This window comes from Nothobranchius furzeri, chromosome 15 (assembly GCF_043380555.1).
Source record: "Nothobranchius furzeri strain GRZ-AD chromosome 15, NfurGRZ-RIMD1, whole genome shotgun sequence".
Classification (NCBI taxonomy): Eukaryota; Metazoa; Chordata; class Actinopteri; order Cyprinodontiformes; family Nothobranchiidae; genus Nothobranchius; species Nothobranchius furzeri.
The window spans coordinates 18,100,545-18,172,633 of NC_091755.1; positions in this window are offsets into that span (position 1 = coordinate 18,100,545).

A 72,089-nucleotide genomic window follows, 5' to 3' on the forward strand; every position below is an offset into this window, starting at 1 on the left:
AGGAGAGAAGCCCAAGCAAGACGCGCCCCGAGGAGCGTCTTGCCACATGTCAGCACTCGGTCTGACTGAGTGCCTCCAGGAGAGAGGCCCAAGCAAGACGCTCCCCGAGGAGCGTCTTGCCACATGTCAAAACTGGGTCTGACTGAGCGCCTCCAGGAGAGAGGCCCAAGCAAGACGCGCCCCGAGGAGCGTCTTGTCACATGTCAACACTCGGTCTGACAGAGGGCATTCAGGAGAGAGGCCCAAGCAATACGCGCCCCGAGGAGCGTCTTGCCACATGTCACCACTGGGTCTGAATGAGCGCCTCCAGGAAAGCGGCCCAACCAAGACGCGCCCCGAGGAGCGTCTTGCCACGTGTCAACACTGGGTCTGACTGAGCGCCTCCAGGAGAAAGGCCCAAGCAAGACGCACCCCGAGGAGCGTCTTTCCACGTGTCACCACTGGGTCTGACTGAGCGCCTCCAGGAGAGAGGCCCAAGCAAGACGCGCCCCGAGGAGCGTCTTGCCACATGTCAACAATGGGTCTGACTGAGGGCCTCCAGGAGAGAGGCCCAAGCAAGATGCGCCCGGAGGAGCGTCTTGCCACATGTCAACACTGGGTCTGAAAGAGGATCTCCAGGAGAGAGGCCCAAGCAAGACGCGCCCCGAGGAGCGTCTTGCCACATGTCACCTCTGGTTCTGACTGAGCGCCTCCAGGAGAGAGGCCCAAGCGAGACGTGCCCCGAGGAGCGTCTTGTCACATGTCAACACTGGGTCTTTCTGAGCGCCTCCAGGAGAGAAGCCCAAGCAAGACGCGCCCCGAGGAGCCTCTTGCCACATGTCAACAATGGGTCTGACTGAGGGCCTCCAGGAGAGAAGCCCAAGCAACACGCGGCTCGAGGAGCGTCTTGCCACATGTCAGCACTCGGTCTGACTGAGCGCCTCCAGGAGAGAGGCCCAAGCAAGACGCGCCCCGAGGAGCGTCTTGACACATGTCAACACTGGGTCTGACAGAGGGCCTCCATGAGAGAGGCCCAAGCAAGACGCGCCCCGAGGAGTGTCTTGCCAAATGTCAACACTGGGTCTGACTGAGCGCCACAGGGAGAGAGGTCCAAGCAAGACGCGCCCCGAGGAGCGTCTTGCCACATGTCACTACTCGGTCTGACTGAGCGCCTCAGGGAGAGAGGTCCAAGCAAGACGCGCCCCGAGGAGCGTCTTGCCACATGTCAACACTGGGTCTGACTGAGTGCCTCCATGAGAGAAGCCCCAGCAAGACGCGCCCCGAGGAGCGTCTTGCCACATGTCACTACTCGGTCTGTTTGAGCGCCTCCAGGAGAGAGGCCCAAGCAAGACGTTCCCCGAGGAGAGTCTTGCCACATGTCAACACTCGGTCTGACAGAGGGCATCCAGGAGAGAGGCCCAAGCAATAGACGCCCCGAGGAGCGTCTTGCCACATGTCACCACTGGGTCTGACTGAGCGCCTCCAGGAGAGAGACCCAACCAAGACGCGCCCTGAGGAGCGTCTTGCCACATGCCAACACTGGGTCTGACAGAGGGCCTCCAGGAGAGAGGCCCAAGCAAGACGCGCCCCGAGGAGTGTCTTGCCACATGTCACCACTGGGTCTGACTGAGCGCCTCCAGGAGAGAGGCCCAAGCAAGACGCGCCCCGAGGAGCGTCTTGTCACATGTCAACACTGGGTCTTTCTGAGCGCCTCCAGGAGAGAAGCCCAAGCAAGACGCGCCCCGAGGAGCGTCTTTCCACATGTCAGCACTCGGTCTGACTGAGCGCCTCCAGGAGAGAGGCCCAAGCAAGACGCGCCCAAAGGAGCGTCTTGCAACATGTCAACAATGGGTCTGACTGAGGGCCTCCAGGAGAGAAGCCCAAGCAACACGCGGCCCGAGGATCGTCTTGCCACATGTCAGCACTCGGTCTGACTGAGCGCCTCCAGGAGAGGGGCCAAAGCAAGACGCGCCCCGAGGAGCGTCTTGCCACATGTCAACAATGGGTATGACTGAGGGCCTCCCGGAGAGAAGCCCAAGCAAGACGCGCCCCGAGGAGCGTCTTGACACATGTCAACACTGGGTCTGACAGAGGGCCTCCAGGAGAGAGGCCCAAGAAAGATGCGCCCCGAGGAGTGTCTTGCCACATGTCACCACTTGGTCTGACTGAGCGCCTCCAGGAGAGAGGCCCAAGTAACACGCGCCCCGAGGAGCGTCAGGCCACATGTCACTACTCAGTCTGACTGAGCGCCTCCAGGAGAGAGGCCAAAGTAAGACGTGCCCCGAGGAGCGTCTTGCCACGTGTCAACACTGGGTCTTACTGAGCGCCTCCAGGAGAGAGGCCCAAGCAAGATGCGCCCCGAGGAGCGTCTTGCCACGTGTCACCACTGGGTCTGACTGAGCGCCTCCAGGAGAGAGGCCCAAGCAAGACGCGCCCCGAGGAGCATCTTGCCACTTGTCACCACTGGGTCTGATTGAGCGCCTCCAGGAGAGAGGCCCCAGCAAGACGCGCCCCGAGGAGCGTCTTGCCTTATGTCACTACTCGGTCTGACAGAGGGCCTCCATGAGAGAGGCCCAAGCAAGACGCGCCCTGAGGAGTCTCTTGCCACATGTCAACACTGGGTCTGACTGAGCGCCTCCAGGAGAGAGGCCCAAGCAAGACGCGCCCCGAGGAGCGTCTTGCCACGTGTCAACACTGGGTCTGACTGAGCGCCTCCAGGAGAGAGGCCCAAGCAAGATGCGCCCCGAGGAGCATCTTGCCACATGTCAACACTGGGTCTGACAGAGGGCCTCCAGGAGAGAGGCCCAAGCAAGACGCGCCCCGAGGAGCGTCTTGCCACATGTCACCTCTGGTTCTGACTGAGCGCCTCCAGGAGAGAGGCCCAAGCAAGATGCGCCCCGAGGAGCGTCTTGCCACATGTCAACAATGGGTCTGACTGAGGGCCTCCAGGAAAGAAGCCCAAGCAACACGCGGCCCGAGGAGCGTCTTGCCACATGTCAGCACTCGGTCTGACTGAGCGCCTCTAGGAGAGAGGCCCAAGCAAGACGCGCCCCGAGGAGCGTCTTTCCACATGTCAACAATGGGTCTGACTGAGGGCCTCCAGGAGAGAAGCCCAAGCAAGACGCGCCCCGTGGAGCGTCTTGACACATGTCAACACTGGGTCTGACAGAGGGCCTCCAGGAGAGAGGCCCAAGCAAGACGCGCCCCGAGGAGTGTCTTGCCACATGTCACCACTGGGTCTGACTGAGCGCCTCCAGGCGAGAGGCCCAAGCAAGACGCGCCCCGAGGAGCTTCAGGCCACATGTCACTACTCAGTCTGACTGAGCGACTCCAGGAGAGAGGCCCAAGCAAGACGCGCCCCGAGGAGCGTCTTGCCACGTGTCAACACTGGGTCTGATTGAGGGCCTTCTGGAGAGAGGCCCAAGCAAGACGCGCCACGAGGAGCGTCTTGCCACATGTCAACAATGGGTCTTACTGAGGGCCTCCAGGAGAGAAGCCCAAGCAAGACGCGCCCCGAGGAGCTTCTTGCCACATGTCACCACTCGGTCTGACTGAGCGCCTCCAGGAGAGAGGCCAAAGCAAGATGCGCCCCGAGGAGCGTCTTGACACATGTCAACACTGGGTCTGACAGAGGGCCTCCATGAGAGAGGCCCAAGCAAGACGCGCCCCGAGGAGTGTCTTGCCACATGTCAACACTGGGTCTGACTGAGCGCCTCCAGGAGAGAGGCCCAAGCAAGACGCGCCCCGACGAGCGTCTTGCCACGTGTCAACACTGGGTCTGACTGAGCGCCTCCAGGAGAGAGGCCCAAGCAAGATGCGCCCCGAGGAGCTTCTTGCCACATGTCACCACTGGGTCTGACTGAGCGCCTCCAGGAGAGAGGCCCAAGCAAGACGCGCCCCGAGGAGCGTCTTGCCACGTGTCACCACTGGGTCTGATTGAGCGCCTCCAGGAGAGAGGCCCCAGCAAGACCGGTCAGGCCTGCAGTGTACACATCAGAGACATGATGTTCTTTCACAGAACTGAGGTTGTTCATTACTAAATGAATTTTACAGGAATATTGTTATTATACTATTCAACAGGTTAATCATAATAATGTGTATTAAACCCACAACCTAGCAGTGAGGACAGAGGGACTTTATTTAAATTAGTACTTAATGGAAACGATACATAATGATACATAAGAGCCATGTCATACATTCAGCCAAGGAATAGTAGCATTGTGCACTATTAAAAATATACACATGAATTGCTCGAATCCCATTGTTGCAAAGTAAAACTCTAATAAAACTCTAGTCTGACATCAACAGAGAAGACTTAGTGTATGTACTACAAATACAGCATTAGGATTTCGAGTGGACCGTGCACCTTGTGAACTATCAGAGGCTTATGACGCAACATATCTTCCAGTTGCTATTAGACAAGTTATAATTCTCGACCATTTTTCGGAACTGGTTTCTTGGGTCCGTGAGTAAATGCCAAATGAGATGATAGTCCTTAAGTAAGTTCCTGGCGATCCCACGTCACGCTCTTGCCCATCAGCCGGTGAACGCTGAGACGGAACTCGATGAGAGCGATGTATTTTTTAGTGCTCCGAATGCACTTCTAACAAGCGTGCGATTCACTTCGTGAGTAAACCGCAGCTACAGCTGATTCAAACAGTCAAGCCAACTTTCTACATCACAATATGCGTTTTGTAGTTAGTCGAGTTACCTTTTGTGTGGGGCATGCACGGGTTGTTAGCGTCCAGCTCCCAGCTTAGAGAGTCCTGTATTGACACAGACGTCAATACATCTCGATGTCATGCAACACACAAAGTCTGTCGCATACAGGTGGGTTAACACATGTACGATACCTTTTGTGTGGCGCATGCACGGGTCGTTAGCGTCCAGCTCCCGGCTTATAGAGAGTCCTGTATTGACACAGACGTCAATACATCTCGATGTCATGCAACACACAAAGTCTGTCGCATACAGGTGGGTTAACACACATGTACGATGTGTGCGATGGCACGCCCGTTTACAATGGGACACGACGATGATCATTGTTAACCAAATTCTTGTTTCTCACGACAGGTGGTAGCGTTGTCTCCTGCCCCTTGTCTTCGTGCACAGAGGGTGTTGTAATGTGCTCGTCATAGTCGCGATCGTTGTCACTCGAATCCGTTGTTCTCACGACAGGTGGTAGCGTTGTCTCCTGCATGTTGTCTTCGCGTGCGGCAAGCGTTGTGCTGTGCTCGTTATAATGGTTGTCTTCGTACAAAGGGGGTGTTATGTGAGCGTACCACCATGGCCTGAGCAACTGCAACTACTGAGAGTACACCCAGTACAGACAGCGAGATCTTTTTTTTTCTTGGATGTTGTATGTGTGGGTACAGCCGCTTTAATGGCAGTGAGAGCAAGTGGGCAAATGTATTTATAGGTCACTAGCAGAAACTAAGGCACGTGGTCAGAGTGTAATCGTAACCACCGTAGCTCTTGTCATAATTTAATATACATAGAAATCAGAAACGGGCATGTCAGGATAGACATCGCGAGTGATAATGCGGCTAGTATCTGTGTGCGCTTGAGAGCACCTTGTTGTTCTACTGTGGTGCCAACGCCGCCGGGTCTGTAAATGTCATCGACCTTCTTTATATACGCATACGCTAAAGACCGTATATTCTCTATGGATTTGAACACGTCCTTTGTTTCGCGTAACGCTTGAGCTGTCTCGAGCGTGATGTTGTGAGTGTACGCCAGTGTTTCACGTGCACCGAGGTCCGAAAGGGCGTGCGCTACAACTATTAACCTTGGTTTGGGAGTGTGGCGAAATGCTCGCTCCGCTGTAATGGGCGGTTGCAATGTTATCACCTGGTACGTTTCGTTAGTCGGGTCGTAACACACCGGTCCGTCACATGGACCGTCACATTGTATGGGGCACAGTAAGGACAACACGCCGCCGACCGTGACTTCGCACTCGACCGCGGTGGTGTTATCGATTTGCAAAGGATCACATACGCCTCTCCAGTCGCAATGAGGCACATTGTAGTCGACGCGACCGTCGGTCACCATAGCTTTCGTCAGCCAACACACTCGATTGCCCTTCGAAACATCGGCGATCAACGTGAGCGTAGAGGTCGCCGTCGCTTTACTGTACGCCAGGATATCCGTGTGTGAGAGCACGCTCGACGTCGATTGACAACCGGTCATGTCAGACCTGATCAGACCTTCCGAACACATGACCATTAGTTGTTGTGCGGCCGAGAGTATCGTGATCATACCGTTGAGATGTGTAGAAAGCGCGTACACGCCAGCCTTCCACGTTTCCAAAGTTTCCAGCAGTCTAGAGGGACTTGTCTTAGTGCGCACGGCTGTGCTGAATTTGCGTTGGGTAGACACAACGGCTTCGACCTCGCTTAGGATCTGTGGGCTCATGTACTCGTGGTAGGCCAAGACGTGTATAGTCGAGCGTGGTGACGCCCCGAACACTTGACCCGGTTTTTTTGTGGCGATATGCGTGTCCAGTAACGCGGCAAAGTCCGCGTGTCTAGCTTGTATTGATTTTACAGCTCGCTCATACCCCAACAGTACGGTCCGTAGAAGTTCGTTCACTTGTTTCCATGCGCTCGTGGAACACAGGACATCGCAACCTCTGTGATACTCAAGTAAAGCGTCACACACCAGCTGCTTGCACGTTGGAAATACAATCGGTAGTAACTTCTTACTCCACTCTATGTTGAACTCGTATAGTATGTATATGGGCGGTTGCGGCGGTTTGCGCATTTTCTATCTACCCTCCGCTAATATGCCTCTGTGGTCTGTCTCCTGAGATGGTGCGGTTGGAACTTGCGAGAGTGCACTATCGACGGTAGGCGTTTCCATTTCGTCAACTGTGCCATTTTCAGCCGCTGGCAAACGGCTGTCGACGGTCGATGCGAGACACCAACATAGCGTTAGACCGCGACCCTCATGCCAGTTTTCTGTAGTACTGGTTGTAGTTTCTGGTGCACACTCGATACGCCATTACGATCACAATTGCGTTGATTAATAAATCCAGTGTTGTAGCGACTGCAGCCAGCGCCGTCGCGCAACTCGTGTCAGTGTTATCTCTCGATACTTTCATTCGTATCCAAGCGTATGCAGAATCTACGGATCTGGTGAAGTTGCCTGTCACTAGCTTGCGCACGTTTGATATGGCACTTTGCGCGAGACTCACACAACCTGCAGTGGCGACCGTCGAGTCAGTGCAAAGTTTTTCCGATATATCGCTCGCAACATCGTTTGTCATTTGCTGTACACTGCGCACACTGGCCGCGAGGTCGCGGAGAGGGTCTTCGTTACGAGTTGTGTAATCTGCTGACTTGCCGATTCAATTCTGGTGGCGCTGACCCAAACGAGAACGCTTTTAAGGCGCATGTCGTGGTATTTCTGGTAGCGCCGTGGTTGACGAGGACGATCATCTTGAGCAATAGTTCATCTCGAAGCGCAACGATGGTGAGGGCGACGGGTTGGCCGATTCCGCATTCAGGCCACTCGGTTGCCGCTAGATTGCCCAATGCCACACACGCAGACGAACCCTGTACACACTCAATGACCCGTGTGCGATCGTTGATTTCTGCTAGCACGTTTGCTAGTTCTACGTGCTTCCACGGATCGGGCGTGGGCACGCGCTTGTTTTAGAGGCGTTTTCGCGCAGCCTCTACCCTGCACGACCGCTCGTGGCCGCACTAGCTATATTTATCTTTATTTGTTTCACACACACACACACACACACACACACACACACACACACACACACACACACACAGGCCCTTGCGTGCAAACCCCGGTCAGGCCTGCAGTGTACACATCAGAGACATGATGTTCTTTCAAAGAACTGAGGTTGTTCATTACTAAATGACTTTTACAGGAATATTGTTATTATACTATTCAACAGGTTTATCATAATAATGTGTATTAAACCCACAACCTAGCACTGAGGACAGAGGGACTTTATTTAAATTAGTACTTAATGGAAACGATACATAATGATACATAATAGCCATGTCATACATTCAGCCTAGGAACAGTAGCATTGTGCAGTATTAAAAATATACACATCAATTGCTCGAATCCCATTGTTGCAAAGTAAAACTCTAATAAAACTCTAGTCTGACATCAACAGAGAAGACTTAGTGTATGTACTACAAATACAGCATTAGGATTTCGAGTGGACCGTGCACCTTGTGAACCATCAGAGGCTTATGACGCAACATATCTTCCAGTTGCTATTAGACAAGTTATAATTCTCGACCATTTTTCGGAACTGGTTTCTTGGGTCCGTGAGTAAATGCCAAATGAGATGATAGTCCTTAAGTAAGTTCCTGGCGATCCCATGTCACGCTCTTGCCCATCAGCCGGTGAACGCTGAGACGGAACTCGATGAGAGCGATGTCTTTTTTAAGTGCTCCGAATGTACTTCTAACAAGCGTGCGATTCACTTCGTGAGTAAACCGCAGCTGCAGCTGATTCAAACAGTCGAGCCAACTTTCTACATCACAATATTCGTTTTGTAGTTAGTCGAGTTACCTTTTGTGTGGCGCATGCACGGGTCGTTAGCGTCCAGCTCCCAGCTTAGAGAGTCCTGTATTGACACAGACGTCAATACATCTCGATGTCATGCAACACACAAAGTCTGTCGCATACAGGTGGGTTAACACATGTACGATACCTTTTGTGTGGCGCATGCACGGGTCGTTAGCGTCCAGCTCCCGGCTTATAGAGAGTCCTGTATTGACACAGACGTCAATACATCTCGATGTCATGCAACACACAAAGTCTGTCGCATACAGGTGGGTTAACACACATGTACGATGTGTGCAATGGCGCGCCCGTTTACAATGGGACACGACGATGATCATTGTTAACCAAACTCTTGTTTCTCACGACAGGTGGTAGCGTTGTCTCCTGCACCTGGTCTTCGTGCACAGAGGGTGTTGTAATGTGCTCGTCATAGTCGCGATCGTTGTAACTCGAATCCGTTGTTTTCACGACAGGTGGTAGCGTTGTCTCCTGCATGTTGTCTTCGCGTGCGGCAAGCGTTGTGCTGTGCTCGTTATAATGGTTGTCTTCGTACAAAGGGGGTGTTGAATACTCCTTCGCGAGTAGTCTAGGAGGTGTTGTGATGGGACGTATCTCAGAGGCGTTATGTGAGCATACCACCATGGCCTGAGCAACTGCGACTACTGAGAGTACACCCAGTTCAGACAGCGAGATCATTTTTTTTCTTGGGTGTTGTACGTGTGGGTACAGCCGCTTTAATGGCAGTGAGAGGAAGTGGTCAAATGTATTTATAGGTCACTAGCAGAAACTAAGGCACGTGGTCAGAGTGTAATCGTAACCACCGTAGCTCTTGTCACAATTTAATATACATAAAAATCAGAAACGGGCATGTCAGGATAGACATCGCGAGTGATAATGTGGCCAGTATCTGTGTGCGCTTGAGAGCACCTTGTTGTTCTACTGTGGTGCCCACGCCGCCGGGTCTGTAAATGTCATCGACCTTCTTTATATACGCATACGCTAAAGACCGTATATTCTCTATGGATTTGAACACGTCCTTTGTTTCGCGTAACGCTTGAGCTGTCTCGAGCGTGATGTTGTGAGTGTACGCCAGTGTTTCGCGTGCACCGAGGTCCGAAAGGGCGTGCGCTACAACTATTAACCTTGGTTTGGGAGTGTGACCAAAAGCTCGCTCCGCTGTAATGGGCAGATGCAATGTTATCACCTGGTACGTTTCGTTAGTCGGGTCGTAACACACCGGTCCGTGACACGGACCATCACATTGTATGGGGCACAGTAAGGACAACACGCCGCCGACCGTGACTTCGCACTCGACCGCGGTGGTGTTGTCGATTTGCAAAGGATCACATACGCCTCTCCAGTCGCAATGAGGCACATTGTAGTCGACGCGACCGTCGGTCACCATAGCTTTCGTCAGCCAACACACTCGATTGCCCTTCGAAACATCGGCGATCAACGTGAGCGTAGAGGTCGCTGTCGCTTTACTGTACGCCAGGATATCCGTGTGTGAGTGCACGCTCGACGTCGATTGACAACCGGTCATGTCAGACCTGATCAGACCTTCCGAACACATGACCATTAGTTGTTGTGTGGCCGAGAGTATCGCGATCATACCGTTGAGATGTGTAGAAAGCGCGTACACGCCAGCCTTCCACGTTTCCAAAGTTTCCAGCAGTCTAGAGGGACTTGTCTTAGCGCGCACGGCTGTGCTGAATTTGCGTTGGGTAGACACAACGGCTTCGACCTCGCTTAGGATCTGTGGGCTCATGTACTCGTGGTAGGCCAAGACCTGTATAGTCGAGCGCGGTGACGCCCCGAACACTTGACCCGGTTTTGTTGTGGCGATATGCGTGTCCAGTAACGCGGCAAAGTCCGCGTGTCTAGGTTGTATTGATTTTACAGCTCGCTCATACCCCAACAGTACGGTCCGTACAAATTCGTTCACTTGTTTCCATGCGCTCGTGGAACACAGGACATCGCAACCTCTGTGATACTCAAGTAAAGCGTCACACACCAGCTGCTTGCACGTTGGAAATACAATCGGTAGTAACTTCTTACTCCACTCTATGTTGAACTCGTATAGTATGTATATGGGCGGTTGCGGCGGTTTGCGCATTTTCTATCTACCCTCCGCTAATATGACTCTGTGGTAAGTCTCCTGAGATGGTGCGGTTGGAACTTGCGAGAGTGCACTATCGACGGTCGGCGTTTCCATTTCGTCAACTGTGCCATTTTCAGCCGCTGGCAAACGGCTGTCGACGGTCGATGCGAGACACCAACATAACGTTAGACCGTGACCCTCATGCCAGTTTTCTGTAGTACTGGTTGTAGTTTCTGGTGCACACTCGATACGCCATTACGATCACAATTGCGTTGATTAATAAATCCAGTGTTGTAGCGACTGCAGCCAGCGCCGTCGCGCAACTCGTGTCGGTGTTATCTCTCGATACTTTCATTCGTATCCAAGCGTATGCAGAATCTACGGATCTGGTGAAGTTGCCTGTCACTAGCTTGCGCACGTTTGATATGGCACTTTGCGCGAGACTCACACAACCTGCAGTGGCGACCGTCGAGTCAGTGCAAAGTTTTTCCGATATATCGCTCGCAACATCGTTTGTCATTTGCTGTACACTGCGCACACTGGCCGCGAGGTCGCGGAGAGGGTCTTCGTTACGAGTTGTGTAATATCCGCTGACTTGCCGATTCAATTCTGGTGGCGCTGACCCAAACGAGAACGCTTTTAAGGCGCATATCGTGGTAACTCTGGTAGCGCCGTGGTTGACGAGGACGATCATCTTTAGCAATAGTTCATCTCGAAGCGCAACGATGGTGAGGGCGACGGGTTGGCCGGTTCCGCCTTCAGGCCACTCGGTTGCCGCTAGATTGCCCAATGCCACACACGCAGACGAACCCTGTACACACTCAATGACCCGTGTGCGATCGTTGATTTCTGCTAGTATGTTTGCTAGTTCTACGTGCTTCCACGGATCGGGCGTGGGCACGCGCTTGTTTTAGAGGCGTTTTCGCGCAGCCTCTACCCTGCACGACCGCTCGTGGCCGCACTAGCTATATTTATCTTTATTTGTTTCACACACACACACACACACACACACACACACACACACACACACACACACACAGGCCCTTGCGTGCAAACCCTGGTCAGGCCTGCAGTGTACACATTAGAGACATGATGTTCTTTCAAAGAACTGAGGTTGTTCATTACTAAATGACTTTTACAGGAATATTGTTATTATACTATTCAACAGGTTGATCATAATAATGTGTATTAAACCCACAACCTAGCACTGAGGACAGAGGGACTTTATTTAAATTAGTACTTAATGGAAACGATACATAATGATACATAAGAGCCATGTCATACATTCAGCCTAGGAATAGGCTATTAAAAATATACACATCAATTGCTCGAATCCCATTGTTGCAAAGTAATACTCTAATAAAACTCTAGTCTGACATCAACAGAGAAGACTTAGTGTATGTACTACAAATACAGCATTAGGATTTCGAGTGGACCGTGCACCTTGTGAACCATCAGAGGCTTATGACGCAACATATCTTCCAGTTGCTATTAGACAAGTTATAATTCTCGACCATTTTCGGAACTGGTTTCTTGGGTCCGTGAGTAAATGCCAAATGAGATGATAGTCCTTAAGTAAGTTCCTGGCGATCCCATGTCACGCTCTTGCACATCAGCCGGTGAACGCTGAGACAGAACTCGATGAGAGCAATGTATTTTTTAAGTGCTCCGAATGTACTTCTAACAAGCGTGCGATTCACTTCGTGAGTAAACCGCAGCTGCAGCTGATTCAAACAGTCGAGCCAACTTTCTACATCACAATATTTGTTTTGTAGTTAGTCGAGTTACCTTTTGTGTGGCGCATGCACGGGTCGTTAGCGTCCAGCTCCCAGCTTAGAGAGTCCTGTATTGACACAGACGTCAATACATCTCGATGTCATGCAACACACAAAGTCTGTCGCATACAGGTGGGTTAACACATGTACGATACCTTTTGTGTGGTGCATGCACGGGTCGTTAGCGTCCAGCTCCCGGCTTATAGAGAGTCCTGTATTGACACAGACGTCAATATTTACAAACCATAAATGCTAATGACTCCATTCCTTTTTGTGGTTGTAGGGGCTGTTGATTGGAGTACATTAAAACAAACCTGATCTCTCTAGGACATTCAGAAGCCAAGTTATAAGCCCACAAATGTGTAACTGGACTACTTCTTTAAATTGACACCAGATCCGGTGACCTTTGGGACATGGTGTGACCCCCTTAGGAAAGTGCTAACATCATGAAACGTTCAGATCACTTACAACTCAATAGATTCTACCTTCCTGTAACGTTTCAGCCTGATTGGACCTTGTTTTCCCACAAATGGATCCAGAATGATGTGAAATTGTGCTTCGTGCAACATAATTCTGGTTGCCATTTACAAACCATAAGTGCTAATGACTCCATTCCTTTTTGTGGTTGTAGGGGCTGTTGATTGGAGTACACTAAAACAAACCTGACCTCTCTAGGACATTCAGAAGCCAAGTTATAAGCCCACAAAGGTGTAACTGGACTACTTCTTTAAAGTGACACCAGGCCCGGTGACCTTTGGGACATGGTTTGACCCCCTATGGGAATGTGAGATCATCATGAAACGTTCAGATCACTTACAACTCAAAAGATTCTACCTTCTTGTAACGTTTCAGCCTGATTGGACCTTGTTTTCACACAAATGGACCCAGAATGATGTGAAATTGTGCTTCGTGCAACATAATTCTGGGTGCCATTTACAAACCATAAGGCTAATGACTCCAATCCTTTTGTGGTTGTAGGGGCTGTTGATTGGAGTACACTAAAACAAACCTGATCTCTCTAGGACATTCAGAAGCCAAGTTATAAGCCCACAAATGTGTAACTGGACTACTTCTTTAAATTGAAACCAGATCCGGTGACCTTTGGGACATGGTTTGATCCCCTTAGGAAAGCGCTATCATCATGAAACGTTCAGATCACTTACAACTAAATAGATTCTACCTTCCTGTAACGTTTCAGCCTCATTGGACCTTGTTTTCACACAAATGAACCCAGAATGATGTGAAATTGTGCTTCGTGCAACATAATTCTGGGTGCCATTTACAAACCATAAATGCTAATGACTCCATTCATTTTTTTGGTTGTAGGGGCTGTTGATTGGAGTACATTAAAACAAACCTGATCTCTCTAGGACATTCAGAAGCCAAGTTATAAGCCCACAAATGTGTAACTGGACTACTTCTTTAAATTGACACCAGATCCGGTGACCTTTGGGACATGGTTTGATCCCCTTAGGAAAGCGCTATCATCATGAAACGTTCAGATCACTTACAACTAAATAGATTCTCCCTTCCTGTAACGTTTCAGCCTGATTGGACCTTGTTTTCACACAAATGAACCCAGAATGATGTGAAATTGTGCTTCGTGCAACATAATTCTGGGTGCCATTTACAAACCATAAATGCTAATGACTCCATTCCTTTTTGTGGTTGTAGGGGCTGTTGATTGGAGTACATTAAAACAAACCTGATCTCTCTAGGACATTCAGAAGCCAAGTTATAAGCCCACAAATGTGTAACTGGACTACTTCTTTAAAATGACACCAGGCCCGGTGACCTTTGGGACATGGTTTGACCGCCCTTAGGAGAGTGCTATCATCATGAAACGTTCAGATCACTTACAACTAAATAGATTCTACCTTCCTGTAACGTTTCAGCCTGACTGGACCTTGTTTTCACACAAATGAACCCAGAATGATGTGAAATTGTGCTTCGTGCAACATAATTCTGAGTGCCATTTACAAACCATAAATGCTAATGACTTCATTCCTTTTAGTGGTAATGGCGGCTGCTAATTGGAGTACTCCAAAACAAACCTGACCTCTCTAGGATATTCAGAAGCCAAGTTATAAGCCCACAAAGGTGTAACTGGACTACTTCTTTAAAGTGACACCAGGCCCGGTGACCTTTGGGACATGGTTTGACCCCCTTAGGAAAGTGCTATCATCATGAAACGTTCAGATCACTTACAATTCAATAGATTCTACCTTCCTGTAACGTTTCAGCCTGATTGTACCTTGTTTTCACACAAATGAACCCAGAATGAAGTGAAATTGTGCTTCGCTCAACATAATTCTGGGTGCCATTTAAAAACCATAAGTGCTAATGACTCCATTCCTTATTGTGGTTGTAGGGGCTGTTGATTGGAGTATACTAAAACAAACCTGATCTCTCTAGGACATTCAGAAGCCAAGTTATAAGCCTACAAATGTGTAACTGGACTACTTTAAATTGACACCAGATCCGGTGACCTTTGGGACATGGTTTGACCCCCTTAGGAAAGTGCTATCATCATGAAACGTTCAGATCACTTACAACTCAATATATTCTACCTTCCTGTAACGTTTCAGCCTGATTGGACCTTGTTTTCACACAAATGGACCCAGAATGATGTGAAATTGTGCTTCGTGCAACATAATTCTGGGTGCCATTTACAAACCATAAGTGCTAATGACTCCATTCCTTTTTGTCGTTGTAGGGGCTGTTGATTGGAGTACACTAAAACAAACCTGATCTCTCTAGGACATTCAGAAGCCAAGTTATAAGCCCACAAATGTGTAACTGGACTACTTCTTTAAATTGACACCAGAACCGGTGATCTTTGGGACATGGTTTGACCCCCTTAGGAAAGTGCTATCATCATGAAACGTTCAGATCACTTACAACTCAGTAGATTCTACCTTCCTGTAACGTTTCAGCCTGATTGGACCTTGTTTTCACACAAATGAACCGAGAATGATGTGAAATTGTGCTTCGTGCAACATAATTCTGGGTGCCATTTAAAAACCATAAGTGCTAATGACTCCATTCCTTTTTGTGGTTGTAGGGGCTGTTGATTGGAGTACACTAAAATAACCATGACCTCTCTAGGACATTCAGAAGCCAAGTTATAAGCCCACAAATGTGTAACTGGACTACTTCTTTAAAGTGACACCAGATCCGGTGACCTTTGGGACATGGTTTGACCCCCTTAGGAAAGTGCGATCATCATGAAACCTTCAGATCACTTACAACTCAATAGATTCTACCTTCCTGTATTGTTTCAGCCTGATTGGACCTTGTTTTCACACAAATGAACCCAGAATGATGTGAAATTGTGCTTCGTGCAACATAATTCTGGGTGCCATTTAAAAACCATAAGTGCTAATGTCTCCATTCCTTTTTGTGGTTGTAGGGGCTGTTGATTGGAGTACACTAAAGCAAACCTGATCGCTCTAGGACATTCAGAAGCCAAGTTATAAGCCCACAAATGTGTAACTGGACTACTTCTTTAAATTGACACCAGATCCGGTGACCTTTGGGACATGGTTTGACCCCCTTAGGAAAGTGCTATCATCATGAAACGTTCAGATCACTTACAACTCAATAGATTCTACCTTCCTGTAACGTTTCAGCCTGATTGGACCTTGTTTTCACACAAATGGATCCAGAATGATGTGAAATTGTGCTTCGTGCAACATAATTCTGGTTGCCATTTACAAACCATAAGTGCTAATGACTCCATTCCTTTTTGTGGTTGTAGGGGCTGTTGATTGGAGTACACTAAAACAAACCTGACCTCTCTAGGACATTCAGAAGCCAAGTTATAAGCCCACAAAGGTGTAACTGGACTACTTCTTTAAAGTGACACCAGGCCCGGTGACCTTTGGGACATGGTTTGACCCCCTATGGGAATGTGAGATCATCATGAAACGTTCAGATCACTTACAACTCAAAAGATTCTACCTTCTTGTAACGTTTCAGCCTGATTGGACCTTGTTTTCACACAAATGGACCCAGAATGAAGTGAAATTGTGCTTTGTGCAACATAATTCTGGGTGCCATTTACAAACCATAAGGCTAATGACTCCATTCCTTTTGTGGTTGTAGGGGCTGTTGATTGGAGTACACTAAAACAAACCTGATCTCTCTAGGACATTCAGAAGCCAAGTTATAAGCCCACAAATGTGTAACTGGACTACTTCTTTAAATTGACACCAGATCCGGTGACCTTTGGGACATGGTTTGATCCCCTTAGGAAAGCGCTATCATCATGAAACGTTCAGATCACTTACAACTAAATAGATTCTACCTTCCTGTAACGTTTCAGCCTGATTGGACCTTGTTTTCACACAAATGAACCCAGAATGATGTGAAATTGTGCTTCGTGCAACATAATTCTGGGTGCCATTTACAAACCATAAATGCTAATGACTCCATTCATTTTTGTGGTTGTAGGGGCTGTTGATTGGAGTACATTAAAACAAACCTGATCTCTCTAGGACATTCAGAAGCCAAGTTATAAGCCCACAAATGTGTAACTGGACTACTTCTTTAAATTGACACCAGATCCGGTGACCTTTGGGACATGGTTTGATCCCCTTAGGAAAGCGCTACCATCATGAAACGTTCAGATCACTTACAACTAAATAGATTCTACCTTCCTGTAACGTTTCAGCCTGATTGGACCTTGTTTTCACACAAATGAACCCAGAATGATGTGAAATTGTGCTTCGTGCAACATAATTCTGGGTGCCATTTACAAACCATAAATGCTAATGACTCCATTCATTTTTGTGGTTGTAGGGGCTGATGATTGGAGTACATTAAAACAAACCTGATCTCTCTAGGACATTCAGAAGCCAAGTTATAAGCCCACAAAGGTGTAACTGGACTACTTCTTTAAAGTGACACCAGGCCCGGTGACCTTTGGGACATGGTTTGACCCCCTATGGGAATGTGAGATCATCATGAAACGTTCAGATCACTTACAACTCAATAGATTCTACCTTCTTGTAACGTTTCAGCCTGATTGGACCTTGTTTTCACACAAATGGACCCAGAATGATGTGAAATTGTGCTTCGTGCAACATAATTCTGGGTGCCATTTACAAACCATAAGGTTAATGACTCCATTCCTTTTGTGGTTGTAGGGGCTGTTGATAGGAGTACACTAAAACAAACCTGATCTCTCTAGGACATTCAGAAGCCAAGTTATAAGCCCACAAATGTGTAACTGGACTACTTCTTTAAATTGACACCAGATCCGGTGACCTTTGGGACATGGTTTGATCCCCTTAGGAAAGCGCTATCATCATGAAACGTTCAGATCACTTACAACTAAATAGATTCTCCCTTCCTGTAACGTTTCAGCCTGATTGGACCTTGTTTTCACACAAATGAACCCAGAATGATGTGAAATTGTTTTTCGTGCAACATAATTCTGGGTGCCATTTACAAACCATAAATGCTAATGACTCCATTCCTTTTTGTGGTTGTAGGGGCTGTTGATTGGAGTACATTAAAACAAACCTGATCTCTCTAGGACATTCAGAAGCCAAGTTATAAGCCCACAAATGTGTAACTGGACTACTTCTTTAAAATGACACCAGGCCCAGTGACCTTTGGGACATGGTTTGACCGCCCTTAGGAGAGTGCTATCATCATGAAACGTTCAGATCACTTACAACTAAATAGATTCTACCTTCCTGTAACGTTTCAGCCTGATTGGACCTTGTTTTCACACAAATGAACCCAGAATGATGTGAAATTGTGCTTCGTGCAACATAATTCTGAGTGCCATTTACAAACCATAAATGCTAACGACTTCATTCCTTTTAGTGGTAATGGCGGCTGCTAATTGGAGTACTCTAAAACAAACCTGACCTCTCTAGGATATTCAGAAGCCAAGTTATAAGCCCACAAAGGTGTAACTGGACTACTTCTTTAAAGTGACACCAGGCCCGGTGACCTTTGGGACATGGTTTGACCCCCTTAGGAAAGTGCTATCATCATGAAACGTTCAGATCACTTACAATTCAATAGATTCTACCTTCCTGTAATGTTTCAGCCTGATTGTACCTTGTTTTCACACAAATGAACCCAGAATGAAGTGAAATTGTGCTTTGTGCAACATAATTCTGGGTGCCATTTAAAAACCATAAGTGCTAATGACTCCATTCCTTATTGTGGTTGTAGGGGCTGTTGATTGGAGTATACTAAAACAAACCTGATCTCTCTAGGACATTCAGAAGCCAAGTTATAAGCCTACAAATGTGTAACTGGACTACTTTAAATTGACACCAGATCCGGTGACCTTTGGGACATGGTTTGACCCCCTTAGGAAAGTGCTATCATCATGAAACGTTCAGATCACTTACAACTCAATATATTCTACCTTCCTGTAACGTTTCAGCCTGATTGGACCTTGTTTTCACACAAATGGACCCAGAATGATGTGAAATTGTGCTTCGTGCAACATAATTCTGGGTGCCATTTACAAACCATAAGTGCTAATGACTCCATTCCTTTTTGTCGTTGTAGGGGCTGTTGATTGGAGTACACTAAAACAAACCTGATCTCTCTAGGACATTCAGAAGCCAAGTTATAAGCCCACAAATGTGTAACTGGACCACTTCTTTAAATTGACACCAGAACCGGTGATCTTTGGGACATGGTTTGACCCCCTTAGGAAAGTGCTATCATCATGAAACGTTCAGATCACTTACAACTCAGTAGATTCTACCTTCCTGTAACGTTTCAGCCTGATTGGACCTTGTTTTCACACAAATGAACCGAGAATGATGTGAAATTGTGCTTCGTGCAACATAATTCTGGGTGCCATTTAAAAACCATAAGTGCTAATGACTCCATTCCTTTTTGTGGTTGTAGGGGCTGTTGATTGGAGTACACTAAAACAACCATGACCTCTCTAGGACATTCAGAAGCCAAGTTATAAGCCCACAAATGTGTAACTGGACTACTTCTTTAAAGTGACACCAGATCCGGTGACCTTTGGGACATGGTTTGACCCCCTTAGGAAAGTGCGATCATCATGAAACGTTCAGATCACTTACAACTCAATAGATTCTACCTTTCTGTATTGTTTCAGCCTGATTGGACCTTGTTTTCACACAAATGAACCCAGAATGATGTGAAATTGTGCTTCGTGCAACATAATTCTGGGTGCCATTTAAAAACCATAAGTGCTAATGTCTCCATTCCTTTTTGTGGTTGTAGGGGCTGTTGATTGGAGTACACTAAAGCAAACCTGATCGCTCTAGGACATTCAGAAGCCAAGTTATAAGCCCACAAATGTGTAACTGGACTACTTCTTTAAATTGACACCAGATCCGGTGACCTTTGGGACATGGTTTGACCCCCTTAGGAAAGTGCTATCATCATGAAACGTTCAGATCACTTACAACTCAATAGATTCTACCTTCCTGTAACGTTTCAGCCGGATTGGACCTTGTTTTCACACAAATGAACCCAGAATGATGTGAAATTGTGCTTCGTGCAACATAATTCTGGGTGCCATTTACAAACCATAAATGCTAATGACTCCATTCCTTTTTGTGGTTGTAGGGGCTGTTGATTCGAGTACATTAAAACAAACCTGATCTCTCTAGGACATTCAGAAGCCAAGTTATAAGCCCACAAAGGTGTAACTGGACTACTTATTTAAAGTGACACTTGGCCCGGTGACCTTTGGGACATGGTTTGACCCCCTATAGGAATGTGCGATCATCTTGAAACGTTCAGATCACTTACAACTCAATAGATTCTACCTCCTTGTAGCGTTTCAGCCGGATTGGACCTTGTTTTCACACAAATGGACCCAGAATGATGTGAAATTGTGCTTCGTGCAACATAATTCTGGGTGCCACTTACAAACCATAAGTGCTAATGACTCCATTCCTTTTTGGGGTTGTAGGGGCTGTTGATTGGAGTACATTAAAACAAACCTGATCTCTCTAGGACATTCAGAAGCCAAGTTATAAGCCCACAAATGTGTAACTGGACTACTTCTTTAAATTGACACCAGATCCAGTGACCTTTGGGACATGGTTTGACCCCCTTAGGAAAGTGCTATCATCATGAAACGTTCAGATCAGTTACAACTCAATAGATTGTACCTTCCTGTAACGTTTCAGCCTGATTGGACCTTGTTTTCACACAAATGAACCCAGAATGATGTGAAATTGTGCTTCGTGCAACATAATTCTGGGTGCCATTTAAAAACCATAAGTGCTAATGACTCCATTCCTTTTTGTAGTTGTAGGGACTGTTGTTTGGAGTACACTAAAATAAACCTGATCTCTCTAGGACATTCAGAAGCCAAGTTATAAGCCCACAAATGTGTAACTGGACTACTTCTTTAAATTGACACCAGATCCGGTGACCTTTGGGACATGGTTTGACCCCCTTAATAAAGTGCTATCATCATGAAACGTTCAGATCACTTACAACTCAATAGATTCTACCTTCCTGTAACGTTTCAGCCTGATTGGACCTTGTTTTCACACAAATGGACCCAGAATGATGTGAAATTGTGCTTCGTGCAACATAATTCTGGGTGCCATTTACAAACCATAAGTGCTAATGACTCCATTCCTTTTTGTGGTTGTAGGGGCTGTTGATTGGAGTACACTAAAACAAACCTAACCTCTCTAGGACATTCAGAAGCCAAGTTATAAGCCCACAAAGGTGTAACTGGACTACTTCTTTAAAGTGACACCAGGCCCGGTGACCTTTGGGACATGGTTTTACCCCCTATAGGAATGTGCGATCATCTTGAAATGTTCAGATCACTTACAACTCAATAGATTCTACCTTCTTGTAGCGTTTCAGCCTGATTGGACCTTGTTTTCACACAAATGGACCCAGAATGATGTGAAATTGTGCTTCGTGCAACATAATTCTGGGTGCCATTTACAAACCATAAGTGCTAATGACTCCATTCCTTTTTGTGGTTGTAGGGGCTGTTGATTGGAGTACACTAAAACAAACCTGATCTCTCTAGGACATTCAGAAGCCAAGTTATAAGCCCACAAATGTGTAACTGGACTACTTCTTTAAATTGACACCAGATCCGGTGATCTTTGGGACATGGTTTGACCCCCTTAGGAAAGTGCTATCATCATGAAACGTTCAGATCACTTACAACTAAATAGATTCTACCTTCCTGTAACGTTTCAGCCTGATTGGACCTTGTTTTCACACAAATGAACCCAGAATGATGTGAAATTGTGCTTCGTGCAACATAATTCTGGGTGCCATTTACAAACCATAAATGCTAATGACTCTATTCATTTTTGTGGTTGTAGGGGCTGTTGATTGGAGTACATTAAAACAAACCTGATCTCTCTAGGACATTCAGAAGCCAAGTTATAAGCCCACAAATGTGTAACTGGACTACTTCTTTAAATTGACACCAGATCCGGTGACCTTTGGGACATGGTTTGATCCCCTTAGGAAAGCGCTATCATCATGAAACGTTCAGATCACTTACAACTAAATAGATTCTACCTTCCTGTAACGTTTCAGCCTGATTGGACCTTGTTTTCACACAAATGAACCCAGAATGATGTGAAATTGTGCTTCGTGCAACATAATTCTGGGTGCCATTTACAAACCATAAATGCTAATGACTCCATTCATTTTTGTGGTTGTAGGGGCTGTTGATTGGAGTACATTAAAACAAACCTGATCTCTCTAGGACATTCAGAAGCCAAGTTATAAGCCCACAAAGGTGTAACTGGACTACTTCTTTAAAGTGACACCAGGCCCGGTGACCTTTGGGACATGGTTTGACCCCCTGTGGGAATGTGAGATCATCATGAAACGTTCAGATCACTTACAACTCAATAGATTCTACCTTCTTGTAACGTTTCAGCCTGATTGGACCTTGTTTTCACACAAATGGACCCAGAATGATGTGAAATTGTGCTTCGTGCAACATAATTCTGGGTGCCATTTACAAACCATAAGGCTAATGACTCCATTCCTTTTGTGGTTGTAGGGGCTGTTGATTGGAGTACACTAAAACAAACCTGATCTCTCTAGGACATTCAGAAGCCAAGTTATAAGCCCACAAATGTGTAACTGGACTACTTCTTTAAATTGACACCAGATCCGGTGACCTTTGGGACATGGTTTGATCCCCTTAGGAAAGCGCTATCATCATGAAACGTTCAGATCACTTACAACTAAATAGATTCTACCTTCCTGTAACGTTTCAGCCTGATTGGACCTTGTTTTCACACAAATGAACCCAGAATGATGTGAAATTGTGCTTCGTGCAACATAATTCTGAGTGCCATTTACAAACCATAAATGCTAATGACTTCATTCCTTTTAGTGGTAATGGCGGCTGCTAATTGGAGTACTCTAAAACAAACCTGACCTCTCTAGGATATTCAGAAGCCAAGTTATAAGCCCACAAAGGTGTAACTGGACTACTTCTTTAAAGTGACACCAGGCCCGGTGACCTTTGGGACATGGTTTGACCCCCTTAGGAAAGTGCTATCATCATGAAACGTTCAGATCACATACAATTCAATAGATTCTACCTTCCTGTAACGTTTCAGCCTGATTGTACCTTGTTTTCACACAAATGAACCCAGAATGAAGTGAAATTGTGCTTCGCTCAACATAATTCTGGGTGCCATTTAAAAACCATAAGTGCTAATGACTCCATTCCTTATTGTGGTTGTAGGGGCTGTTGATTGGAGTATACTAAAACAAACCTGATCTCTCTAGGACATTCAGAAGCCAAGTTATAAGCCTACAAATGTGTAACTGGACTACTTTAAATTGACACCAGATCCGGTGACCTTTGGGACATGGTTTGACCCCCTTAGGAAAGTGCTATCATCATGAAACGTTCAGATCACTTACAACTCAATATATTCTACCTTCCTGTAACGTTTCAGCCTGATTGGACCTTGTTTTCACACAAATGGACCCAGAATGATGTGAAATTGTGCTTCGTGCAACATAATTCTGGGTGCCATTTACAAACCATAAGTGCTAATGACTCCATTCCTTTTTGTCGTTGTAGGGGCTGTTGATTGGAGTACACTAAAACAAACCTGATCTCTCTAGGACATTCAGAAGCCAAGTTATAAGCCCACAAATGTGTAACTGGACTACTTCTTTAAATTGACACCAGAACCGGTGATCTTTGGGACATGGTTTGACCCCCTTAGGAAAGTGCTATCATCATGAAACGTTCAGATCACTTACAACTCAGTAGATTCTACCTTCCTGTAACGTTTCAGCCTGATTGGACCTTGTTTTCACACAAATGAACCGAGAATGATGTGAAATTGTGCTTCGTGCAACATAATTCTGGGTGCCATTTAAAAACCATAAGTGCTAATGACTCCATTCCTTTTTGTGGTTGTAGGGGCTGTTGATTGGAGTACACTAAAATAACCATGACCTCTCTAGGACATTCAGAAGCCAAGTTATAAGCCCACAAAGGTGTAACTGGACTACTTCTTTAAAGTGACACCAGGCCCGGTGACCTTTGGGACATGGTTTTACCCCCTATAGGAATGTGCGATCATCTTGAAATGTTCAGATCACTTACAACTCAATAGATTCTACCTTCTTGTAGCGTTTCAGCCTGATTGGACCTTGTTTTCACACAAATGGACCCAGAATGATGTGAAATTGTGCTTCGTGCAACATAATTCTGGGTGCCATTTACAAACCATAAGTGCTAATGACTCCATTCCTTTTTGTGGTTGTAGGGGCTGTTGATTGGAGTACACTAAAACAAACCTGATCTCTCTAGGACATTCAGAAGCCAAGTTATAAGCCCACAAATGTGTAACTGGACTACTTCTTTAAATTGACACCAGATCCGGTGATCTTTGGGACATGGTTTGACCCCCTTAGGAAAGTGCTATCATCATGAAACGTTCAGATCACTTACAACTAAATAGATTCTACCTTCCTGTAACGTTTCAGCCTGATTGGACCTTGTTTTCACACAAATGAACCCAGAATGATGTGAAATTGTGCTTCGTGCAACATAATTCTGGGTGCCATTTACAAACCATAAATGCTAATGACTCCATTCATTTTTGTGGTTGTAGGGGCTGTTGATTGGAGTACATTAAAACAAACCTGATCTCTCTAGGACATTCAGAAGCCAAGTTATAAGCCCACAAATGTGTAACTGGACTACTTCTTTAAATTGACACCAGATCCGGTGACCTTTGGGACATGGTTTGATCCCCTTAGGAAAGCGCTATCATCATGAAACGTTCAGATCACTTACAACTAAATAGATTCTACCTTCCTGTAACGTTTCAGCCTGATTGGACCTTGTTTTCACACAAATGAACCCAGAATGATGTGAAATTGTGCTTCGTGCAACATAATTCTGGGTGCCATTTACAAACCATAAATGCTAATGACTCCATTCATTTTTGTGGTTGTAGGGGCTGTTGATTGGAGTACATTAAAACAAACCTGATCTCTCTAGGACATTCAGAAGCCAAGTTATAAGCCCACAAAGGTGTAACTGGACTACTTCTTTAAAGTGACACCAGGCCCGGTGACCTTTGGGACATGGTTTGACCCCCTGTGGGAATGTGAGATCATCATGAAACGTTCAGATCACTTACAACTCAATAGATTCTACCTTCTTGTAACGTTTCAGCCTGATTGGACCTTGTTTTCACACAAATGGACCCAGAATGATGTGAAATTGTTCTTCGTGCAACATAATTCTGGGTGCCATTTACAAACCATAAGGCTAATGACTCCATTCCTTTTGTGGTTGTAGGGGCTGTTGATTGGAGTACACTAAAACAAACCTGATCTCTCTAGGACATTCAGAAGCCAAGTTATAAGCCCACAAATGTGTAACTGGACTACTTCTTTAAATTGACACCAGATCCGGTGACCTTTGGGACATGGTTTGATCCCCTTAGGAAAGCGCTATCATCATGAAACGTTCAGATCACTTACAACTAAATAGATTCTCCCTTCCTGTAACGTTTCAGCCTGATTGGACCTTGTTTTCACACAAATGAACCCAGAATGATGTGAAATTGTGCTTCGTGCAACATAATTCTGGGTGCCATTTACAAACCATAAATGCTAATGACTCCATTCCTTTTTGTGGTTGTAGGGGCTGTTGATTGGAGTACATTAAAACAAACCTGATCTCTCTAGGACATTCAGAAGCCAAGTTATAAGCCCACAAATGTGTAACTGGACTACTTCTTTAAAATGACACCAGGCCCGGTGACCTTTGGGACATGGTTTGACCGCCCTTAGGAGAGTGCTATCATCATGAAACGTTCAGATCACTTACAACTAAATAGATTCTACCTTCCTGTAACGTTTCAGCCTGATTGGACCTTGTTTTCACACAAATGAACCCAGAATGATGTGAAATTGTGCTTCGTGCAACATAATTCTGAGTGCCATTTACAAACCATAAATGCTAATGACTTCATTCCTTTTAGTGGTAATGGCGGCTGCTAATTGGAGTACTCTAAAACAAACCTGACCTCTCTAGGATATTCAGAAGCCAAGTTATAAGCCCACAAAGGTGTAACTGGACTACTTCTTTAAAGTGACACCAGGCCCGGTGACCTTTGGGACATGGTTTGACCCCCTTAGGAAAGTGCTATCATCATGAAACGTTCAGATCACTTACAATTCAATAGATTCTACCTTCCTGTAACGTTTCAGCCTGATTGTACCTTGTTTTCACACAAATGAACCCAGAATGAAGTGAAATTGTGCTTCGCTCAACATAATTCTGGGTGCCATTTAAAAACCATAAGTGCTAATGACTCCATTCCTTATTGTGGTTGTAGGGGCTGTTGATTGGAGTATACTAAAACAAACCTGATCTCTCTAGGACATTCAGAAGCCAAGTTATAAGCCTACAAATGTGTAACTGGACTACTTTAAATTGACACCAGATCCGGTGACCTTTGGGACATGGTTTGACCCCCTTAGGAAAGTGCTATCATCATGAAACGTTCAGATCACTTACAACTCAATATATTCTACCTTCCTGTAACGTTTCAGCCTGATTGGACCTTGTTTTCACACAAATGGACCCAGAATGATGTGAAATTGTGCTTCGTGCAACATAATTCTGGGTGCCATTTACAAACCATAAGTGCTAATGACTCCATTCCTTTTTGTCGTTGTAGGGGCTGTTGATTGGAGTACACTAAAACAAACCTGATCTCTCTAGGACATTCAGAAGCCAAGTTATAAGCCCACAAATGTGTAACTGGACTACTTCTTTAAATTGACACCAGAACCGGTGATCTTTGGGACATGGTTTGACCCCCTTAGGAAAGTGCTATCATCATGAAACGTTCAGATCACTTACAACTCAGTAGATTCTACCTTCCTGTAACGTTTCAGCCTGATTGGACCTTGTTTTCACACAAATGAACCGAGAATGATGTGAAATTGTGCTTCGTGCAACATAATTCTGGGTGCCATTTAAAAACCATAAGTGCTAATGACTCCATTCCTTTTTGTGGTTGTAGGGGCTGTTGATTGGAGTACACTAAAATAACCATGACCTCTCTAGGACATTCAGAAGCCAAGTTATAAGCCCACAAATGTGTAACTGGACTACTTCTTTAAAGTGACACCAGATCCGGTGACCTTTGGGACATGGTTTGACCCCCTTAGGAAAGTGCGATCATCATGAAACGTTCAGATCACTTACAACTCAATAGATTCTACCTTCCTGTATTGTTTCAGCCTGATTGGACCTTGTTTTCACACAAATGAACCCAGAATGATGTGAAATTGTGCTTCGTGCAACATAATTCTGGGTGCCATTTAAAAACCATAAGTGCTAATGTCTCCATTCCTTTTTGTGGTTGTAGGGGCTGTTGATTGGAGTACACTAAAGCAAACCTGATCGCTCTAGGACATTCAGAAGCCAAGTTATAAGCCCACAAATGTGTAACTGGACTACTTCTTTAAATTGACACCAGATCCGGTGACCTTTGGGACATGGTTTGACCCCCTTAGGAAAGTGCTATCATCATGAAACGTTCAGATCACTTACAACTCAATAGATTCTACCTTCCTGTAACGTTTCAGCCTGATTGGACCTTGTTTTCACACAAATGGATCCAGAATGATGTGAAATTGTGCTTCGTGCAACATAATTCTGGTTGCCATTTACAAACCATAAGTGCTAATGACTCCATTCCTTTTTGTGGTTGTAGGGGCTGTTGATTGGAGTACACTAAAACAAACTTGACCTCTCTAGGACATTCAGAAGCCAAGTTATAAGCCCACAAAGGTGTAACTGGACTACTTCTTTAAAGTGACACCAGGCCCGGTGACCTTTGGGACATGGTTTGACCCCCTATGGGAATGTGAGATCATCATGAAACGTTCAGATCACTTACAACTCAAAAGATTCTACCTTCTTGTAACGTTTCAGCCTGATTGGACCTTGTTTTCACACAAATGGACCCAGAATGAAGTGAAATTGTGCTTCGTGCAACATAATTCTGGGTGCCATTTACAAACCATAAGGCTAATGACTCCATTCCTTTTGTGGTTGTAGGGGCTGTTGATTGGAGTACACTAAAACAAACCTGATCTCTCTAGGACATTCAGAAGCCAAGTTATAAGCCCACAAATGTGTAACTGGACTACTTCTTTAAATTGACACCAGATCCGGTGACCTTTGGGACATGGTTTGATCCCCTTAGGAAAGCGCTATCATCATGAAACGTTCAGATCACTTACAACTAAATAGATTCTACCTTCCTGTAACGTTTCAGCCTGATTGGACCTTGTTTTCACACAAATGAACCCAGAATGATGTGAAATTGTGCTTCGTGCAACATAATTCTGGGTGCCATTTACAAACCATAAATGCTAATGACTCCATTCATTTTTGTGGTTGTAGGGGCTGTTGATTGGAGTACATTAAAACAAACCTGATCGCTCTAGGACATTCAGAAGCCAAGTTATAAGCCCACAAATGTGTAACTGGACTACTTCTTTAAATTGACACCAGATCCGGTGACCTTTGGGACATGGTTTGATCCCCTTAGGAAAGCGCTACCATCATGAAACGTTCAGATCACTTACAACTAAATAGATTCTACCTTCCTGTAACGTTTCAGCCTGATTGGACCTTGTTTTCACACAAATGAACCCAGAATGATGTGAAATTGTGCTTCGTGCAACATAATTCTGGGTGCCATTTACAAACCATAAATGCTAATGACTCCATTCATTTTTGTGGTTGTAGGGGCTGTTGATTGGAGTACATTAAAACAAACCTGATCTCTCTAGGACATTCAGAAGCCAAGTTATAAGCCCACAAAGGTGTAACTGGACTACTTCTTTAAAGTGACACCAGGCCCGGTGACCTTTGGGACATGGTTTGACCCCCTATGGGAATGTGAGATCATCATGAAACGTTCAGATCACTTACAACTCAATAGATTCTACCTTCTTGTAACGTTTCAGCCTGATTGGACCTTGTTTTCACACAAATGGACCCAGAATGATGTGAAATTGTGCTTCGTGCAACATAATTCTGGGTGCCATTTACAAACCATAAGGTTAATGACTCCATTCCTTTTGTGGTTGTAGGGGCTGTTGATAGGAGTACACTAAAACAAACCTGATCTCTCTAGGACATTCAGAAGCCAAGTTATAAGCCCACAAATGTGTAACTGGACTACTTCTTTAAATTGACACCAGATCCGGTGACCTTTGGGACATGGTTTGATCCCCTTAGGAAAGCGCTATCATCATGAAACGTTCAGATCACTTACAACTAAATAGATTCTCCCTTCCTGTAACGTTTCAGCCTGATTGGACCTTGTTTTCACACAAATGAACCCAGAATGATGTGAAATTGTGCTTCGTGCAACATAATTCTGGGTGCCATTTACAAACCATAAATGCTAATGACTCCATTCCTTTTTGTGGTTGTAGGGGCTGTTGATTGGAGTACATTAAAACAAACCTGATCTCTCTAGGACATTCAGAAGCCAAGTTATAAGCCCACAAATGTGTAACTGGACTACTTCTTTAAAATGACACCAGGCCCAGTGACCTTTGGGACATGGTTTGACCGCCCTTAGGAGAGTGCTATCATCATGAAACGTTCAGATCACTTACAACTAAATAGATTCTACCTTCCTGTAACGTTTCAGCCTGATTGGACCTTGTTTTCACACAAATGAACCCAGAATGATGTGAAATTGTGCTTCCTGCAACATAATTCTGAGTGCCATTTACAAACCATAAATGCTAATGACTTCATTCCTTTTAGTGGTAATGGCGGCTGCTAATTGGAGTACTCTAAAACAAACCTGACCTCTCTAGGATATTCAGAAGCCAAGTTATAAGCCCACAAAGGTGTAACTGGACTACTTCTTTAAAGTGACACCAGGCCCGGTGACCTTTGGGACATGGTTTGACCCCCTTAGGAAAGTGCTATCATCATGAAACGTTCAGATCACTTACAATTCAATAGATTCTACCTTCCTGTAATGTTTCAGCCTGATTGTACCTTGTTTTCACACAAATGAACCCAGAATGAAGTGAAATTGTGCTTTGTGCAACATAATTCTGGGTGCCATTTAAAAACCATAAGTGCTAATGACTCCATTCCTTATTGTGGTTGTAGGGGCTGTTGATTGGAGTACACTAAAACAAACCTGATCTCTCTAGGACATTCAGAAGCCAAGTTATAAGCCCACAAATGTGTAACTGGACTACTTCTTTAAATTGACACCAGAACCGGTGATCTTTGGGACATGGTTTGACCCCCTTAGGAAAGTGCTATCATCATGAAACGTTCAGATCACTTACAACTCAGTAGATTCTACCTTCCTGTAACGTTTCAGCCTGATTGGACCTTGTTTTCACACAAATGAACCGAGAATGATGTGAAATTGTGCTTCGTGCAACATAATTCTGGGTGCCATTTAAAAACCATAAGTGCTAATGACTCCATTCCTTTTTGTGGTTGTAGGGGCTGTTGATTGGAGTACACTAAAACAACCATGACCTCTCTAGGACATTCAGAAGCCAAGTTATAAGCCCACAAATGTGTAACTGGACTACTTCTTTAAATTGACACCAGATCCGGTGACCTTTGGGACATGGTTTGACCCCCTTAGGAAAGTGCTATCATCATGAAACGTTCAGATCACTTACAACTCAATAGATTCTACCTTCCTGTAACGTTTCAGCCGGATTGGACCTTGTTTTCACACAAATGAACCCAGAATGATGTGAAATTGTGCTTCGTGCAACATAATTCTGGGTGCCATTTACAAACCATAAATGCTAATGACTCCATTCCTTTTTGTGGTTGTAGGGGCTGTTGATTAGAGTACATTAAAACAAACCTGATCTCTCTAGGACATTCAGAAGCCAAGTTATAAGCCCACAAAGGTGTAACTGGACTACTTATTTAAAGTGACACTTGGCCCGGTGACCTTTGGGACATGGTTTGACCCCCTATAGGAATGTGCGATCATCTTGAAACGTTCAGATCACTTACAACTCAATAGATTCTACCTCCTTGTAGCGTTTCAGCCGGATTGGACCTTGTTTTCACACAAATGGACCCAGAATGATGTGAAATTGTGCTTCGTGCAATATAATTCTGGGTGCCACTTACAAACCATAAGTGCTAATGACTCCATTCCTTTTTGGGGTTGTAGGGGCTGTTGATTGGAGTACATTAAAACAAACCTGATCTCTCTAGGACATTCAGAAGCCAAGTTATAAGCCCACAAATGTGTAACTGGACTACTTCTTTAAATTGACACCAGATCCAGTGACCTTTGGGACATGGTTTGACCCCCTTAGGAAAGTGCTATCATCATGAAACGTTCAGATCAGTTACAACTCAATAGATTGTACCTTCCTGTAACGTTTCAGCCTGATTGGACCTTGTTTTCACACAAATGAACCCAGAATGATGTGAAATTGTGCTTCGTGCAACATAATTCTGGGTGCCATTTAAAAACCATAAGTGCTAATGACTCCATTCCTTTTTGTAGTTGTAGGGACCGTTGTTTGGAGTACACTAAAATAAACCTGATCTCTCTAGGACATTCAGAAGCCAAGTTATAAGCCCACAAATGTGTAACTGGACTACTTCTTTAAATTGACACCAGATCCGGTGACCTTTGGGACATGGTTTGACCCCCTTAGGAAAGTGCTATCATCATGAAACGTTCAGATCACTTACAACTCAATAGATTCTACCTTCCTGTAACGTTTCAGCCTGATTGGACCTTGTTTTCACACAAATGGACCCAGAATGATGTGAAATTGTGCTTCGTGCAACATAATTCTGGGTGCCATTTACAAACCATAAGTGCTAATGACTCCATTCCTTTTTGTGGTTGTAGGGGCTGTTGATTGGAGTACACTAAAACAAACCTAACCTCTCTAGGACATTCAGAAGCCAAGTTATAAGCCCACAAAGGTGTAACTGGACTACTTCTTTAAAGTGACACCAGGCCCGGTGACCTTTGGGACATGGTTTTACCCCCTATAGGAATGTGCGATCATCTTGAAATGTTCAGATCACTTACAACTCAATAGATTCTACCTTCTTGTAGCGTTTCAGCCTGATTGGACCTTGTTTTCACACAAATGGACCCAGAATGATGTGAAATTGTGCTTCGTGCAACATAATTCTGGGTGCCATTTACAAACCATAAGTGCTAATGACTCCATTCCTTTTTGTGGTTGTAGGGGCTGTTGATTGGAGTACACTAAAACAAACCTGATCTCTCTAGGACATTCAGAAGCCAAGTTATAAGCCCACAAATGTGTAACTGGACTACTTCTTTAAATTGACACCAGATCCGGTGATCTTTGGGACATGGTTTGACCCCCTTAGGAAAGTGCTATCATCATGAAACGTTCAGATCACTTACAACTCAGTAGATTCTACCTTCCTGTAACGTTTCAGCCTGATTGGACCTTGTTTTCACACAAATGAACCCAGAATGATGTGAAATTGTGCTTCGTGCAACATAATTCTGGGTGCCATTTACAAACCATAAATGCTAATGACTCCATTCATTTTTGTGGTTGTAGGGGCTGTTGATTGGAGTACATTAAAACAAACCTGATCTCTCTAGGACATTCAGAAGCCAAGTTATAAGCCCACAAATGTGTAACTGGACTACTTCTTTAAATTGACACCAGATCCGGTGACCTTTGGGACATGGTTTGATCCCCTTAGGAAAGCGCTATCATCATGAAACGGTCAGATCACTTACAACTAAATAGATTCTACCTTCCTGTAACGTTTCAGCCTGATTGGACCTTGTTTTCACACAAATGAACCCAGAATGATGTGAAATTGTGCTTCGTGCAACATAATTCTGGGTGCCATTTACAAACCATAAATGCTAATGACTCCATTCATTTTTGTGGTTGTAGGGGCTGTTGATTGGCGTACATTAAAACAAACCTGATCTCTCTAGGACATTCAGAAGCCAAGTTATAAGCCCACAAATGTGTAACTGGACTACTTCTTTAAATTGACACCAGATCCGGTGACCTTTGGGACATGGTTTGATCCCCTTAGGAAAGCGCTATCATCATGAAACGTTCAGATCACTTACAACTAAATAGATTCTACCTTCCTGTAACGTTTCAGCCTGATTGGACCTTGTTTTCACACAAATGAACCCAGAATGATGTGAAATTGTGCTTCGTGCAACATAATTCTGGGTGCCATTTACAAACCATAAGGCTAATGACTCCATTCATTTTTGTGGTTGTAGGGGCTGTTGATTGGAGTACATTAAAACAAACCTGATCTCTCTAGGACATTCAGAAGCCAAGTTATAAGCCCACAAAGGTGTAACTGGACTACTTCTTTAAAGTGACACCAGGCCCGGTGACCTTTGGGACATGGTTTGACCCCCTGTGGGAATGTGAGATCATCATGAAACGTTCAGATCACTTACAACTCAATAGATTCTACCTTCTTGTAACGTTTCAGCCTGATTGGACCTTGTTTTCACACAAATGGACCCAGAATGATGTGAAATTGTGCTTCGTGCAACATAATTCTGGGTGCCATTTACAAACCATAAGGCTAATGACTCCATTCCTTTTGTGGTTGTAGGGGCTGTTGATTGGAGTACACTAAAACAAACCTGATCTCTCTAGGACATTCAGAAGCCAAGTTATAAGCCCACAAATGTGTAACTGGACTACTTCTTTAAATTGACACCAGATCCGGTGACCTTTGGGACATGGTTTGATCCCCTTAGGAAAGCGCTATCATCATGAAACGTTCAGATCACTTACAACTAAATAGATTCTCCCTTCCTGTAACGTTTCAGCCTGATTGGACCTTGTTTTCACACAAATGAACCCAGAATGATGTGAAATTGTGCTTCGTGCAACATAATTCTGGGTGCCATTTACAAACCATAAATGCTAATGACTCCATTCCTTTTTGTGGTTGTAGGGGCTGTTGATTGGAGTACATTAAAACAAACCTGATCTCTCTAGGACATTCAGAAGCCAAGTTATAAGCCCACAAATGTGTAACTGGACTACTTCTTTAAAATGACACCAGGCCCGGTGACCTTTGGGACATGGTTTGACCGCCCTTAGGAGAGTGCTATCATCATGAAACGTTCAGATCACTTACAACTAAATAGATTCTACCTTCCTGTAACGTTTCAGCCTGATTGGACCTTGTTTTCACACAAATGAACCCAGAATGATGTGAAATTGTGCTTCGTGCAACATAATTCTGAGTGCCATTTACAAACCATAAATGCTAATGACTTCATTCCTTTTAGTGGTAATGGCGGCTGCTAATTGGAGTACTCTAAAACAAACCTGACCTCTCTAGGATATTCAGAAGCCAAGTTATAAGCCCACAAAGGTGTAACTGGACTACTTCTTTAAAGTGACACCAGGCCCGGTGACCTTTGGGACATGGTTTGACCCCCTTAGGAAAGTGCTATCATCATGAAACGTTCAGATCACTTACAATTCAATAGATTCTACCTTCCTGTAACGTTTCAGCCTGATTGTACCTTGTTTTCACACAAATGAACCCAGAATGAAGTGAAATTGTGCTTCGCTCAACATAATTCTGGGTGCCATTTAAAAACCATAAGTGCTAATGACTCCATTCCTTATTGTGGTTGTAGGGGCTGTTGATTGGAGTATACTAAAACAAACCTGATCTCTCTAGGACATTCAGAAGCCAAGTTATAAGCCTACAAATGTGTAACTGGACTACTTTAAATTGACACCAGATCCGGTGACCTTTGGGACATGGTTTGACCCCCTTAGGAAAGTGCTATCATCATGAAACGTTCAGATCACTTACAACTCAATATATTCTACCTTCCTGTAACGTTTCAGCCTGATTGGACCTTGTTTTCACACAAATGGACCCAGAATGATGTGAAATTGTGCTTCGTGCAACATAATTCTGGGTGCCATTTACAAACCATAAGTGCTAATGACTCCATTCCTTTTTGTCGTTGTAGGGGCTGTTGATTGGAGTACACTAAAACAAACCTGATCTCTCTAGGACATTCAGAAGCCAAGTTATAAGCCCACAAATGTGTAACTGGACTACTTCTTTAAATTGACACCAGAACCGGTGATCTTTGGGACATGGTTTGACCCCCTTAGGAAAGTGCTATCATCATGAAACGTTCAGATCACTTACAACTCAGTAGATTCTACCTTCCTGTAACGTTTCAGCCTGATTGGACCTTGTTTTCACACAAATGAACCGAGAATGATGTGAAATTGTGCTTCGTGCAACATAATTCTGGGTGCCATTTAAAAACCATAAGTGCTAATGACTCCATTCCTTTTTGTGGTTGTAGGGGCTGTTGATTGGAGTACACTAAAATAACCATGACCTCTCTAGGACATTCAGAAGCCAAGTTATAAGCCCACAAATGTGTAACTGGACTACTTCTTTAAAGTGACACCAGATCCGGTGACCTTTGGGACATGGTTTGACCCCCTTAGGAAAGTGCGATCATCATGAAACGTTCAGATCACTTACAACTCAATAGATTCTACCTTCCTGTATTGTTTCAGCCTGATTGGACCTTGTTTTCACACAAATGAACCCAGAATGATGTGAAATTGTGCTTTGTGCAACATAATTCTGGGTGCCATTTAAAAACCATAAGTGCTAATGTCTCCATTCCTTTTTGTGGTTGTAGGGGCTGTTGATTGGAGTACAATAAAGCAAACCTGATCTCTCTAGGACATTCAGAAGCCAAGTTCTAAGCCCACAAATGTGTAACTGGACTACTTCTTTAAAGTGACACCAGGCCCGGTGACCTTTGGGACATGGTTTGACCCCCTATGGGAATGTGAGATCATCATGAAACGTTCAGATCACTTACAACTCAAAAGATTCTACCTTCTTGTAACGTTTCAGCCTGATTGGACCTTGTTTTCACACAAATGGACCCAGAATGAAGTGAAATTGTGCTTCGTGCAACATAATTCTGGGTGCCATTTACAAACCATAAGGCTAATGACTCCATTCCTTTTGTGGTTGTAGGGGCTGTTGATTGGAGTACACTAAAACAAACCTGATCTCTCTAGGACATTCAGAAGCCAAGTTATAAGCCCACAAATGTGTAACTGGACTACTTCTTTAAATTGACACCAGATCCGGTGACCTTTGGGACATGGTTTGATCCCCTTAGGAAAGCGCTATCATCATGAAACGTTCAGATCACTTACAACTAAATAGATTCTACCTTCCTGTAACGTTTCAGCCTGATTGGACCTTGTTTTCACACAAATGAACCCAGAATGATGTGAAATTGTGCTTCGTGCAACATAATTCTGGGTGCCATTTACAAACCATAAATGCTAATGACTCCATTCATTTTTGTGGTTGTAGGGGCTGTTGATTGGAGTACATTAAAACAAACCTGATCTCTCTAGGACATTCAGAAGCCAAGTTATAAGCCCACAAATGTGTAACTGGACTACTTCTTTAAATTGACACCAGATCCGGTGACCTTTGGGACATGGTTTGATCCCCTTAGGAAAGCGCTACCATCATGAAACGTTCAGATCACTTACAACTAAATAGATTCTACCTTCCTGTAACGTTTCAGCCTGATTGGACCTTGTTTTCACACAAATGAACCCAGAATGATGTGAAATTGTGCTTCGTGCAACATAATTCTGGGTGCCATTTACAAACCATAAATGCTAATGACTCCATTCATTTTTGTGGTTGTAGGGGCTGTTGATTGGAGTACATTAAAACAAACCTGATCTCTCTAGGACATTCAGAAGCCAAGTTATAAGCCCACAAAGGTGTAACTGGACTACTTCTTTAAAGTGACACCAGGCCCGGTGACCTTTGGGACATGGTTTGACCCCCTATGGGAATGTGAGATCATCATGAAACGTTCAGATCACTTACAACTCAATAGATTCTACCTTCTTGTAACGTTTCAGCCTGATTGGACCTTGTTTTCACACAAATGGACCCAGAATGATGTGAAATTGTGCTTCGTGCAACATAATTCTGGGTGCCATTTACAAACCATAAGGTTAATGACTCCATTCCTTTTGTGGTTGTAGGGGCTGTTGATAGGAGTACACTAAAACAAACCTGATCTCTCTAGGACATTCAGAAGCCAAGTTATAAGCCCACAAATGTGTAACTGGACTACTTCTTTAAATTGACACCAGATCCGGTGACCTTTGGGACATGGTTTGATCCCCTTAGGAAAGCGCTATCATCATGAAACGTTCAGATCACTTACAACTAAATAGATTCTCCCTTCCTGTAACGTTTCAGCCTGATTGGACCTTGTTTTCACACAAATGAACCCAGAATGATGTGAAATTGTGCTTCGTGCAACATAATTCTGGGTGCCATTTACAAACCATAAATGCTAATGACTCCATTCCTTTTTGTGGTTGTAGGGGCTGTTGATTGGAGTACATTAAAACAAACCTGATCTCTCTAGGACATTCAGAAGCCAAGTTATAAGCCCACAAATGTGTAACTGGACTACTTCTTTAAAATGACACCAGGCCCAGTGACCTTTGGGACATGGTTTGACCGCCCTTAGGAGAGTGCTATCATCATGAAACGTTCAGATCACTTACAACTAAATAGATTCTACCTTCCTGTAACGTTTCAGCCTGATTGGACCTTGTTTTCACACAAATGAACCCAGAATGATGTGAAATTGTGCTTCGTGCAACATAATTCTGAGTGCCATTTACAAACCATAAATGCTAATGACTTCATTCCTTTTAGTGGTAATGGCGGCTGCTAATTGGAGTACTCTAAAACAAACCTGACCTCTCTAGGATATTCAGAAGCCAAGTTATAAGCCCACAAAGGTGTAACTGGACTACTTCTTTAAAGTGACACCAGGCCCGGTGACCTTTGGGACAAGGTTTGACCCCCTTAGGAAAGTGCTATCATCATGAAACGTTCAGATCACTTACAATTCAATAGATTCTACCTTCCTGTAATGTTTCAGCCTGATTGTACCTTGTTTTCACACAAATGAACCCAGAATGAAGTGAAATTGTGCTTTGTGCAACATAATTCTGGGTGCCATTTAAAAACCATAAGTGCTAATGACTCCATTCCTTATTGTGGTTGTAGGGGCTGTTGATTGGAGTATACTAAAACAAACCTGATCTCTCTAGGACATTCAGAAGCCAAGTTATAAGCCTACAAATGTGTAACTGGACTACTTTAAATTGACACCAGATCCGGTGACCTTTGGGACATGGTTTGACCCCCTTAGGAAAGTGCTATCATCATGAAACGTTCAGATCACTTACAACTCAATATATTCTACCTTCCTGTAACGTTTCAGCCTGATTGGACCTTGTTTTCACACAAATGGACCCATAATGATGTGAAATTGTGCTTCGTGCAACATAATTCTGGGTGCCATTTACAAACCATAAGTGCTAATGACTCCATTCCTTTTTGTCGTTGTAGGGGCTGTTGATTGGAGTACACTAAAACAAACCTGATCTCTCTAGGACATTCAGAAGCCAAGTTATAAGCCCACAAATGTGTAACTGGACTACTTCTTTAAATTGACACCAGAACCGGTGATCTTTGGGACATGGTTTGACCCCCTTAGGAAAGTGCTATCATCATGAAACGTTCAGATCACTTACAACTCAGTAGATTCTACCTTCCTGTAACGTTTCAGCCTGATTGGACCTTGTTTTCACACAAATGAACCGAGAATGATGTGAAATTGTGCTTCGTGCAACATAATTCTGGGTGCCATTTAAAAACCATAAGTGCTAATGACTCCATTCCTTTTTGTGGTTGTAGGGGCTGTTGATTGGAGTACACTAAAACAACCATGACCTCTCTAGGACATTCAGAAGCCAAGTTATAAGCCCACAAATGTGTAACTGGACTACTTCTTTAAAGTGACACCAGATCCGGTGACCTTTGGGACATGGTTTGACCCCCTTAGGAAAGTGCGATCATCATGAAACGTTCAGATCACTTACAACTCAATAGATTCTACCTTTCTGTATTGTTTCAGCCTGATTGGACCTTGTTTTCACACAAATGAACCCAGAATGATGTGAAATTGTGCTTCGTGCAACATAATTCTGGGTGCCATTTAAAAACCATAAGTGCTAATGTCTCCATTCCTTTTTATGGTTGTAGGGGCTGTTGATTGGAGTACACTAAAGCAAACCTGATCGCTCTAGGACATTCAGAAGCCAAGTTATAAGCCCAAAAATGTGTAACTGGACTACTTCTTTAAATTGACACCAGATCCGGTGACCTTTGGGACATGGTTTGACCCCCTTAGGAAAGTGCTATCATCATGAAACGTTCAGATCACTTACAACTCAATAGATTCTACCTTCCTGTAACGTTTCAGCCGGATTGGACCTTGTTTTCACACAAATGAACCCAGAATGATGTGAAATTGTGCTTCGTGCAACATAATTCTGGGTGCCATTTACAAACCATAAATGCTAATGACTCCATTCCTTTTTGTGGTTGTAGGGGCTGTTGATTCGAGTACATTAAAACAAACCTGATCTCTCTAGGACATTCAGAAGCCAAGTTATAAGCCCACAAAGGTGTAACTGGACTACTTATTTAAAGTGACACTTGGCCCGGTGACCTTTGGGACATGGTTTGACCCCCTATAGGAATGTGCGATCATCTTGAAACGTTCAGATCACTTACAACTCAATAGATTCTACCTCCTTGTAGCGTTTCAGCCGGATTGGACCTTGTTTTCACACAAATGGACCCAGAATGATGTGAAATTGTGCTTCGTGCAACATAATTCTGGGTGCCACTTACAAACCATAAGTGCTAATGACTCCATTCCTTTTTGGGGTTGTAGCGGCTGTTGATTGGAGTACATTAAAACAAACCTGAACTCTCTAGGACATTCAGAAGCCAAGTTATAAGCCCACAAATGTGTAACTGGACTACTTCTTTAAATTGACACCAGATCCAGTGACCTTTGGGACATGGTTTGACCCCCTTAGGAAAGTGCTATCATCATGAAACGTTCAGATCAGTTACAACTCAATAGATTGTACCTTCCTGTAACGTTTCAGCCTGATTGGACCTTGTTTTCACACAAATGAACCCAGAATGATGTGAAATTGTGCTTCGTGCAACATAATTCTGGGTGCCATTTAAAAACCATAAGTGCTAATGACTCCATTCCTTTTTGTAGTTGTAGGGACTGTTGTTTGGAGTACACTAAAATAAACCTGATCTCTCTAGGACATTCAGAAGCCAAGTTATAAGCCCACAAATGTGTAACTGGACTACTTCTTTAAATTGACACCAGATCCGGTGACCTTTGGGACATGGTTTGACCCCCTTAGGAAAGTGCTATCATCATGAAACGTTCAGATCACTTACAACTCAATAGATTCTACCTTCCTGTAACGTTTCAGCCTGATTGGACCTTGTTTTCACACAAATGGACCCAGAATGATGTGAAATTGTGCTTCGTGCAACATAATTCTGGGTGCCATTTACAAACCATAAGTGCTAATGACTCCATTCCTTTTTGTGGTTGTAGGGGCTGTTGATTGGAGTACACTAAAACAAACCTAACCTCTCTAGGACATTCAGAAGCCAAGTTATAAGCCCACAAAGGTGTAACTGGACTACTTCTTTAAAGTGACACCAGGCCCGGTGACCTTTGGGACATGGTTTTACCCCCTATAGGAATGTGCGATCATCTTGAAATGTTCAGATCACTTACAACTCAATAGATTCTACCTTCTTGTAGCGTTTCAGCCTGATTGGACCTTGTTTTCACACAAATGGACCCAGAATGATGTGAAATTGTGCTTCGTGCAACATAATTCTGGGTGCCATTTACAAACCATAAGTGCTAATGACTCCATTCCTTTTTGTGGTTGTAGGGGCTGTTGATTGGAGTACACTAAAACAAACCTGATCTCTCTAGGACATTCAGAAGCCAAGTTATAAGCCCACAAATGTGTAACTGGACTACTTCTTTAAATTGACACCAGATCCGGTGATCTTTGGGACATGGTTTGACCCCCTTAGGAAAGTGCTATCATCATGAAACGTTCAGATCACTTACAACTCAGTAGATTCTACCTTCCTGTAACGTTTCAGCCTGATTGGACCTTGTTTTCACACAAATGAACCCAGAATGATTTGAAATTGTGCTTCGTGCAACATAATTCTGGGTGCCATTTAAAAACCATAAGTGCTAATGACTCCATTCCTTTTTGTGGTTGTAGGGGCTGTTGATTGGAGTACACTAAAACAACCATGACCTCTCTAGGACATTCAGAAGCCAAGTTATAAGCCCACAAATGTGTAACTGGACTACTTCTTTAAAGTGACACCAGATCCGGTGACCTTTGGGACATGGTTTGACCCCCTTAGGAAAGTGCGATCATCATGAAACGTTCAGATCACTTACAACTCAATAGATTCTACCTTCCTGTATTGTTTCAGCCTGATTGGACCTTGTTTTCACACAAATGAACCCAGAATGATGTGAAATTGTGCTTCGTGCAACATAATTCTGGGTGCCATTTAAAAACCATAAGTGCTAATGTCTCCATTCCTTTTTGTGGTTGTAGGGGCTGTTGATTGGAGTACACTAAAGCAAACCTGATCGCTCTAGGACATTCAGAAGCCAAGTTATAAGCCCACAAATGTGTAACTGGACTACTTCTTTAAATTGACACCAGATCCGGTGACCTTTGGGACATGGTTTGACCCCCTTAGGAAAGTGCTATCATCATGAAACGTTCAGATCACTTACAACTCAATAGATTCTACCTTCCTGTAACGTTTCAGCCGGATTGGACCTTGTTTTCACACAAATGAACCCAGAATGATGTGAAATTGTGCTTCGTGCAACATAATTCTGGGTGCCATTTACAAACCATAAATGCTAATGACTCCATTCCTTTTTGTGGTTGTAGGGGCTGTTGATTTGAGTACATTAAAACAAACCTGATCTCTCTAGGACATTCAGAAGCCAAGTTATAAGCCCACAAAGGTGTAACTGGACTACTTATTTAAAGTGACACTTGGCCCGGTGACCTTTGGGACATGGTTTGACCCCCTATAGGAATGTGCGATCATCTTGAAACGTTCAGATCACTTACAACTCAATAGATTCTACCTTCTTGTAGCTTTTCAGCCGGATTGGACCTTGTTTTCACACAAATGGACCCAGAATGATGTGAAATTGTGCTTCGTGCAACATAATTCTGGGTGCCACTTACAAACCATAAGTGCTAATGACTCCATTCCTTTTTGGGGTTGTAGGGGCTGTTGATTGGAGTACATTAAAACAAACCTGATCTCTCTAGGACATTCAGAAGCCAAGTTATAAGCCCACAAATGTGTAACTGGACTACTTCTTTAAATTGACACCAGATCCAGTGACCTTTGGGACATGGTTTGACCCCCTTAGGAAAGTGCTATCATCATGAAACGTTCAGATCAGTTACAACTCAATAGATTGTACCTTCCTGTAACGTTTCAGCCTGATTGGACCTTGTTTTCACACAAATGAACCCAGAATGATGTGAAATTGTGCTTCGTGCAACATAATTCTGGGTGCCATTTACAAACCATAAATGCTAATGACTCCATTCCTTTTTGTGGTTGTAGGGGCTGTTGATTGGAGTACATTAAAACAAACCTGATCTCTCTAGGACATTCAGAAGCCAAGTTATAAGCCCACAAAGGTGTAACTGGACTACTTCTTTAAAGTGACACCAGGCCCGGTGACCTTTGGGACATGGTTTTACCCCCTATAGGAATGTGCGATCATCTTGAAATGTTCAGATCACTTACAACTCAATAGATTCTACCTTCTTGTAGCGTTTCAGCCTGATTGGACCTTGTTTTCAGACAAATGGACCCAGAATGATGTGAAATTGTGCTTCGTGCAACATAATTCTGGGTGCCATTTACAAACCATAAGTGCTAATGACTCCATTCCTTTTTGTGGTTGTAGGGGCTGTTGATTGGAGTACACTAAAACAAACCTGATCTCTCTAGGACATTCAGAAGCCAAGTTATAAGCCCACAAATGTGTAACTGGACTACTTCTTTAAATTGACACCAGATCCGGTGACCTTTGGGACATGGTTTGACCCCCTTAGGAAAGTGCTATCATCATGAAACGTTCAGATCACTTACAACTCAGTAGATTCTACCTTCCTGTAACGTTTCAGCCTGATTGGACCTTGTTTTCACACAAATGAACCCAGAATGATGTGAAATTGTGCTTCGTGCAACATAATTCTGGGTGCCATTTAAAAACCATAAGTGCTAATGACTCCATTCCTTTTTGTGGTTGTAGGGGCTGTTGATTGGAGTACACTAAAACAACCATGACCTCTCTAGGACATTCAGAAGCCAAGTTATAAGCCCACAAATGTGTAACTGGACTACTTCTTTAAAGTGACACCAGATCCGGTGACCTTTGGGACATGGTTTGACCCCCTTAGGAAAGTGCGATCATCATGAAACGTTCAGATCACTTACAACTCAATAGATTCTACCTTCCTGTATTGTTTCAGCCTGATTGGATCTTGTTTTCACACAAATGAACCCAGAATGATGTGAAATTGTGCTTCGTGCAACATAATTCTGGGTGCCATTTAAAAACCATAAGTGCTAATGTCTCCATTCCTTTTTGTGGTTGTAGGGGCTGTTGATTGGAGTACACTAAAGCAAACCTGATCGCTCTAGGACATTCAGAAGCCAAGTTATAAGCCCACAAATGTGTAACTGGACTACTTCTTTAAATTGACACCAGATCCGGTGACCTTTGGGACATGGTTTGACCCCCTTAGGAAAGTGCTATCATCATGAAACGTTCAGATCACTTACAACTCAATAGATTCTACCTTCCTGTAACGTTTCAGCCGGATTGGACCTTGTTTTCACACAAATGAACCCAGAATGATGTGAAATTGTGCTTCGTGCAACATAATTCTGGGTGCCATTTACAAACCATAAATGCTAATGACTCCATTCCTTTTTGTGGTTGTAGGGGCTGTTGATTCGAGTACATTAAAACAAACCTGATCTCTCTAGGACATTCAGAAGCCAAGTTATAAGCCCACAAAGGTGTAACTGGACTACTTATTTAAAGTGACACTTGGCCCGGTGACCTTTGGGACATGGTTTGACCCCCTATAGGAATGTGCGATCATCTTGAAACGTTCAGATCTCTTACAACTCAATAGATTCTACCTTCTTGTAGCGTTTCAGCCGGATTGGACCTTGTTTTCACACAAATGGACCCAGAATGATGTGAAATTGTGCTTCGTGCAACATAATTCTGGGTGCCACTTACAAACCATAAGTGCTAATGACTCCATTCCTTTTTGGGGTTGTAGGGGCTGTTGATTGGAGTACATTAAAACAAACCTGATCTATTTAGGACATTCAGAAGCCAAGTTATAAGCCCACAAATGTGTAACTGGACTACTTCTTTAAATTGACACCAGATCCAGTGACCTTTGGGACATGGTTTGACCCCCTTAGGAAAGTGCTATCATCATGAAACGTTCAGATCAGTTACAACTCAATAGATTGTACCTTCCTGTAACATTTCAGCCTTATTGGACCTTGTTTTCACACAAATGAACCCAGAATGATGTGAAATTGTGCTTCGTGCAACATAATTCTGGGTGCCATTTAAAAACCATAAGTGCTAATGACTCCATTCCTTTTTGTAGTTGTAGGGACTGTTGTTTGGAGTACATTAAAATAAACCTGATCTCTCTAGGACATTCAGAAGCCAAGTTATAAGCCCACAAATGTGTAAGTGGACTACTTCTTTAAATTGACACCAGATCCGGTGACCTTTGGGACATGGTTTGACCCCCTTAGGAAAGTGCTATCATCATGAAACGTTCAGATCACTTACAACTCAGTAGATTCTACCTTCCTGTAACGTTTCAGCCTGATTGGACCTTGTTTTCACACAAATGAACCCAGAATGATTTGAAATTGTGCTTCGTGCAACATAATTCTGGGTGCCATTTAAAAACCATAAGTGCTAATGACTCCATTCCTTTTTGTGGTTGTAGGGGCTGTTGATTGGAGTACACTAAAACAACCATGACCTCTCTAGGACATTCAGAAGCCAAGTTATAAGCCCACAAATGTGTAACTGGACTACTTCTTTAAAGTGACACCAGATCCGGTGACCTTTGGGACATGGTTTGACCCCCTTAGGAAAGTGCGATCATCATGAAACGTTCAGATCACTTACAACTCAATAGATTCTACCTTCCTGTATTGTTTCAGCCTGATTGGACCTTGTTTTCACACAAATGAACCCAGAATGATGTGAAATTGTGCTTCGTGCAACATAATTCTGGGTGCCATTTAAAAACCATAAGTGCTAATGTCTCCATTCCTTTTTGTGGTTGTAGGGGCTGTTGATTGGAGTACACTAAAGCAAACCTGATCGCTCTAGGACATTCAGAAGCCAAGTTATAAGCCCACAAATGTGTAACTGGACTACTTCTTTAAATTGACACCAGATCCGGTGACCTTTGGGACATGGTTTGACCCCCTTAGGAAAGTGCTATCATCATGAAACGTTCAGATCACTTACAACTCAATAGATTCTACCTTCCTGTAACGTTTCAGCCGGATTGGACCTTGTTTTCACACAAATGAACCCAGAATGATGTGAAATTGTGCTTCGTGCAACATAATTCTGGGTGCCATTTACAAACCATAAATGCTAATGACTCCATTCCTTTTTGTGGTTGTAGGGGCTGTTGATTCGAGTACATTAAAACAAACCTGATCTCTCTAGGACATTCAGAAGCCAAGTTATAAGCCCACAAAGGTGTAACTGGACTACTTATTTAAAGTGACACTTGGCCCGGTGACCTTTGGGACATGGTTTGACCCCCTATAGGAATGTGCGATCATCTTGAAACGTTCAGATCACTTACAACTCAATAGATTCTACCTTCTTGTAGCTTTTCAGCCGGATTGGACCTTGTTTTCACACAAATGGACCCAGAATGATGTGAAATTGTGCTTCGTGCAACATAATTCTGGGTGCCACTTACAAACCATAAGTGCTAATGACTCCATTCCTTTTTGGGGTTGTAGGGGCTGTTGATTGGAGTACATTAAAACAAACCTGATCTCTCTAGGACATTCAGAAGCCAAGTTATAAGCCCACAAATGTGTAACTGGACTACTTCTTTAAATTGACACCAGATCCAGTGACCTTTGGGACATGGTTTGACCCCCTTAGGAAAGTGCTATCATCATGAAACGTTCAGATCAGTTACAACTCAATAGATTGTACCTTCCTGTAACGTTTCAGCCTGATTGGACCTTGTTTTCACACAAATGAACCCAGAATGATGTGAAATTGTGCTTCGTGCAACATAATTCTGGGTGCCATTTACAAACCATAAATGCTAATGACTCCATTCCTTTTTGTGGTTGTAGGGGCTGTTGATTGGAGTACATTAAAACAAACCTGATCTCTCTAGGACATTCAGAAGCCAAGTTATAAGCCCACAAAGGTGTAACTGGACTACTTCTTTAAAGTGACACCAGGCCCGGTGACCTTTGGGACATGGTTTTACCCCCTATAGGAATGTGCGATCATCTTGAAATGTTCAGATCACTTACAACTCAATAGATTCTACCTTCTTGTAGCGTTTCAGCCTGATTGGACCTTGTTTTCACACAAATGGACCCAGAATGATGTGAAATTGTGCTTCGTGCAACATAATTCTGGGTGCCATTTACAAACCATAAGTGCTAATGACTCCATTCCTTTTTGTGGTTGTAGGGGCTGTTGATTGGAGTACACTAAAACAAACCTGATCTCTCTAGGACATTCAGAAGCCAAGTTATAAGCCCACAAATGTGTAACTGGACTACTTCTTTAAATTGACACCAGATCCGGTGATCTTTGGGACATGGTTTGACCCCCTTAGGAAAGTGCTATCATCATGAAACGTTCAGATCACTTACAACTCAGTAGATTCTACCTTCCTGTAACGTTTCAGCCTGATTGGACCTTGTTTTCACACAAATGAACCCAGAATGATGTGAAATTGTGCTTCGTGCAACATAATTCTGGGTGCCATTTAAAAACCATAAGTGCTAATGACTCCATTCCTTTTTGTGGTTGTAGGGGCTGTTGATTGGAGTACACTAAAACAACCATGACCTCTCTAGGACATTCAGAAGCCAAGTTATAAGCCCACAAATGTGTAACTGGACTACTTCTTTAAAGTGACACCAGATCCGGTGACCTTTGGGACATGGTTTGACCCCCTTAGGAAAGTGCGATCATCATGAAACGTTCAGATCACTTACAACTCAATAGATTCTACCTTCCTGTATTGTTTCAGCCTGATTGGATCTTGTTTTCACACAAATGAACCCAGAATGATGTGAAATTGTGCTTCGTGCAACATAATTCTGGGTGCCATTTAAAAACCATAAGTGCTAATGTCTCCATTCCTTTTTGTGGTTGTAGGGGCTGTTGATTGGAGTACACTAAAGCAAACCTGATCGCTCTAGGACATTCAGAAGCCAAGTTATAAGCCCACAAATGTGTAACTGGACTACTTCTTTAAATTGACACCAGATCCGGTGACCTTTGGGACATGGTTTGACCCCCTTAGGAAAGTGCTATCATCATGAAACGTTCAGATCACTTACAACTCAATAGATTCTACCTTCCTGTAACGTTTCAGCCGGATTGGACCTTGTTTTCACACAAATGAACCCAGAATGATGTGAAATTGTGCTTCGTGCAACATAATTCTGGGTGCCATTTACAAACCATAAATGCTAATGACTCCATTCCTTTTTGTGGTTGTAGGGGCTGTTGATTCGAGTACATTAAAACAAACCTGATCTCTCTAGGACATTCAGAAGCCAAGTTATAAGCCCACAAAGGTGTAACTGGACTACTTATTTAAAGTGACACTTGGCCCGGTGACCTTTGGGACATGGTTTGACCCCCTATAGGAATGTGCGATCATCTTGAAACGTTCAGATCTCTTACAACTCAATAGATTCTACCTTCTTGTAGCGTTTCAGCCGGATTGGACCTTGTTTTCACACAAATGGACCCAGAATGATGTGAAATTGTGCTTCGTGCAACATAATTCTGGGTGCCACTTACAAACCATAAGTGCTAATGACTCCATTCCTTTTTGGGGTTGTAGGGGCTGTTGATTGGAGTACATTAAAACAAACCTGATCTATTTAGGACATTCAGAAGCCAAGTTATAAGCCCACAAATGTGTAACTGGACTACTTCTTTAAATTGACACCAGATCCGGTGATCTTTGGGACATGGTTTGACCCCCTTAGGAAAGTGCTATCATCATGAAACGTTCAGATCACTTACAACTCAGTAGATTCTACCTTCCTGTAACGTTTCAGCCTGATTGGACCTTGTTTTCACACAAATGAACCCAGAATGATGTGAAATTGTGCTTCGTGCAACATAATTCTGGGTGCCATTTAAAAACCATAAGTGCTAATGACTCCATTCCTTTTTGTGGTTGTAGGGGCTGTTGATTGGAGTACACTAAAACAACCATGACCTCTCTAGGACATTCAGAAGCCAAGTTATAAGCCCACAAATGTGTAACTGGACTACTTCTTTAAAGTGACACCAGATCCGGTGACCTTTGGGACATGGTTTGACACCCTTAGGAAAGTGTGATCATCATGAAACGTTCAGATCACTTACAACTCAATAGATTCTACCTTCCTGTATTGTTTCAGCCTGATTGGATCTTGTTTTCACACAAATGAACCCAGAATGATGTGAAATTGTGCTTCGTGCAACATAATTCTGGGTGCCATTTAAAAACCATAAGTGCTAATGTCTCCATTCCTTTTTGTGGTTGTAGGGGCTGTTGATTGGAGTACACTAAAGCAAACCTGATCGCTCTAGGACATTCAGAAGCCAAGTTATAAGCCCACAAATGTGTAACTGGACTACTTCTTTAAATTGACACCAGATCCGGTGACCTTTGGGACATGGTTTGACCCCCTTAGGAAAGTGCTATCATCATGAAACGTTCAGATCACTTACAACTCAATAGATTCTACCTTCCTGTAACGTTTCAGCCGGATTGGACCTTGTTTTCACACAAATGAACCCAGAATGATGTGAAATTGTGCTTCGTGCAACATAATTCTGGGTGCCATTTACAAACCATAAATGCTAATGACTCCATTCCTTTTTGTGGTTGTAGGGGCTGTTGATTCGAGTACATTAAAACAAACCTGATCTCTCTAGGACATTCAGAAGCCAAGTTATAAGCCCACAAAGGTGTAACTGGACTACTTATTTAAAGTGACACTTGGCCCGGTGACCTTTGGGACATGGTTTGACCCCCTATAGGAATGTGCGATCATCTTGAAACGTTCAGATCTCTTACAACTCAATAGATTCTACCTTCTTGTAGCGTTTCAGCCGGATTGGACCTTGTTTTCACACAAATGGACCCAGAATGATGTGAAATTGTGCTTCGTGCAACATAATTCTGGGTGCCACTTACAAACCATAAGTGCTAATGACTCCATTCCTTTTTGGGGTTGTAGGGGCTGTTGATTGGAGTACATTAAAACAAACCTGATCTATTTAGGACATTCAGAAGCCAAGTTATAAGCCCACAAATGTGTAACTGGACTACTTCTTTAAATTGACACCAGATCCAGTGACCTTTGGGACATGGTTTGACCCCCTTAGGAAAGTGCTATCATCATGAAACGTTCAGATCAGTTACAACTCAATAGATTGTACCTTCCTGTAACATTTCAGCCTGATTGGACCTTGTTTTCACACAAATGAACCCAGAATGATGTGAAATTGTGCTTCGTGCAACATAATTCTGGGTGCCATTTAAAAACCATAAGTGCTAATGACTCCATTCCTTTTTGTAGTTGTAGGGACTGTTGTTTGGAGTACATTAAAATAAACCTGATCTCTCTAGGACATTCAGAAGCCAAGTTATAAGCCCACAAATGTGTAAGTGGACTACTTCTTTAAATTGACACCAGATCCGGTGACCTTTGGGACATGGTTTGACCCCCTTAGGAAAGTGCTATCATCATGAAACGTTCAGATCACTTACAACTCAATAGATTCTACCTTCCTGTAACGTTTCAGCCTGATTGGACCTTGTTTTCACACAAATGGACCCAGAATGATGTGAAATTGTGCTTCGTGCAACATAATTCTGGGTGCCATTTACAAACCATAAGTGCTAATGACTCCATTCCTTTTTGTGGTTGTAGGGGCTGTTGATTGGAGTACACTAAAACAAACCTAACCTCTCTTGGACATTCAGAAGCCAAGTTATAAGCCCACAAAGGTGTAACTGGACTACTTCTTTAAAGTGACACCAGGCCCGGTGACCTTTGGGACATGGTTTTACCCCCTATAGGAATGTGCGATCATCTTGAAATGTTCAGATCACTTACAACTCAATAGATTCTACCTTCTTGTAGCGTTTCAGCCTGATTGGACCTTGTTTTCACACAAATGGACCCAGAATGATGTGAAATTGTGCTTCGTGCAACATAATTCTGGGTGCCATTTACAAACCATAAGTGCTAATGACTCCATTCCTTTTTGTGGTTGTAGGGGCTGTTGATTGGAGTACACTAAAACAAACCTGATCTCTCTAGGACATTCAGAAGCCAAGTTATAAGCCCACAAATGTGTAACTGGACTACTTCTTTAAATTGACACCAGATCCGGTGATCTTTGGGACATGGTTTGACCCCCTTAGGAAAGTGCTATCATCATGAAACGTTCAGATCACTTACAACTCAGTAGATTCTACCTTCCTGTAACGTTTCAGCCTGATTGGACCTTGTTTTCACACAAATGAACCCAGAATGATGTGAAATTGTGCTTCGTGCAACATAATTCTGGGTGCCATTTAAAAACCATAAGTGCTAATGACTCCATTCCTTTTTGTGGTTGTAGGGGCTGTTGATTGGAGTACACTAAAACAACCATGACCTCTCTAGGACATTCAGAAGCCAAGTTATAAGCCCACAAATGTGTAACTGGACTACTTCTTTAAAGTGACACCAGATCCGGTGACCTTTGGGACATGGTTTGACCCCCTTAGGAAAGTGCTATCATCATTAAACGTTCAGATCAATTACAACTCAATAGATTCTACCTTCCTGTAACGTTTCAGCCTGATTGGACCTTGTTTTCACACAAATGAACCCAAATGATGTGAAATTGTGCTTCGTGCAACATAATTCTGGGTGCCATTTAAAAACCATAAGTTCTAATGACTCCATTCCTTTTTGTGGTTGTAGGGGCTGTTGATTGGAGTACACTAAAATAAACCTGATCTCTCTAGGACATTCAGAAGCCAAGTTATAAGCCCAGAGATGTGTAACTGGACTACTTCTTTAAATTGACACCAGATCCGGTGACCTTTGGGACATGGTTTGACCCCCTTAGGAAAGTGCTATCATCATGAAATGTTCAGATCACTTACAACTCAATAGATTCTACCTTCCTGTAACGTTTCAGCCTGATTGGACCTTGTTTTCACACAAATGGACCCAGAATGATGTGAAATAGAGCTTCGTGCAACATAATTCTGGGTGCCATTTACAAACCATAAGTGCTAATGACTCCATTCCTTTTTGTGGTTGTAGGGGCTGTTGATTGGAGTACACTAAAATAAACTTGATCTCTCTAGGACATTCAGAAGCCAAGTTATAAGCCCACACATGTGTAACTGGACTACTTCTTTAATTTGACACCAGATCCGGTGACCTTTGGGACATGGTTTGACCCCCTTAGGAAAGTGCTATCATCATGAAACGTTCAGATCACTTACAACTCAATAGATTCTACCTTCCTGTAACGTTTCAGCCTGATTGGACCTTGTTTTCACACAAATGAACCCAGAATGATGTGAAATTGTGCTTCGTGCAACATAACTCTGGGTGCCATTTAAAAACCATAAGTGCTATTGACTCCATTCCTTTTTGTGCTTGTAGGGGCTGTTGATTGGAGTATACTAAAACAAACCTGATCTCTCTAGGACATTCAGAAGCCACGTTATAAGCCCACAAATGTGTAACTGGACTACTTCTTTAAATTGACACCAGATCCGGTGACCTTTGGGACATGGTTTGACCCCCTTAGGAAAGTGCTATCATCATGAAACGTTCAGATCACTTACAACTCAATAGATTCTAACTTCCTGTAACGTTTCAGCCTGATTGGACCTTGTTTTCACACAAATGAACCCAGAATGATGTGAAAGTGTGCTTCGTGCAACATAATTCTGGGTGCCATTTAAAAACCATAAGTGCTAATGACTCCATTCCTCTTTGGGGTAATGGGGGCTGTTAACTGGAGTACTCTAAAACAAACCTGACCTCTCTCGGATATTCAGAAGCCAAGTTATAAGCCCACAAATGTGTAACTGGACTACTTCTTTAAAGTGACACCAGATCCGGTGACCTTTGGGACATGGTTTGACCCCCTATAGGAATGTGCGATCATCATGAAACGTTCAGATCACTTACAACTCAATACATTCTACCTTCTTGTAACGTTTCAGCCTGATTGGACCTTGTTTTCACACAAATGGACCCAGAATGATGTGAAATTGTGCTTCGTGCAACATAATTCTGGGTGCCATTTACAAACCATAAGTGCTAATGACTCCATTCCTTTTTGTGGTTGTAGGGGCTGTTGATTGGAGTACACTAAAACAAACCTGATCTCTCTAGGACATTCAGAAGCCAAGTTATAAGCCCACAAATGTGTAACTGGACTACTTCTTTAAATTGACACCAGATCCGGTGATCTTTGGGACATGGTTTGACCCCCTTAGGAAAGTGCTATCATCATGAAACGTTCAGATCACTTACAACTCAGTAGATTCTACCTTCCTGTAACGTTTCAGCCTGATTGGACCTTGTTTTCACTCAAATGAACCCAGAATGATGTGAAATTGTGCTTCGTGCAACATAATTCTGGGTGCCATTTAAAAACCATAAGTGCTAATGACTCCATTCCTTTTTGTGGTTGTAGGGGCTGTTGATTGGAGTACACTAAAACAACCATGACCTCTCTAGGACATTCAGAAGCCAAGTTATAAGCCCACAAATGTGTAACTGGACTACTTCTTTAAAGTGACACCAGATCCGGTGACCTTTGGGACATGGTTTGACCCCCTTAGGAAAGTGCGATCATCATGAAACGTTCAGATCACTTACAACTCAATAGATTCTACCTTCCTGTATTGTTTCAGCCTGATTGGACCTTGTTTTCACACAAATGAACCCAGAATGATGTGAAATTGTGCTTCGTGCAACATAATTCTGGGTGCCATTTAAAAACCATAAGTGCTAATGTCTCCATTCCTTTTTGTGGTTGTAGGGGCTGTTGATTGGAGTACACTAAAGCAAACCTGATCGCTCTAGGACATTCAGAAGCCAAGTTATAAGCCCACAAATGTGTAACTGGACTACTTCTTTAAATTGACACCAGATCCGGTGACCTTTGGGACATGGTTTGACCCCCTTAGGAAAGTGCTATCATCATGAAACGTTCAGATCACTTACAACTCAATAGATTCTACCTTCCTGTAACGTTTCAGCCGGATTGGACCTTGTTTTCACACAAATGAACCCAGAATGATGTGAAATTGTGCTTCGTGCAACATAATTCTGGGTGCCATTTACAAACCATAAATGCTAATGACTCCATTCCTTTTTGTGGTTGTAGGGGCTGTTGATTCGAGTACATTAAAACAAACCTGATCTCTCTAGGACATTCAGAAGCCAAGTTATAAGCCCACAAAGGTGTAACTGGACTACTTATTTAAAGTGACACTTGGCCCGGTGACCTTTGGGACATGGTTTGACCCCCTATAGGAATGTGCGATCATCTTGAAACGTTCAGATCACTTACAACTCAATAGATTCTACCTTCTTGTAGCGTTTCAGCCGGATTGGACCTTGTTTTCACACAAATGGACCCAGAATGATGTGAAATTGTGCTTCGTGCAACATAATTCTGGGTGCCACTTACAAACCATAAGTGCTAATGACTCCATTCCTTTTTGGGGTTGTAGGGGCTGTTGATTGGAGTACATTAAAACAAACCTGATCTATTTAGGACATTCAGAAGCCAAGTTATAAGCCCCCAAATGTGTAACTGGACTACTTCTTTAAATTGACACCAGATCCAGTGACCTTTGGGACATGGTTTGACCCCCTTAGGAAAGTGCTATCATCATGAAACGTTCAGATCACTTACAACTCAATAGATTGTACCTTCCTGTAACATTTCAGCCTGATTGGACCTTGTTTTCACACAAATGAACCCAGAATGATGTGAAATTGTGCTTCGTGCAACATAATTCTGGGTGCCATTTAAAAACCATAAGTGCTAATGACTCCATTCCTTTTTGTAGTTGTAGGGACTGTTGTTTGGAGTACATTAAAATAAACCTGATCTCTCTAGGACATTCAGAAGCCAAGTTATAAGCCCACAAATGTGTAAGTGGACTACTTCTTTAAATTGACACCAGATCCGGTGACCTTTGGGACATGGTTTGACCCCCTTAGGAAAGTGCTATCATCATGAAACGTTCAGATCACTTACAACTCAATAGATTCTACCTTCCTGTAACGTTTCAGCCTGATTGGACCTTGTTTTCACACAAATGGACCCAGAATGATGTGAAATTGTGCTTTTTGCAACATAATTCTGGGTGCCATTTACAAACCATAAGTGCTAATGACTCCATTCCTTTTTGTGGTTGTAGGGGCTGTTGATTGGAGTACACTAAAACAAACCTAACCTCTCTAGGACATTCAGAAGCCAAGTTATAAGCCCACAAAGGTGTAACTGGACTACTTCTTTAAAGTGACACCAGGCCCGGTGACCTTTGGGACATGGTTTTACCCCCTATAGGAATGTGCGATCATCTTGAAATGTTCAGATCACTTACAACTCAATAGATTCTACCTTCTTGTAGCGTTTCAGCCTGATTGGACCTTGTTTTCACACAAATGGACCCAGAATGATGTGAAATTGTGCTTCGTGCAACATAATTCTGGGTGCCATTTACAAACCATAAGTGCTAATGACTCCATTCCTTTTTGTGGTTGTAGGGGCTGTTGATTGGAGTACACTAAAACAAACCTGATCTCTCTAGGACATTCAGAAGCCAAGTTATAAGCCCACAAATGTGTAACTGGACTACTTCTTTAAATTGACACCAGATCCGGTGATCTTTGGGACATGGTTTGACCCCCTTAGGAAAGTGCTATCATCATGAAACGTTCAGATCACTTACAACTCAGTAGATTCTACCTTCCTGTAACGTTTCAGCCTGATTGGACCTTGTTTTCACACAAATGAACCCAGAATGATGTGAAATTGTGCTTCGTGCAACATAATTCTGGGTGCCATTTAAAAACCATAAGTGCTAATGACTCCATTCCTTTTTGTGGTTGTAGGGGCTGTTGATTGGAGTACACTAAAACAACCATGACCTCTCTAGGACATTCAGAAGCCAAGTTATAAGCCCACAAATGTGTAACTGGACTACTTCTTTAAAGTGACACCAGATCCGGTGACCTTTGGGACATGGTTTGACCCCCTTAGGAAAGTGCTATCATCATTAAACGTTCAGATCAATTACAACTCAATAGATTCTACCTTCCTGTAACGTTTCAGCCTGATTGGACCTTGTTTTCACACAAATGAACCCAAATGATGTGAAATTGTGCTTCGTGCAACATAATTCTGGGTGCCATTTAAAAACCATAAGTTCTAATGACTCCATTCCTTTTTGTGGTTGTAGGGGCTGTTGATTGGAGTACACTAAAATAAACCTGATCTCTCTAGGACATTCAGAAGCCAAGTTATAAGCCCAGAGATGTGTAACTGGACTACTTCTTTAAATTGACACCAGATCCGGTGACCTTTGGGACATGGTTTGACCCCCTTAGGAAAGTGCTATCATCATGAAATGTTCAGATCACTTACAACTCAATAGATTCTACCTTCCTGTAACGTTTCAGCCTGATTGGACCTTGTTTTCACACAAATGGACCCAGAATGATGTGAAATAGAGCTTCGTGCAACATAATTCTGGGTGCCATTTACAAACCATAAGTGCTAATGACTCCATTCCTTTTTGTGGTTGTAGGGGCTGTTGATTGGAGTACACTAAAATAAACTTGATCTCTCTAGGACATTCAGAAGCCAAGTTATAAGCCCACACATGTGTAACTGGACTACTTCTTTAATTTGACACCAGATCCGGTGACCTTTGGGACATGGTTTGACCCCCTTAGGAAAGTGCTATCATCATGAAACGTTCAGATCACTTACAACTCAATAGATTCTACCTTCCTGTAACGTTTCAGCCTGATTGGACCTTGTTTTCACACAAATGGACCCAGAATGATGTGAAATAGTGCTTCGTGCAACATAATTCTGGGTGCCATTTACAAACCATAAGTGCTAATGACTCCATTCCTTTTTGTGGTTGTAGGGGCTGTTGATTGGAGTACACTAAAATAAACCTGATCTCTCTAGGACATTCAGAAGCCAAGTTATAAGCCCACAAATGTGTCACTGGACTACTTCTTTAAATTGACACCAGATCCGGTGACCTTTGGGACATGGTTTGACCCCCTTAGGAAAGTGCTATCATCATGAAACGTTCAGATCAGTTACAACTCAATAGATTCTACCTTCCTGTAACGTTTCAGCCTGATTGGACCTTGTTTTCACACAAATGGACCCAGAATCATGTGAAATTGTGCTTCGTGCAACATAATTCTGGGTGCCATTTAAAAACCATAAGTGCTAATGACTCCATTCCTTTTTGTGCTTGTAGGGGCTGTTGATTGGAGTATACTAAAACAAACCTGATCTCTCTAGGACATTCAGAAGCCACGTTATAAGCCCACAAATGTGTAACTGGACTACTTCTTTAAATTGACACCAGATCCGGTGACCTTTGGGACATGGTTTGACCCCCTTAGGAAAGTGCTATCATCATGAAACGTTCAGATCACTTACAACTCAATAGATTCTAACTTCCTGTAACGTTTCAGCCTGATTGGACCTTGTTTTCACACAAATGAACCCAGAATGATGTGAAAGTGTGCTTCGTGCAACATAATTCTGGGTGCCATTTAAAAACCATAAGTGCTAATGACTCCATTCCTCTTTGGGGTAATGGGGGCTGTTAACTGGAGTACTCTAAAACAAACCTGACCTCTCTCGGATATTCAGAAGCCAAGTTATAAGCCCACAAATGTGTAACTGGACTACTTCTTTAAAGTGACACCAGATCCGGTGACCTTTGGGACATGGTTTGACCCCCTATAGGAATGTGCGATCATCATGAAACGTTCAGATCACTTACAACTCAATACATTCTACCTTCTTGTAACGTTTCAGCCTGATTGGACCTTGTTTTCACACAAATGGACCCAGAATGAAGTGAACTTGTGCTTCGTGCAACATAATTCTGGGTGCCATTTAAAAACCATAAGTTCTAATGACTCCATTCCTTTTTGTGGTTGTAGGGATTGTTGATTGGAGTACACTAAAATAAAGCTGATCTCTCTAGGACATTCAGAAGCCAAGTTATAAGCCCAGAGATGTGTAACTGGACTACTTCTTTAAATTGACACCAGATCCGGTGACCTTTGGGACATGGTTTGACCCCCTTAGGAAAGTGCTATCATCATGAAATGTTCAGATCACTTACAACTCAATAGATTCTACCTTCCTGTAACGTTTCAGCCTGATTGGACCTTGTTTTCACACAAATGGACCCAGAATGAAGTGAACTTGTGCTTCGTGCAACATAATTCTGGGTGCCATTTAAAAACCATAAGTTCTAATGACTCCATTCCTTTTTGTGGTTGTAGGGATTGTTGATTGGAGTACACTAAAATAAAGCTGATCTCTCTAGGACATTCAGAAGCCAAGTTATAAGCCCAGAGATGTGTAACTGGACTACTTCTTTAAATTGACACCAGATCCGGTGACCTTTGGGACATGGTTTGACCCCCTTAGGAAAGTGCTATCATCATGAAATGTTCAGATCACTTACAACTCAATAGATTCTACCTTCCTGTAACGTTTCAGCCTGATTGGACCTTGTTTTCACACAAATGGACCCAGAATGATGTGAAATAGAGCTTCGTGCAACATAATTCTGGGTGCCATTTACAAACCATAAGTGCTAATGACTCCATTCCTTTTTGTGGTTGTAGGGGCTGTTGATTGGAGTACACTAAAACAAACCTGACCTCTCTAGGACATTCAGAAGCCAAGTTATAAGCCCACAAAGGTGTAACTGGACTACTTCTTTAAAGTGACACCAGGTCCATTGACCTTTGGGACATGGTTTGACCCCCTATAGGAATGTGCGATCATCATGAAACGTTCAGATCACTTACATCTCAATAGATTCTACCTTCTTGTAACGTTTCAGCCTGATTGGACCTTGTTTTCACACAAATGGACCCAGAATGATGTGAAATTGTGCTTCGTGCAACATAATTCTGGGTGCCATTTTCAAACCATAAGTGCTAATGACTCCATTCCTTTTTGTGGTTGTAGGGGCAGTTTATTGGAGTACACTAAAACAAACCTGACCTCTCTAGGACATTCAGAAGCCAAGTTATAAGCCCACAAATGTGTAACTGGACTACTTCTTTAAAGTGACACCAGATCCTGTGACCTTTGGGACATGGTTTGACCCCCTTAGGAAAGGGGTATCATCATGAAACGTTGAGATCACTTACAACTCAATAGATTCTACCTTCCTGTACCGTTTCAGCCTGATTGGACCTTGTTTTCACACAAATGAACCCAGAATGATGTGAAATTGTGCTTCGTGCAACATAATTCTGGGTGCCATTTACAAACCATAAGTGCTAATGACTCCATTCCTTTTTGTGGTTGTAGGGGCTGTTGATTGGAGTACACTAAAACAAACCTGACCTCTCTAGGACATTCAGAAGCCAAGTTATAAGCCCACAAATGTGTAACTGGACTACTTCTTTAAAGTGACACCAGATCCGGTGACCTTTGGGACATGGTTTGACCCCCTTAGGAAAGTGCTATCATCATGAAACGTTCAGATCACTTACAACTCAATAGATTCTACCTTCCTGTAACGTTTCAGCCTGATTGGACCTTGTTTTCACACAAATGAACCCAGAATGATGTGAAATTGTGCTTCGTGCAAGATAATTCTGGGTGCCATTTACAAACCATAAGTGCTAATGACTCCATTCCGTTTTGTTGTTGTAGGGGCTGTTGATTGGAGTACACTAAAACAAACATAACCTCTCTAGGACATTCAGAAGCCAAGTTATAAGCCCACAAATGTGTAACTGGACTACTTCTTTAAATTGACACCAGATCCGGTGACCTTTGGGACATGGTTTGACCCCCTTAGGAAAGTGCTATCATCATGAAACGTTCAGATCACTTACAACTCAATAGATTCTACCTTCCTGTAACGTTTCAGCCTGAGTGGACCTTGTTTTCACACAAATGAACCCAAAATGATGTGAAATTGTGCTTCGTGCAACATAATTCTGGGTGCCATTTAAAAACCATAAGTGCTAATGACTCCATTCCTTTATGAGGTTGTAGGGGCTGTTGATTGGAGTACACTAAAACAAACCTGATCTCTCTAGGACATTCAGAAGCCAAGTTATAAGCCCTCAAAGGTGTAACTGGACTACTTCTTTAAAGTGACACCAGGCCCGGTGACCTTTGGGACATGGTTTTACCCCCTTAGGAAAGTGCTATCATCATGAAAGGTTCAGATCACTTACAACTCAGTAGATTCTACCTTCCTGTAACGTTTCAGCCTGATTGGACCTTGTTTTCACACAAATGAACCCAGAATGATGTGAAATTGTGCTTCGTGCAAAATAATTCTGGGTGCCATTCTGGGTGATCTGAACGTTTCATGGTGATAGCACTTTCCTAAGGGGGTCAAACTATGTCCCAAAGATCACCGGATCTGGTGTCAATTTAAAGAAGTAGTCCAGTTACACATTTGTGGGCTTATAACTTGGCTTCTGAATGTCCTAGAGAGGTTAGGTTTGTTTTAGTGTACTCCAATCAACAGCCCCTACAACCACAAAAAGGAATGGAGTCATTAGCACCTATGGTTTGTAAATGGCACCCAGAATTATGTTGCACGAAGCACAATTTCACATCATTCTGGGTCCATTTGTGTGAAAACAAGGTCCAATCAGGCTGAAACGTTACAGGAAGGTAGAATCTATTGAGTTGTAAGTGATCTGAACGTTTCATGATGATAGCACTTTCCTAAGGGGGTCAAACCATGTCCCAAAGGTCATCGGATCTGGTGTCAATTTAAAGAAGTAGTCCAGTTACACATTTGTGGGCTTATAACTTGGCTTCTGAATGTCCTAGAGAGATCAGGTTTGTTTTAGTGTACTCCAATGAACAGTCCCTACAACTACAAAAAGGAATGGAGTCATTAGCACTTATGGTTTTTAAATGGCACCCAGAATTATGTTGCACGAAGCACAATTTCACATCATTCTGGGTTCATTTGTGTGAAAACAAGGTCCAATCAGGCTGAAACGTTACAGGAAGGTAGAATCTATTGAGTTGTAACTGATCTGAACGTTTCATGATGATAGGACTTTCCTAAGGGGATCAAACCATGTCCCAAAGGTCACCGGATCTGGTGTCAATTTAAAGTAGTCCAGTTACACATTTGTGGGCTTATGACTTGGCTTCTGAATGTCCTAGAGAGATCAGGTTTGTTTTAGTGTACTCCAATCAACAGCCCCTACAACCACAAAAGGAATGGAGTCATTAGCACTTATGGTTTGTAAATGGCACCCAGAATTATGTTGCACGAAGCACAATTTCACATCATTCTGGGTCCATTTGTGTGAAAACAAGGTCCAATCAGGCTGAAACGTTACAAGAAGGTAGAATCTATTGAGTTGTAAGTGATCGGAACGTTTCATGATGATTTCACATTCCCATAGGGGGTCAAACCATGTCCCAAAGGTCACCGGGCCTGGTGTCACTTTAAAGAAGTAGTCCAGTTACACATTTGTGGGCTTATAACTTGGCTTCTGAATGTCCTAGAGAGGTCAGGTTTGTTTTAGTGTACTCCAATCAACAGCCCCTACAACCACAAAAAGGAATGGAGTCATTAGCACTTATGGTTTGTAAATGGCACCCAGAATTATGTTGCACGAAGCACAATTTCACATCATTCTGGGTCCATTTGTGTGAAAACAAGGTCCAATCAGGCTGAAACATTACAGGAAGGTAGAATCTATTGAGTTGTAAGTGATCTGAACGTTTCATGATGATCGCACTTTCCTAAGGGGGTCAAACCATGTCCCAAAGGTCACCGGATCTGGTGTCAATTTAAAGAAGTAGTCCAGTTACACATTTGTGGACTTATAACTTGGCTTCTGAATGTCCTAGAGAGATCAGGTTTGTTTTAATGTACTCCAATCAACAGCCCCTACAACCACAAAAAGGAATGGAGTCATTAGCATTTATGGTTTGTAAATGGCACCCAGAATTATGTTGCACGAAGCACAATTTCACATCATTCTGGGTTCATTTGTGTGAAAACAAGGTCCAATCAGGCTGAAACGTTACAGGAAGGTAGAATCTATTGAGTTGTAAGTGATCTGAACGTTTCATGATGATAGCACTTTCCTAAGGGGGTCAAACCATGTCCCAAAGGTCACCGGATCTGGTGTCAATTTAAAGAAGTAGTCCAGTTACACATTTGTGGGCTTATAATTTGGCTTCTGAATGTCCTAGAGCGATCAGGTTTGCTTTAGTGTACTCCAATCAACAGCCTCTACAACCACAAAAAGGAATGGAGACATTAGCACTTATGGTTTTTAAATGGCACCCAGAATTATGTTGCACGAAGCACAATTTCACATCATTCTGGGTTCATTTGTGTGAAAACAAGGTCCAATCAGGCTGAAACAATACAGGAAGGTAGAATCTATTGAGTTGTAAGTGATCTGAACGTTTCATGATGATCGCACTTTCCTAAGGGGGTCAAACCATGTCCCAAAGGTCACCGGATCTGGTGTCACTTTAAAGAAGTAGTCCAGTTACACATTTGTGGGCTTATAACTTGGCTTCTGAATGTCCTGGAGAGGTCAGGTTATTTTTAGTGTACTCCAATCAACAGCCCCTACAACCACAAAAGGAATGGAGTCATTAGCACTTATGGTTTTTAAATGGCACCCAGAATTATGTTGCACGAAGCACAATTTCACATCATTCTGGGTTCATTTGTGTGAAAACAAGGTCCAATCAGGCTGAAACGTTACAGGAAGGTAGAATCTACTGAGTTGTAAGTGATCTGAACGTTTCATGATGATAGCACTTTCCTAAGGGGGTCAAACCACCATGTCCCAAAGATCACCGGATCTGGTGTCAATTTAAAGAAGTAGTCCAGTTACACATTTGTGGTTTTATAACTTGGCTTCTGAATGTCCTAGAGAGATCAGGTTTGTTTTAGTGTACTCCAATAAACAGCCCCTACAACCACAAAAAGGAATGGAGTCATTAGCACTTATGGTTTGTAAATGGCACCCAGAATTATGTTGCACGAAGCACAATTTCACATCATTCTGGGTCCATTTGTGTGAAAACAAGGTCCAATGAGGCTGAAACGCTACAAGAAGGTAGAATCTATTGAGTTGTAAGTGATCTGAACGTTGCAAGATGATCGCACATTCCTATAGGGGGTAAAACCATGTCCCAAAGGTCACCGGGCCTGGTGTCACTTTAAAGAAGTAGTCCAGTTACACCTTTGTGGGCTTATAGCTTGGCTTCTGAATGTCCTAGAGAGGTTAGGTTTGTTTTAGTGTACTCCAATCAACAGCCCCTACAACCACAAAAAGGAATGGAGTCATTAGCACTTATGGTTTGTAAATGGCACCCAGAATTATGTTGCACGAAGCACAATTTCACATCATTCTGGGTCCATTTGTGTGAAAACAAGGTCCAATCAGGCTGAAACGTTACAGGAAGGTAGAATCTATTGAGTTGTAAGTGATCTGAACGTTTCATGATGATAGCACTTTCCTAAGGGGGTCAAACCATGTCCCAAAGGTCACCGGATCTGGTGTCAATTTAAAGAAGTAGTCCAGTTACACATTTGTGGGCTTATAACTTGGCTTCTGAATGTCCTAGAGAGATCAGGTTTGTTTTAATGTTCTCCAATCAACAGCCCCTACAACCACAAAAAGGAATGGAGTCATTAGCACTTATAGTTTGTAAGTGGCACCCAGAATTATGTTGCACGAAGCACAATTTCACATCATTCTGGGTCAATTTGTGTGAAAACAAGGTCCAATCCGGCTGAAACGCTACAAGAAGGTAGAATCTATTGAGTTGTAAGTGATCTGAACGTTTCAAGATGATCGCACATTCCTATAGGGGGTCAAACCATGTCCCAAAGGTCACCGGGCCAAGTGTCACTTTAAAGAAGTAGTCCAGTTACACCTTTGTGGGCTTATAACTTGGCTTCTGAATGTCCTAGAGTGGTTAGGTTTGTTTTAGTGTACTCCAATCAACAGCCCCTACAACCACAAAAAGGAATGGAGTCATTAGCACTTATGGTTTGTAAATGGCACCCAGAATTATTTTGCATGAAGCACAATTTCACATCATTCTGGGTCCATTTGTGTGAAAACAAGGTCCAATCAGGCTGAAACGCTACAAGAAGGTAGAATCTATTGAGTTGTAAGTGATCTGAACGTTTCAAGATGATCGCACATTCCTATAGGGGGTAAAACCATGTCCCAAAGGTCACCGGGCCTGGTGTCACTTTAAAGAAGTAGTCCAGTTACACCTTTGTGGGATTATAGCTTGGCTTCTGAATGTCCTAGAGAGGTTAGGTTTGTTTTAGTGTACTCCAATCAACAGCCCCTACAACCACAACAAGGAATGGAGTCATTAGCACTTATGGTTTGTAAATGGCACCCAGAATTATGTTGCACGAAGCACAATTTCACATCATTCTGGGTCCATTTGTGTGAAAACAAGGTCCAATCAGGCTGAAATGTTACAGGAAGGTAGAATCTATTGAGTTGTAAGTGATCTGAACGTTTCAATATGATAGCACTTTCCTAAGGGGGTCAAACCATGTCCCAAAGGTCACCGGATCTGGTGTCAATTTAAAGAAGTAGTCCAGTTACACATTTGTGGGCTTATAACTTGGCTTCTGAATGTCCTAGAGAGATCAGGTTTGTTTTAATGTTCTCCAATCAACAGCCCCTACAACCACAAAAAGGAATGGAGTCATTAGCACTTATAGTTTGTAAGTGGCACCCAGAATTATGTTGCACGAAGCACAATTTCACATCATTCTGGGTCAATTTGTGTGAAAACAAGGTCCAATCCGGCTGAAACGCTACAAGAAGGTAGAATCTATTGAGTTGTAAGTGATCTGAACGTTTCAAGATGATCGCACATTCCTATAGGGGGTCAAACCATGTCCCAAAGGTCACCGGGCCAAGTGTCACTTTAAAGAAGTAGTCCAGTTACACATTTGTGGGCTTATTACTTGGCTTCTCAATGTCCTAGAGAGGTTTGGTTTGTTTTAGTGTACTCCAATCAACAGCCACTACAACCACAAAAAGGAATGGAGTCATTAGCACTTATGGTTTGTAAATGGCACCCAGAATTATTTTGCACAAAGCACAATTTCACATCATTCTGGGTTCGTTTGTGTGAAAACAAGGTCCAATCAGGCTGAAACGTTACTGGAAGCTAGAATCTATTGAGTTGTAAGTGATCTGAACGTTTCATGATGATAGCGCTTTCCTAAGGGGGTCAAAACATGTCCCAAAGGTCACCGGATCTGGTGTCAATTTAAAGAAGTAGTCCAGTTACATCTTTGTGGGCTTATAACTTGGCTTCTGAATGTCCTAGAGAGGTTAGGTTTGTTTTAGTGTACTCCAATCAACAGCCCCTACATCCACAAAAAGGAATGGAGTCATTAGCACTTATGATTTGTAAATGGCACCCAGAATTATGTTGCACGAAGCACAATTTCACATAATTCTGGGTTCATTTGTGTGAAAACAAGGTCCAATCAGGCTGAAACGTTACAAGAAGGTAGAATCTATTGAGCTGTAAGTGATCTGAACGTTTCATGATGATCGGACATTCCTATAGGGGGTCAAACCATGTCCCAAAGGTCACCGGGCCTGGTGTCACTTTAAAGAAGTAGTCCAGTTACACATTTGTGGGCTTATAACTTGGCTTCTGAATGTCCTAGAGCGATCAGGTTTGTTTTAGTGTACTCCAATCAACAGCCCCTACAACCACAAAAAGGAATTGAGTCATTAGCACTTATGGTTTTTAAATGGCACCCAGAACTATGTTGCATGAAGCACTATTTCACATCATTCTGGGTTCATTTGTGTGAAAACAAGGTCCAATCAGGCTGAAACGTTACAGGAAGGTAGAATCTATTGAGTTGTAAGTGATCTGAACGTTTCATGATGATAGCACTTTCCTAAGGGGGTCAAACCATGTCCCAAAGGTCACCGGATCTGGTGTCAATTTAAAGAAGTAGTCCAGTTACACATTTGTGGGCTTATAACTTGGCTTCTGAATGTCCTAGAGAGATCAGGTTTGTTTTAGTGTACTCCAGTCAACATCCCCTCCAACCTCAAAAAGGAATGGAGTCATTAGCTCTTATGGTTTGTAAATGGCACCCAGAATTATTTTGCACGAAGCACAATTTCACATCATTCTGGGTTCATTTGTGTAAAAACAAGGTCCAATCAGGCTGAAACGTTACTGGAAGCTAGAATCTATTGAGTTGTAAGTGATCTGAACGTTTCATGATGATAGCGCTTTCCTAAGGGGGTCAAAACATGCCCCAAAGGTCACCGGATCTGGTGTCAATTTAAAGAAGTAGTCCAGTTACATCTTTGTGGGCTTATAACTTGGCTTCTGAATGTCCTAGAGAGGTTAGGTTTGTTTTAGTCTACTCCAATCAACAGCCCCTACATCCACAAAAAGGAATGGAGTCATTAGCACTTATGGTTTGTAAATGGCACCCAGAATTATGTTGCACGAAGCACAATTTCACATCATTCTGGGTTCATTTGTGTGAAAACAAGGTCCAATCAGGCTGAAACGTTACAAGAAGGTAGAATCTATTGAGCTGTAAGTGATCTGAACGTTTCATGATGATCGGACATTCCTATAGGGGTTCAAACCATGTCCCAAAGGTCACCGGGCCTGGTGTCACTTTAAAGAAGTAGTCCAGTTACACATTTGTGGGCTTATAACTTGGCTTCTGAATGTCCTAGAGCGATCAGGTTTGTTTTAGTGTACTCCAATCAACAGCCCCTACAACCACAAAAAGGAATGGAGTCATTAGCACTTATGGTTTTTAAATGGCACCCAGAATTATGTTGCATGAAGCACTATTTCACATCATTCTGGGTTCATTTGTGTGAAAACAAGGTCCAATCAGGCTGAAACGTTACAGGAAGGTAGAATCTATTGAGTTGTAAGTGATCTGAACGTTTCATGATGATAGCACTTTCCTAAGGGGGTCAAACCATGTCCCAAAGGTCACCGGATCTGGTGTCAATTTAAAGAAGTAGTCCAGTTACACATTTGTGGGCTTATAACTTGGCTTCTGAATGTCCTAGAGAGATCAGGTTTGTTTTAGTGTACTCCAATCAACATCCCCTACAACCTCAAAAAGGAATGGAGTCATTAGCTCTTATGGTTTGTAAATGGCACCCAGAATTATGTTGCACGAAGCACAATTTCACATCATTCTGGGTCCATTTGTGTGAAAACAAGGTCCAATCAGGCTGAAACGTTACAAGAAGGTAGAATCTATTGAGTTGTAAGCGATCTGAACGTTTCATGATGATCGCACACTCCTATAGGGGGTAAAACCATGTCCCAAAGGTCACCGGGCCTGGTGTCACTTTAAAGAAGTAGTCCAGTTACACCTTTGTGGGCTTATAGCTTGGCTTCTGAATGTCCTAGAGAGGTTAGGTTTGTTTTAGTGTACTCCAATCAACAGCCTCTACAACCACAAAAAGGAATGGAGTCATTAGCACTTATGGTTTGTAAATGGCACCCAGAATTATGTTGCACGAAGCACAATTTCACATCATTCTGGGTCCATTTGTGTGAAAACAAGGTCCAATCAGGCTGAAACGTTACAGGAAGGTAGAATCTATTGAGTTGTAAGTGATCTGAACGTTTCATGATGATAGCACTTTCCTAAGGGGGTCAAACCATGTCCCAAAGGTCACCGGATCTGGTGTCAATTTAAAGAAGTAGTCCAGTTACACATTTGTGGGCTTATAACTTGGCTTCTGAATGTCCTAGAGAGATCAGGTTTGTTTTAATGTTCTCCAATCAACAGCCCCTACAACCACAACAAGGAATGGAGTCATTAGCACTTATAGTTTGTAAGTGGCACCCAGAATTATGTTGCACGAAGCACAATTTCACATCATTCTGGGTCAATTTGTGTGAAAACAAGGTCCAATCCGGCTGAAACGCTACAAGAAGGTAGAATCTATTGAGTTGTAAGTGATCTGAACGTTTCAAGATGATCGCACATTCCTATAGGGGGTCAAACCATGTCCCAAATGTCACCGGGCCAAGTGTCACTTTAAAGAAGTAGTCCAGTTACACCTTTGTGGGCTTATTACTTGGCTTCTGAATGTCCTAGAGAGGTTAGGTTTGTTTTAGTGTACTCCAATCAACAGCCCCTACAACCACAAAAAGGAATGGAGTCATTAGCACTTATGGTTTGTAAATGGCACCCAGAATTATTTTGCACGAAGCACAATTTCACATCATTCTGGGTTCATTTGTGTGAAAACAAGGTCCAATCAGGCTGAAACGTTACTGGAAGCTAGAATCTATTGAGTTGTAAGTGATCTGAACGTTTCATGATGATAGCGCTTTCCTAAGGGGGTCAAAACATGTCCCAAAGGTCACCGGATCTGGTGTCAATTTAAAGAAGTAGTCCAGTTACACATTTGTGGGCTTATAACTTGGCTTCTGAATGTCCTAGAGCGATCAGGTTTGTTTTAGTGTACTCCAATCAACAGCCCCTACAACCACAAAAAGGAATGGAGTCATTAGCACTTATGGTTTTTAAATGGCACCCAGAATTATGTTGCATGAAGCACTATTTCACATCATTCTGGGTTCATTTGTGTGAAAACAAGGTCCAATCAGGCTGAAACGTTACAGGAAGGTAGAATCTATTGAGTTGTAAGTGATCTGAACGTTTAATGATGATAGCGCTTTCCTAAGGGGGTCAAACCATGTCCCAAAGGTCACCGGATCTGGTGTCAATTTAAAGAAGTAGTCCAGTTACACATTTGTGTGCTTATAACTTGGCTTCTGAATGTCCTAGAGAGGTTAGGTTTGTTTTAGTGTACTCCAATCAACAGCCCCTACATCCACAAAAAGGAATGGAGTCATTAGCACTTATGATTTGTAAATGGCACCCAGAATTATGTTGCACGAAGCACAATTTCACATCATTCTGGGTTCATTTGTGTGAAAACAAGGTCCAATCAGGCTGAAACGTTACAAGAAGGTAGAATCTATTGAGCTGTAAGTGATCTGAACGTTTCATGATGATCGGACATTCCTATAGGGGGTCAAACCATGTCCCAAAGGTCACCGGGCCTGGTGTCACTTTAAAGAAGTAGTCCAGTTACACATTTGTGGGCTTATAACTTGGCTTCTGAATGTCCTAGAGCGATCAGGTTTGTTTTAGTGTACTCCAATCAACAGCCCCTACAACCACAAAAAGGAATTGAGTCATTAGCACTTATGGTTTTTAAATGGCACCCAGAATTATGTTGCATGAAGCACTATTTCACATCATTCTGGGTTCATTTGTGTGAAAACAAGGTCCAATCAGGCTGAAACGTTACAGGAAGGTAGAATCTATTGAGTTGTAAGTGATCTGAACGTTTCATGATGATAGCACTTTCCTAAGGGGGTCAAACCATGTCCCAAAGGTCACCGGATCTGGTGTCAATTTAAAGAAGTAGTCCAGTTACACATTTGTGGGCTTATAACTTGGCTTCTGAATGTCCTAGAGAGATCAGGTTTGTTTTAGTGTACTCCAGTCAACATCCCCTACAACCTCAAAAAGGAATGGAGTCATTAGCTCTTATGGTTTGTAAATGGCACCCAGAATTATTTTGCACGAAGCACAATTTCACATCATTCTGGGTTCATTTGTGTAAAAACAAGGTCCAATCAGGCTGAAACGTTACTGGAAGCTAGAATCTATTGAGTTGTAAGTGATCTGAACGTTTCATGATGATAGCGCTTTCCTAAGGGGGTCAAAACAGGCCCCAAAGGTCACCGGATCTGGTGTCAATTTAAAGAAGTAGTCCAGTTACATCTTTGTGGGCTTATAACTTGGCTTCTGAATGTCCTAGAGAGGTTAGGTTTGTTTTAGTCTACTCCAATCAACAGCCCCTACAACCACAAAAAGGAATGGAGTCATTAGCACTTATGGTTTGTAAATGGCACCCAGAATTATGTTGCACGAAGCACAATTTCACATCATTCTGGGTCCATTTGTGTGAAAACAAGGTCCAATCAGGCTGAAACGTTACAAGAAGGTAGAATCTATTGAGCTGTAAGTGATCTGAACGTTTCATGATGATCGGACATTCCTATAGGGGGTCAAACCATGTCCCAAAGGTCACCGGGCCTGGTGTCACTTTAAAGAAGTAGTCCAGTTACACATTTGTGGGCTTATAACTTGGCTTCTGAATGTCCTAGAGCGATCAGGTTTGTTTTAGTGTACTCCAATCAACAGCCCCTACAACCACAAAAAGGAATGGAGTCATTAGCACTTATGGTTTTTAAATGGCACCCAGAATTATGTTGCATGAAGCACTATTTCACATCATTCTGGGTTCATTTGTGTGAAAACAAGGTCCAATCAGGCTGAAACGTTACAGGAAGGTAGAATCTATTGAGTTGTAAGTGATCTGAACGTTTCATGATGATAGCACTTTCCTAAGGGGGTCAAACCATGTCCCAAAGGTCACCGGATCTGGTGTCAATTTAAAGAAGTAGTCCAGTTACACATTTGTGGGCTTATAACTTGGCTTCTGAATGTCCTAGAGAGATCAGGTTTGTTTTAGTGTACTCCAATCAACATCCCCTACAACCTCAAAAAGGAATGGAGTCATTAGCTCTTATGGTTTGTAAATGGCACCCAGAATTATGTTGCACGAAGCACAATTTCACATCATTCTGGGTCCATTTGTGTGAAAACAAGGTCCAATCAGGCTGAAACGTTACAAGAAGGTAGAATCTATTGAGTTGTAAGTGATCTGAACGTTTCATGATGATCACACACTCCTATAGGGGGTAAAACCATGTCCCAAAGGTCACCGGGCCTGGTGTCACTTTAAAGAAGTAGTCCAGTTACACCTTTGTGGGCTTATAGCTTGGCTTCTGAATGTCCTAGAGAGGTTAGGTTTGTTTTAGTGTACTCCAATCAACAGCCTCTACAACCACAAAAAGGAATGGAGTCATTAGCACTTATGGTTTGTAAATGGCACCCAGAATTATGTTGCACGAAGCACAATTTCACATCATTCTGGGTCCATTTGTGTGAAAACAAGGTCCAATCAGGCTGAAACGTTACAGGAAGGTAGAATCTATTGAGTTGTAAGTGATCTGAACGTTTCATGATGATAGCACTTTCCTAAGGGGGTCAAACCATGTCCCAAAGGTCACCGGATCTGGTGTCAATTTAAAGAAGTAGTCCAGTTACACATTTGTGGGCTTATAACTTGGCTTCTGAATGTCCTAGAGAGATCAGGTTTGTTTTAATGTTCTCCAATCAACAGCCCCTACAACCACAACAAGGAATGGAGTCATTAGCACTTATAGTTTGTAAGTGGCACCCAGAATTATGTTGCACGAAGCACAATTTCACATCATTCTGGGTCAATTTGTGTGAAAACAAGGTCCAATCCGGCTGAAACGCTACAAGAAGGTAGAATCTATTGAGTTGTAAGTGATCTGAACGTTTCAAGATGATCGCACATTCCTATAGGGGGTCAAACCATGTCCCAAATGTCACCGGGCCAAGTGTCACTTTAAAGAAGTAGTCCAGTTACACCTTTGTGGGCTTATTACTTGGCTTCTGAATGTCCTAGAGAGGTTAGGTTTGTTTTAGTGTACTCCAATCAACAGCCCCTACAACCACAAAAAGGAATGGAGTCATTAGCACTTATGGTTTGTAAATGGCACCCAGAATTATTTTGCACGAAGCACAATTTCACATCATTCTGGGTTCATTTGTGTGAAAACAAGGTCCAATCAGGCTGAAACGTTACTGGAAGCTAGAATCTATTGAGTTGTAAGTGATCTGAACGTTTCATGATGATAGCGCTTTCCTAAGGGGGTCAAAACATGTCCCAAAGGTCACCGGATCTGGTGTCAATTTAAAGAAGTAGTCCAGTTACACATTTGTGGGCTTATAACTTGGCTTCTGAATGTCCTAGAGCGATCAGGTTTGTTTTAGTGTACTCCAATCAACAGCCCCTACAACCACAAAAAGGAATGGAGTCATTAGCACTTATGGTTTTTAAATGGCACCCAGAATTATGTTGCATGAAGCACTATTTCACATCATTCTGGGTTCATTTGTGTGAAAACAAGGTCCAATCAGGCTGAAACGTTACAGGAAGGTAGAATCTATTGAGTTGTAAGTGATCTGAACGTTTAATGATGATAGCGCTTTCCTAAGGGGGTCAAACCATGTCCCAAAGGTCACCGGATCTGGTGTCAATTTAAAGAAGTAGTCCAGTTACACATTTGTGGGCTTATAACTTGGCTTCTGAATGTCCTAGAGAGATCAGGTTTGTTTTAGTGTACTCCAATCAACAGCCTCTACAACCACAAAAAGGAATGGAGTCATTAGCACTTATGGTTTGTAAATGGCACCCAGAATTATGTTGCACGAAGCACAATTTCACATCATTCTGGGTCCATTTG